The sequence below is a fragment of the Ictalurus punctatus genome, chromosome 18, assembly GCF_001660625.3.
Source record: "Ictalurus punctatus breed USDA103 chromosome 18, Coco_2.0, whole genome shotgun sequence".
In the NCBI taxonomy this organism is placed as follows: Eukaryota; Metazoa; Chordata; class Actinopteri; order Siluriformes; family Ictaluridae; genus Ictalurus; species Ictalurus punctatus.
In genome coordinates this window covers 5,766,799-5,838,887 of record NC_030433.2, presented here as the reverse complement: position 1 = coordinate 5,838,887, position 72,089 = coordinate 5,766,799, and the positions used below count along the sequence as shown (strand labels likewise).

General features: G+C 38.7%; 3 protein-coding genes across 4 annotated transcripts in view; 2 read left to right on the top strand and 1 right to left on the bottom strand.

Annotated features, from left to right (window-relative positions):
- Positions 1-10,197, top strand: part of bcr (BCR activator of RhoGEF and GTPase) — a 77,531-nt gene extending 67,334 nt beyond the window's left edge. For both annotated transcript variants that reach the window (XM_017493348.3, XM_053687950.1), the window contains exons 15-23: positions 113-210; positions 689-820; positions 2,592-2,651; positions 3,606-3,715; positions 4,425-4,564; positions 5,356-5,490; positions 5,637-5,742; positions 6,656-6,818; positions 6,989-10,197. In XM_017493348.3, coding sequence (XP_017348837.1) covers positions 113-210; positions 689-820; positions 2,592-2,651; positions 3,606-3,715; positions 4,425-4,564; positions 5,356-5,490; positions 5,637-5,742; positions 6,656-6,818; positions 6,989-7,078 — 1,034 coding nt within the window. In that variant the 3' untranslated portion in view covers positions 7,079-10,197. The remainder of the gene's footprint in view (positions 1-112; positions 211-688; positions 821-2,591; positions 2,652-3,605; positions 3,716-4,424; positions 4,565-5,355; positions 5,491-5,636; positions 5,743-6,655; positions 6,819-6,988) is intronic.
- Positions 10,198-16,943: 6,746 nt separating this feature from the next.
- On the bottom strand, positions 16,944-24,079 carry gfi1b (growth factor independent 1B transcription repressor). The gene is made up of 7 exons (XM_017493462.3): positions 23,973-24,079; positions 23,203-23,306; positions 21,407-21,592; positions 20,952-21,181; positions 20,658-20,795; positions 19,024-19,189; positions 16,944-18,600 (listed from the first exon to the last, which is right to left on the bottom strand). The coding sequence occupies exons 2-7, from the start codon at positions 23,297-23,299 to the stop codon at positions 18,422-18,424; spliced, it is 996 nt and encodes a 331-aa protein (XP_017348951.1). The 5' UTR covers positions 23,300-23,306; positions 23,973-24,079; the 3' UTR covers positions 16,944-18,421.
- Positions 24,080-27,923: 3,844 nt separating this feature from the next.
- Positions 27,924-55,259, top strand: tsc1b (TSC complex subunit 1b). Its single transcript, XM_047161846.2, has 22 exons — positions 27,924-28,003; positions 32,424-32,643; positions 33,073-33,176; positions 34,429-34,581; positions 34,750-34,894; positions 35,978-36,132; positions 36,323-36,396; positions 36,803-36,981; positions 37,118-37,236; positions 38,589-38,754; positions 42,544-42,662; positions 43,101-43,197; positions 43,388-43,483; positions 43,627-44,185; positions 45,375-45,418; positions 46,818-46,984; positions 47,887-48,069; positions 48,263-48,373; positions 49,362-49,484; positions 49,738-49,925; positions 50,898-51,071; positions 51,352-55,259. Exons 2-22 carry the CDS (start codon positions 32,535-32,537, stop codon positions 51,872-51,874), a joined length of 3,588 nt encoding a protein of 1,195 aa, XP_047017802.1. The 5' UTR covers positions 27,924-28,003; positions 32,424-32,534; the 3' UTR covers positions 51,875-55,259.
- The last annotated feature ends 16,830 nt before the right edge of the window (positions 55,260-72,089 follow it).

Sequence of the window (72,089 nt, the reverse complement as noted above, 5' to 3'; positions counted from 1 at the left end):
TAAAGACCAGTTGATATTGTGGCTTGGGTTATTGTTAGCTCTGAAGCTGGTTGATACTGACTTCCCTGTTTTGTCAATCAGATGTTATGTAATATGTGTGATCTCTTTTTAGATCTGTATTGCACGATGGAGGTGGACTCGTTTGGCTTATTTGTGAACAAAGCCAAGACACGTGTGTACAGATATACTACAGAGCCCAAATGGAACGAGGTAAGGTTATGTCCTGTGCATATACAGTAGTTCACAGACACTGTACAGTGCACTGTACAACTTGTAAGTGTAAGAAATGAAACACACTGCCTGTTACAAAACCTGTTACAAAATTTTTTTTCCTTCCAAAAAAAAAAAATGTCTCCTTACTAACATTCAACACCTGCTGCCCAATGACATTCAAGAATTTTTCAGCGTTGTGGTATAACATCAAGCGATTATTTGTATTTATACTGCATATGTAACCCCAAGATGTCAGATGTTAAGCTTAATCGTTTATTTGTATGTTTATTTTTTAATGTCCGTAGCAGTGTTGGTTTTATAAATGCCACTGAGTATAAATATGTTTAACTTTAGTCAGCAGGTTTCTCCCTGTCATTATTTACCAATTTCTATTAGTCTCGGGACGACATAGTTACTTTATTCAGACACCACCGTTTGAAATATTCCCGTTTAAACAGTGCTGTTTTTTCTCCAGGAGTTTGAGATTGAGCTGGAAGGCTCTCAAACACTGAGACTGCTTTGCTATGACAAGAGCTACAATAAAACCAAGATGAGCAAAGAGGACGGAGAGAGCACAGACCGCATTATCGGCAAAGGACAAATTGTGGTATGAAGTTTTAGCACATCGTATCTGTGTGATTTCATTAGCCTCATATGGGGATTTGAACTGATGAATGTGTTTTTAGTTTTAGATTTTACTCCCTCTTCAAATATGAAATGAAGCCAGTTTTTATTTCATGTATCTAACAGATAAAACTGTACCTACTGAAGATAAACTGTATGTACAGTTGCAATCAAAATGATTCAACCCCCATTGCAAATCAGGTTTATTGTCAAAATTTGGCAATGGCCTCCAGTTCAGTAATATTCTTGGGTTTGCCTGCTACAACAGCCTTCTTCAAATCCCACCAGAGATTTTCTATGGGATTCAAGTCAGGTGACTGTGATGGCCCTGTAGAATCTTCCAGGATTCTTCTGCACCCTAGCCTTGGTGGAATTTGAGGTATGCTTGGGATCATTGTCCTGTTGTAAGGTCCAGTGACACCCAAGCTTCAGCTTCCTCACAGACGGCATGAAGTTTTCTCCTAGGATTTCCTGATACTTCAATGAATCCATCTTGCCTTCCACACGCTGCAGGTTTCCAGTTCTGGAGGATGCGAAGCAGCCCCAGAGCATCACAGAGCCACCACCATGCTTGACTGTGGACAGAGTGTACTTTCTTCATTCTTCTTCCTCCAGACATACCGTTAATCCATCGTGCTGAAAAGTTCCAGTTTTGTTTCATCGCTCCACAGAGCAGAATCTCAAAACTTCTGTGGCTTATTTATATGATTTTGAGACGAATTTTCTTGTGTTTTTGGGTCAGTAGTGGTGTACATCTTGGAGTTCTGGCATGGAAACATTCTGCGTTTAGTATGCCCCATACTGTGCTCACTGAAACCTCAGTGCCTGTTGCCCCAAGTCATGCTGCAGGTCTTTTGCAGTGTATTGAGAGTTTTTCACAACCTGCCTCCTCAGAAATCTGCTTGCAGCCGTTTATAGCTTCCTTTTTCTGACCCGTCCAGGTATTTAATAAATTTTCTGCCCCTGGCCAGTTCAGTTATTTCATTCATGTGTTCCAGCTCAAGCACACCTGGTGAAACCAATGAAGCCCTTGATTAGTTGCATAAGGTGTGCTTGAGACAACACCTGTTTTGCATATCTTTGCTGTTGTAAGGGATTCTATTCAGGGGGTTGAATAATTTTGAAACTGGAGGAGTCATTATAAGTTGCATTTTCAGTTGAATTTGGGGAAACCCCTGGAAGCATTCATTGTGTTGAACTATTTCAGTTGCTTTTGATTGATTTGTCCCCTAATGTGAAAAAGGGTTCTTGCAGATCCTGACTTGGTTGGTGAGACTCTCCATGCCACTATGAGCTTGATGTGTAGTATGTACCAAAATAGAACAGTGGTCACATTTTTAACATATTTTATTGGGTATACCAAACTATAAACCCATCAAATACATGACAAAGATCACGAAGAACAAATATTTTAGCCTTATTCTGATGGAAGTAGATGGTGCCCAAGCATTTCCCTTCAGAATTTGTATTTTTAGTGGAAATGTATTTAATGTGCTATCAGAATGGACAAGGCGTCTAACCTTTAGCAGGAAGACGTCTGATTTGTGGTCATATGGTTGCTTTTGCATGTGTCCAGCACCTAGATTTGCAGTTTGGGGACAGCTTGCTCTAGGTGAAGAATATTTTGACAAACAGCTCAGCTAGCATGAGTTGTGTAATAAAGACCTTTCTGTATGTGATCTTTGGAAGAAAATGATTTTGGAATAATGTTTTGAGATAAAGTTTTACATTTCTCTATTTGTCTGTTTTGTCAGCTGGACCCTCAGATGCTTCAGGGTAAAGACTGGCAGAGGACCGTCATTCCTATGAACGGGGTGAGCATGACATTCTCCACTCAGCCATCGCCTCACAACTTCGGGGGGGGGGGGGTGTAAAAAAAAAAAAAAAAAAAAAAAAAAGACTTTCTTAACATTACCTCACTGCAGAGAAATAAATATCTGTCAAGTCCACTAGAAAGTCGACTGGATTTTGGCCTCTGTAGTACTCAAAAGACTGACACAGCCACGTTATAACATTGTCATGTCATATCCGATTATTTACACTATAGCAATGTCATGTTACCACTAAACCCTGTGTCATATCCCTGACTTAAACATGTCATAAACATATAATGGGATATTCTATATACTGTCCAATGATATTGGAGTGTCATGCCACCAGTACAAGTCACAACATGCTAAATTCTACTCTAGTTAGTGTGCTCTAGTTAGCATAAGTCTTATAGCATATTTTCTGACAGATGTTATAACATGTACATAGTATCTTAACCATGGATTTAGAGTAATGATTGAATTTTTAATCCAAGTCTGTGTTAGATGTGTCTTATATAAGATAAGAAAACACCTTCTAGTCGGAAAACTATATATTCTTGTTATTATTCTATAAGTATATTTTCTGTGGAAATAGTATAAAATGTCTTGTACAACAGTTTTAATAATGAATGTATTATAACATGCCATACAGCTCTAAAGTCCCATGCAAAAATGAACACAAGCTATTATGATATCAAACATTATGGCAGCTATAATGACTACAATTGCCAGTAACTTGACATTCCCATGTCACCAGAACGAATATAACATACACCATTATGTGTTTGTAACATGATTATTCCAGTGTTGTGACACAGAGTTCAAGTAAAGTTCTATCACAAATTACCTGCCCATGGTCATTTTAATTATAGAACATAAGCTAGAGCAGGATACATTATAAAATGAGCATGTAAATGTTACATACTCAAGGAAAGTGGTGTTATTTTGATGATGTAGATCGAGGTGAAGCTGTCTATGAAGTTCACAAGCAGAGAGTTCAGCCTGAAGCGAACATCCTCGTGTAAACAAGCAGGAGTGTTTGGAGTGAAGATTTCCACGGTGACCAAGTGAGTGAACGATTCGTCCCTCAACGTCGAGTTTGACATCACAAGCACTTTGTTTACTTAAGGCAAAGTAGTAGGATCTACTACAGAGATAAAAAGGTCTGATAATGAGATGTAAATTGGCAAGCGAGGGCCCATGTCTGTTCATATTCTGATTGGGACACAATCTCATGCTCATAAGGGGAATATCTTATTATATCCTCAATAACTTTTCTAATCTCATTCTTGATTTCATGACATAAATGTTTTCAAGTGAAGGCCTGAAGAAAAGGTTGAAAAACACTGCAGTGCAGGGTTACTCAGAATACCTGGTCTTGTGGATGAAAGCATGATATAGGAACCACATACAATTTGGGAACACAAATTCGCTTTACTCACTCTAATAGAGAATGTCTCATATAGATCTGCTTTCTGCTTTCGGTGTAGATTAACACAAGAGATTGCAAAGATGAGATTGTGAAAAGAGGCCTTGAGGCAGAATGTTCTTACATATTCTTCTATGTATTATTGGATAATAAGTGTATCCTGAGTCTTTATAGTGATAATAAGTGTGAAGATATGTATATTCTGAACCTTTATAGTAGTTTGACAGCATTCCTTTAACAATCCGGTTTTATTCCTCGATGCTGATATGCTTGACATCATGTATCATAATGAAGAATGGATGCTCAAATGGTTCTGAATGGGACTGAATTGTGTATTTCCTGTTCAGACGAGAGCGTTCGAAGGTTCCCTACATTGTCAGACAGTGTCTGGAAGAGATTGAAAGAAGAGGAATGGAGGAGGTCGGCATCTACCGCGTCTCAGGAGTCGCCACTGACATCCAGGCTCTCAAAAATGCCTTTGACACCAGTGAGTATAAACAAAATGAAAATGACAGCAGCTCTGTTGTGTAGATTATTCGTGACAGCTGTGACTAATTGCGTGACCTCGATATGATCTTTTTATGGGCAATTGAAGAATTGTACTCCGAATACAGAACAGACAGGGAATTCACAGACTTATCTATAATCAGTGAACTAATACACACGCATGGGTCAAAACACCATGAAACAAGAACTGGAATACCGAGAAATTAAGGCTTCGTAATATACAAAAACATTCAAGGAGACTTTGCAACACCAAGGTGTAAGTAGACTACCTAATCAAGACTAACACAGAACAGGTGAACACAGTCGGGTAACAGACCTGTGATAGGATGGTGGGAAGAGACAGGACCAAAACAAAACAATGGAGCACATGGAAAAACCAATAAAAAACTTCTTAACAAGAACTGACACTTACTGGAAACCATGACACACACTGATGAAAGTAACAATAGAGAAAAATCGCAAATGCAAACCAATGTAAACAATAAGGAAGCACACTTTAACCACTAACCAGCATCTTGGTTGATAGATTACTTTAAGGATAAAAGAGAAACTGTGATTTTCTTGTTCAAACAGATATCCAACTTATTTCAGCACATTTGTTGGTTTTTTTTTTAATTTACAGTTTGTCTGTTGAAGTGCTTTTATTAAGCTGCATTATTTTCAGTTGTATTATTTTGCAGTGTTGTGCTTTGAAAATGTGTAAATCTCTCTCTCTCTCTCTCTCTCTCTCTCTCTCTCTCTCACACTCTTTCTCTCTCTAAACACACACAGATAATAAGGATGTCTCCGTGATGATGAGTGAGATGGACGTCAACGCCATCGCTGGAACTCTTAAGCTTTATTTCCGGGAGCTTCCAGAGCCGCTTTTCACTGATGAACTGTATCCCAACTTTGCTGGAGGCATCGGTCAGTTGTTGTATTTTTTATTTTCTGAATAATACTAATAACTTTTTAGATGCTGATGGTGATGCTGATGATTTTCCCAAATCTGTACAAACCTTTCAGGAGTAGAAGTGTGCTGATTGTGTGTGTGTGTCTGTGTGTCTGTGTAGCTCTCTCAGACAGCGTGGCTAAAGAGAGTTGCATGCTCAACCTGCTGCTGTCTCTTCCTGAACCCAACCTGGTCACCTTCCTCTTTCTACTGGATCACCTGAAGAGGTAGGAACGCTCCAAATGAATGCTGATCATTTTAATACCTTGCTGGATGTGTGTGTATTATCTCCTAGAAAAGATAAGTCACCCTACACTTTATAATATCTATTATTTTTTGTAATGATTAAGTCCATTTGAGGGAATTTATTTGAGTAAGCAGACCAGGGTTGAAATTTGTTATTGCAGTTTTTTTTTTTTTTTTTATACTATCCTGAAATGACGTGCACATGCGAAAGAAAAGAAAGTAATGTGCCACCATATTTTTGTACTTTGTGTATTTTCTATTTATTTCTTTTTGCACAAGTCAAAATTTGTATTTGCAAAAAAGGTAAGGAGCAAAAGAATGAATAAAGAAAAGAAACTTGTAACGCAACATTAACAAGTACTACAAAACAAATCTACAAATTAAAATGAGAAATATTTAATGGTACAGTAGGTTTAGCCATTTTCTGTTTCCGACTACTTTACCATATGAGCGAATTATTAGTGACGCTGTGACCAGGAGAAAAGAGTACCGTGGGCCACCAACATTCAGCCAGACAATACAAGGCAAACTCACTTGTCAATCATATTGCCTGTCAGGTCAGAAAGCTCCGCCTCCTCCACTAGAGTTTGGCCTTGACAGGGGGTGCGATTTTGCATAGATTTGTCAGGTAATCACTGCAGGGTTTTCTGTATTTAAAAAGAATGTCTTAATATTGGAAAAAAAAACAAAAGCGCTTAGCTGATGTAGAAAAAAATAGTGAAGGAAAAATAACTTATGATGTTGGTCTCGTTTTTACGCTATATTTAGATATATCTAAGTATAAACATGGCCACAGAGGAGACTTGTGTGCTGTCGGCTTTTTTAGGAAATTCATTTTAAAATCACGAAACATTTGAATGAGAGCTCGTCTTTATACCTTCGTCTGCGTGTCAGGATTGCTGAAAAGGAGAGCGTGAATAAGATGTCTCTGCACAACCTGGCCACAGTGTTTGGACCGACTCTGCTCAGACCGGCAGAAAAAGACAGCAAGATTCCAACGAACCCCACGCAGCCCATCACCATGGGAGACAGCTGGTCCCTCGAGGTCATGTCACAGGTACTGTTGCACATTTTCAGATGTTCATTAAAAAAAAATTGGTTGGTGAGCAGAACATTTGCTGGTCATACACCTGAATATTTCAGTGATGCACTGTATACATTTCATTTTTGCCTCGACTATTCGTCTCGTGTAACACATGACACGACACGTGCCTGTTTCTGTATTAGGTACAAGTCCTGCTGTACTTCCTCCAGCTGGAGACTATTCCCACTCCGGACAGCAAGAGACAGAGCATCCTGTTTTCCACCGAGGTCTAGAACAAAGCACGCTGAGGATGAACTCCAGTAAGTGAACTGATGGAAGAGAGAGACCCCTGCTGGACACTAGCAGGAATAACCACACTCTCTCATGAGGTCTACACACAGCTACTGAAGGGCACCCGCGGCTCACACAGATCATAATACTCACTCTTTCCAGAGCATCCTGACACGGCTTAGTGATTTCTGAACATTAGTATTCTGCTCTGCTCCTTTTGCTGTCCTGTCAGGAACTGTGTAGACTGTGGGCCAGCGATGTATCCTTGTATCCTGTATCCTTGCACATGTTCCGATCAGCCAGTGCAGTTCGAGCCTCCTCCTCCTCCTCTTTCATTTCTGTTCCCTGAGTACTAGAGCCTGAACCATGTTCCTGCTGCTGCCGTCAAATAGTGCTCAAAGCGTCGTTCCTGAGTCTGTGCTCATTTCCAGTGTTCCAGTGTCGCTGCTAGTTAAGATCGAAGATGCTTGCTTAAACCTAGGGCTTTTTTTTTTGGTCATTGTGTTCAAGTTAGGTTATTACATTTATTAGATATAAGTCGACCAAAAATCGAGCACCGTCATGTTGAGGCGTCATCGAAAGCAATACGGGACCGATAGACACGAGCGTCTTTGATAATTTTGTGCGCTTGCATTTGAGAGAAATTCAGTCACTGGGATAACTGCTTAAAGAACGTAACACTGAACATTGGTCAATTTTTAATTGTGTTTCAGTGCGAAGTACGGTTTTTGTTCTGTTAATAATGTTTTTGTTTCTCATGCCTCTTGTGAGCAATAGTTTTAAACATAAGCAAAGGTGTTAAATTCTGTAGACAGTTCAATATGCATTTTATTACAATTATTATTATTATTTTGTAATTGTGTTTAGGGAATCTTTCTTGCTGAAATATGTATGTACATAATTTAAAATCTATTTCTTTTCTCTTTTTTTGTAGGATTTCCTTAAGTGTAATGATTATTTATTTAAATTTTTTTGGACAGGCTGTCTTGTCGATTCATTCAAGAAATCTCTCGTAAGGACGTATCTAAGACTAATACATAAAAAACTGGAGTGACGTTTGACCTCCTTTGCCTAGTTCACATTCCGATTAATGCTACAGATAGTCACTGTGTCCTGATACGCACCTTTTTTTTGTGTGTTTTGTCTTTTTGTAGTCCGAAAGCATAGGAACGATCTAGTGTGCTCTTGAGATCCCACAATGCACCGCAAACTAACAAACAAACAAACAAACAAAAATTCTGTCTATTCTGTCCAAATGATGCACAGAATACCCATAATGCACTTTGCAGTTTGTAGGGAGTAGGGAGTTGCAGGCTATCTTGAAACACATCCGTTGAGTTTGTTTAGTAGAACCGAAAGGATGCGGGGTCTTCGTGTTTGTCCTCGTCCTTCATGTCCCTGCGAGGATCCTCTTTATGAAAGATAATTTGCGAGACATCTCGTTGTCTGTGTCCGTTCTGAGATGTCTATGAGTTTGTATCCCCCCCCCCCCCCCCCCCCTCTCATTATACAGCTGTGCCTCGCTGTCTTTGTGTAATAAAGCTACATTTTGTCTCTAAGTTACACTGTATATGTACATGTCGTGTCATGGGGGGAGAAAACATGCACGGTGTTCGCTTTTGTCTTCTAATTTGTTATTGACGTCCACTCTGTGACTTGTCAGTCATCTTCGGCACTGTGTTCTGCAGCAGCCATGTTCTGCTGTGCCAACAAGCGCCTCCTTTCATTCATACTCATAGTGTCTGTGCTATTATAAAGCATCCAGGTAAAAAAAAATCAATGCTATTTAAATTTTTTTTAATATGCATTACTTGCATTACTATTATTTAACATGCAGGCATGTTTTCTTATGTTTTTTTTTTTTTTTTTTTTTCTTTTTTTTTCTTACAATTCTTAAATCTTTCAGTGTTTTATTTTCAACCAAAACTCGTTTGCTTTTTGTTTTGTGACAGGGTTTTGTATTTGGACAAAATTTTGCTGTAAAATACAGTAAAAAAACAAACAAACAAATACATAGACTTAATTTTTCCTTTAATTTAAATCATCTATTCATACCCATGTGAATGCAACATTCATAGCAATTGATGTTTTCCTGCTCTAACCTGCTGCCTAACAAGATTTGTGTATACATACATACAGATGTGTTTTATAAAACGTACAAATGCGCGTTTTGGAGATCCGAATGCATAATCTCTTTATAGATCATAGACACGAAATGAACACAACATTATAACCTTGTATCAGCTCAGAAAGCAGGATATTACATGAAACCTTCAGATTTGTGATTATTTCTTAATTTATTGTGTTGTTTGTTGTTAAATGTTTTAAGAAATTTAAATATAGAGATAGACTCGAATTGAGGGGAAGTATAATAAATAACTTATTTAAGAATGGATTCGTTATCTGCGCTTTTTAAAGTATTTGGGAATTAACTCTTGCTAGTTAGACTTAAAACGTAAAACCTTCACTTCTCAAAAATCAACGCATTTCATCATCATGAGCTGCTCTGATCTGGAAGAACTGGACAAATACTGCTGTATTGATTGTTTATGACAGGAAGCTTTGCTCTTTAGCACAAATATCACCCTGACTCAACAAAGCATCACTGTTTTTTTTTTTTTTTTTGTTTTTTTTTTAATAATTGAACAAAATTAGCACATTAAATGAAGTCCTGAACTGCGACACCTCTCCTAAAACGTAGAACGTTTTCCAGTGTTGTAATGGCACAATTGCTTATTGTGTATTACATTTAAAAAAAAAAAAAAAAAAAAAAAAAAAAAAATGTTTGTAATCCTTTTGAGAGGCGTTATTTTATGGGCATGACTCTACAACATTACCCTAGTTTGTGTTTAAATCTTTAACATTAAGGATAATGTTAAAAAAAAAATACTAATTTTCTTTGACAGCGACTAGGACAAGAGTTGGGTTTCTGCTCTTCTCTTGTGAACGCTATTGACGTTTTTTGATGTTGCCTTTGTTCTGAATAAAGACCTGTAAAAAAAATAATAAAATTAAAAAAAAGAGAGAGAGATAATGCACTCCAGAGACTCATCTGTTTGGAAGGCGTTTGCGGCTTTGTTTTGTATACAAATGATAAATAAAACCTCCTTTATCTATGAAATTAGTTTCACTGTTTTTACTGTCTCATCTGAAATGGTGTTCGAACAGATTTGTTTTGTAATTCTATTTATTTATTTATTTATTTATTTATTGTTTATTACATAAATCAGTTCACTTAATTACCCACTTAAGATTTGGATTTTTTTATTTATTTATTTCTCTTCATGTCCACATGGGGGCAGCACAGTTTCAATCAGGTCAGATTTGAGCAAATCCTTACACTTTGCACAAATCAATTAAAGGATTTTCTGTAAACAAGAAAAAAAATATGTAAATGAAATTAAGCAAAAAACCCTTTGGTTTATTGATATTTCTATTATAAATATTCACATTTCATTGATAAATTCTGTTTATTATTATACACATTTTATGAATATTCTTAGACATGAAGGGAACATTTGCTCTCTCTCTCTCTCTCTCTCTCTCTCTCTCTCTCTCTCTCTCTCTCTCTCTCTCTCCTTGCAAGACAGAAAAAAGGGGCACGAACTGTAATAATAAATCATAAATCCTTGGCTGGCTTGATTGCCACCACTGAATTATGTTTTTATTTAAGTGACTAGCTTAATAGGTGAGATTCGATTATCTGTTGATTTTTTTTTTTGTCTTTCTTTCTTTTTCCCCATTTATTCAATACTGTACTGTCTAACTAAAAGCTGGGGAACATGCAGTGTGTAGTTTCTTACAGTGTTTCCAAGTCTATAATAATGACAAATTTCTGATTTCTTGGAAAACGGATCTAAAAAAGTGCAGTGGCGTGGATTTCGGCGTTTGGGACACATGGAAGTTAGTTAGTTGGGTTGAACAGGGAAGGCTTTCAAATGTTTTTGTTTTTTTAAATTTATTACAATTAAAGGAAATTAGCATTTTACCTCTCTGGCTCTAAAAATGACACTGCATCTGTAATGACTCCCTGCTGAATTAACCTCAACATATTTTTTTTTTATATTATTTATTTATTTATTTTTTTGAAGAGGGGAAAGACGAGGACATTGGGAGCTGCACTGTTTTTGTTTGCTTTCGCTCAGTGGTCTTCTTTAGTTTTTAAGGACAGTCTGTGAATCTTGTAGTGTTTGCATTCATGTTTGTGAAGTTTACTGATAACACACACATAACCACAAAGGGGATGGATCCCCCCCCCCCCCCCCCCCCATGCTTTTAACACCTAAACAGGAATTGTTTTAACACTCTCTTTGGAATACGCTATCGTTTCTATTGCAACTTTGCAACTTGTACAGCAGACGCCCTACGTTACCTAAACCTAATTATGAAAGGATTTTTAAAATCCTTTATGTGGGTGTGTTGCTATGTAACATTTTATATATATATAAAATCATTGAGATCATATGGTGATGTTTTCTGTAAGGAAAGTGCCAAAGGTAAATAGCTTCAACTTTCCACCATAGGAAAGTATTCAGGACAGAGATTATTTTCCTTCATTGTCCCATGGAGTTGTATTCCTTACACATACCACAGTTTTAAATACTGCTTTTTACCAGGACGTACTAATATATTCTTTAACACATGCATCATTCTGTAATTTGTGTAATGAGCATGAGATCAAATTATAGGAAAGAAAACAATCTTAAAACCAAATTTGACAATAGGGTTCTTGCAGAGATCCGAAAAAAATCTAGATGTGGAAATATATGGCAAAATTAATTTTAAAAATTCTATTCTCTTATTTTCCCCTAATTTAATGTTTTCCCTTTTCAAGATACAGTTACAATTACCTTAGCAAAAATAATTAAAATAGAAAATCTAAGAAAGAAAAAAAAGAAAATACTTAAGTAAATTCAAATGAGGTTTTGAAAATAGTGTGGATTATTTCTCCACAAGGAAAGAACAAGAACCCAGTTGTATTGTGTCTATTAAAAAGTGTTAATACAATTAGACCCAGTTAGTGTGTGACCATTATTTAGCCTGCCTCAATATTAGTCCTCACACTGAAAATCTGTCAAGTCATTTCTCCATATTTCTCCATCAAAGCATGATCTGGCATGCTTTTCCTTTTTTTTTTTGTGTGTGTGTGTGTGTGTGTGTGTGTGTGTGATTGTTGAAAACGTGAAGTTTTTGTTTAACGCATGACAGCTGACTCCAGCATCACATAAGGGATATATTTTTGGGCATGCCACAATTCATCCATCAAATTGCTCTTGCTCTTGGACTAAGATAAGGAGCTGCGGCTTCCTACTCATTCTTATGTAACTTTAAGCTTGAGGAGATGGAGGCCAGCCGTGCTGATGGAGGAAGCGTAAAAACTGGGCTGTGCCAATCTGTGGTGTGAGTGCTTATGTGTGTGAAGAGAGGAGGATCTGTCCTCGGAGCTCTGTTGTTCACTGATTACTCTCGCTCATGGTTCTATCTCTGAGCTCTGACTACAGCTCCTCCCTGAACACAGCTACAGTGTTCTGGCCGTTAGAGCCTGACCCGGGCCAGATAAGAGCGTTCTCGTCATCAGAGACTAGCCTGTTCCCTGAGGCCTGCAAGCTCCAGATTTCACTGTTAGGCTTCGTTCTCTTAGAGTTTCTCTCAAAGCTCTGTCTTTTGCGTCTTACGTATGTCTCTTTGTCATGTGAAATGACATATAATTTTAATTCTAATATCCTGCTCCATCATTGGAGGCTGCGTTTGATTGTTGGTGTGTTTGGTTGTTTTAACCCCAAAAGCAGGGTTAAAGCTGTCAGTGCTTTCTCTCACAGAGTGAAAAAGGAAAGTCTTATCCGCTTTTGCTTAATAGTTGTCAATCATGTAATATCACCCAGTGCCACCCAGCTGTATACATTTCCTGTGTCCAGAAAAGAGACATTAGCTGCCACTAAGCTCTTCATCAGGTCTTTTTGACATTATTGCTTCCACAAAAGTAAATTTATAAGAACTGTGGAATGAATAAATCTTCTGCTGCAAGAAGAAGCAAGTGTCAGTTATTCCCGTGCTTCTTTTTAGACTTGTCTCACTGGATTGAAATAAAGATTGCCTCTTATCTCTGTCCATGCCTCTCTGGTAATCTATGGGTTTCTGGCCATCTCTCCACTCATAAAACACACTTACAGGCTTTTTATCTGTAACTGTTAGCCGTTTACTCAGTGCTCTGAAGCTTGGGAAGGTCTAAACAGGTGCTATTTATCTATTAAGTTACAGGTAAAAGTGTCTAATGTTTAAATGATGTCATTGTTCATTAGGCACTATGGGTTTCAATAGATGACCTAAAAGAACTCTTGGGAATTTTAATAAGGAAAAGCTCAGCTGTATTTTTCTACGTAGAAAATGTTTTACATAAGAGGTCTAGACTTACTCTGACACTGGAGACTCCTTATGTAAATGCTACGTAAGTGTCTCCTCAAAGAAAGCTGTGCAACACAGTGCAAGTCGTTCCCATAGAAGCAATAATAAATTAGATTACTTTACAGCCGGAACTACTGTCAGAGCTGCTGTTACGGAAAACCAATACCGGAGAATCAACACTTTCTGACCAATCAAAACTGAGAATTCAACAGCGTTGTGGTATAAAGGTGCTTAATAGATTGATATTTAAAATAATCAAGTGACTCAGCGGTGATCACATCCCGTTTTAGCATCCTTGGAGATTATTCAATGCTCATACATAACTGTGCGTGCATATACATAGGAAGATTTCCATCAGCAACACCAGCTGCAGGTTCATCTGAGTTTAGCTGGTAGTTCCCAGGAAAGCTAATCTATGACTAAATAATACAGACTTGAGAAAGGTTTGAACGAATGTGCTGAAATGAGAGAAATAAAATATGATTTGTTTAACTTTAAATGAACTTGTAGCAAGCTGCAACGCGATTAATGTAATTCAAATGCAATTTAAAGTTAATAGCACCCCCCCACACACACACACATCCCACCCGCATTACTTATAAACAGTTCTGTGGCAGTTGTTCTTTCTTTAAAGGCTTAATTTCATCCTTGATATTCCTTGATAAGCACTCACGCCTGCTCCACTGCCTCGAACAAAATACACCCACTGAGCAGGAGCTCAGCCAGACTGGTTTGCATAAGGCTCATTTGCTAAACAAATTTCTCTATCTCGCCCCTGTTTCTCTTTATCCTTGCTCCATCGTCCTCTCTGTGGAACCATAGCAAATGTCTTCATAACATCTATATTTCTTGCTGAATAGTGTTGACACACTATAAACTTTTGTTAATTAGTTGTGGGTTGTGAGGAGCTGAGGGGATTTTTGAGCACATGCTGGCATTAAGCAAGGATATGTGTTTGTAGGTTGTTTTTTAACCCCATGTTATGATTTACGCCCTTGTTTCCTGAGGGTTTAACAGTTTTTGGCTCTTTTGCCATGTCCCCAACACCTGACACATTTGATCTGATCCAAATTTGTCTCTTTATGCGTTACAAAATCACGAAATCTTGCGTTTTCTTCAAGAGATTTAAACTGGTGGGAAAAACAGTCTAACATTACACATGTGGCCATGTGTATAATCCCTGTATGTTTTATTCAAATATTTACAAAGCCATGGTATGACTTTAACATAATGCAACACTCATCATGTCACTACACATATTGTGAGATCCTGACACACACACACACACACACACACACACACACAAGGAAGTAACGGACAGGTTTTCTTCTGTCCCCTTTATTTCCCTTCCAACCACCCAGACCAGAGCACTGACTCGTTCCCACCCTGTCCGTCACACTCTTCCACTTGGCTGCCTGTGGGCCATTTTGATTTGATCTATGGCTTTGGACCAGGATGCAGGTGTAACTGTCTGTTTGTAGACCCTGGTGCCAGGTTAATACATAAACAGTCATTTGCATAGGCACCACAGATTTGTTTACCAACTACCAAAAAAGAGGTATTGTCAGTTTCCCTTTGCACACTGATTTTTTTCTTTTCAATCTTCCCTTCTTTCACAGGCAACAGCTAGGAGCCAGGTTTAAGGATCCAGGTTGAAGTTGAATAGCAGTTATTTGAGTGCTTACGTAACACTAATGCACAAATTAGATTTATAAATTTGCACCACAAAGTTCCCGTGCTTGTTTTGCAGAAAACCTCCATGAAGTTGGCACTGCATCTAAAACAAAATTGCTTTTTTCAGTCCTCAACTGTGCCCACTATGGTGCCAGATTCCTGTTCCTGGCTGACAGGAGTGGAACCTGATGAAGTCTTCTGCTGTTGCAGCACGTTCACTTCAAGGCTCGACATATTATGTGCTTTGAGATGCTTTTCTGCTCACCAAGGTTGTAAAGAGTGGATATTCTTCTCTGATCTCTCTCATTAACAAGGCGTTTCGACCCACAAACCTATTGCTTGGTGGATTTTTCCACCAGCCAATATGGTGCCAGTAATCATGCCATGGTCAAAGTCACTAAGATCACAATTTGTTCCCATTCTTATGTTTGATGTGAAGCTCTTAACTTGTATCTGCATAATCATGCATTGTACTACTGCCACATACAGTCATATAGAAAAATAAGTACACCCCATGTATATTGTTGCCTTTTTTGACATATTTGGACAAGCAAACATTTGATTCTCTTTGAAACAGTGCCTATTAATACAGTTGATATACCTGAACAAAACCACAAGGGAAATGAGCTTTTTCAATCATTTATTCAACAGAAATATTCACTGATGTGATATTCCTCTGTGGAAAAAGTAAACTCACCTGTGGACTCAGAAGCTAGTATTGCCCCCTTTAACAGAAATAACTTCTTGTAGGTGTTTTGCATAATTGCATATTGCTGGAATTTTTGACCACTCTACCATGTAATATTCTTTTAGCTGCAAGATGTTTGAGGGTTTTCTTGCATGTACTGCCTGTTTTAGCAACCCCCCGCCCAACAACATTTCAATGGGATTAAAATCTGGGTTTTGACTAGGCCATTCCATAATCCCCCATTTCTTCTTTATGAGCCATTCCTTGGTGGATTTGCTAGTGTGCTTAGGATCATTATCCTGTTGAACGGTCCACTTTCGGTTCAACTTCAACTTTCAGACACATGGCCTCACATTATATTCAAGCACTCTTTGATATGATGTAGAATTCCTAATTGAATCAATGAATGCAAGCTGTCCAGACCCTGATGCAGCGAAGCAACCCCAAACCATAACATTTCCACCACCGTGCTTCATAGTTGGTATGAGGTGCTTCTCCTGAAAAGCTGTCTTTGATTCTGTATCAAACGTCTGCTGTTACTGTGGCCAAACAACTCTATCTTTGATTCGTCTGTCCAGAGCACATTATTCCAAAAGGCCTGGTCTTTGCCTATATGCTTATTGGCAAACTGTAGTCTTGCTGTAATGTTCTTTTTAGACAGCAAAGACCATTTCCTGGCACGTCACCCATGCAGGTAAAATTTGTGCAATCTCTTTCTGATTGTAGAAGCATGCACTTTGACACAAACAGATGCAAGACTTACTAGCAGATTCTGTGATGAAATTTTGACTGTGTTTACACTTAGCATTGACTGCAAACCGAACGTCCATTTGCAGCACCATATTGATCATCTACATTATATAAAGTCATTAGAAAATTCATGTGTAAGTCATGTGTAAACATTTTGAAGTCATGTGTAAACATTTTGACTAAAACCAAACAGAAATTCGATCCAGATTAATATAATTTGTTTCTTTTTTTTTGTTTGTGATTTGTGTTGTACAAATTTTTTTTTTTAGAACTAAAATTCTCAGTGACATCAATCCCAGCTATTGACGTAGTAAAATATCTCAAAAACCAAGCAAGCTTTTTCACAACACAAATCAGATAGTGGTTTTATTAAATTTTCTTTTTAGAAGAATTGCCAATGTAATCAATTTTTAAAAAAAAAAATCATAGTTGCACTACAGTTGCTACAAATAACAGTCCAAACCATGACAAGGAAATTGAGCGTCTGAAAAGGACGTATCGTGCTGATGTGGGATTTTCCTAACTGTCTCTTTTGTTTGAGAAAGCCTGTGCGTGTGTAGCGGTGTCATCAAGAATTTGTTTGTCAAAGCAGCTGGAGCTGGATTGATGGGAGTGACGGGAGTGTCTGTAAATCTCTCTCTTACTGTTCTTTAACAGTGGGACTAAAGCGCTTGTGCTAACACAAGATTCTTATCCAGAACTCTCAGAGGACTAAAGCTCATGTGATTTTTTTTATCCCCTTGTTTGTACTGTCAGTTTACTAAAAAATCTAACATATGTAAATCTTTTACGTGAGTCACCCTCCTGGAAGTCAAACACTCCTGGCTTGTGTGTGTCTGTCTGTGTGTGTGTGTGTGTATGTATGTGTGTGTGTATTTTTAGTATTTAAAGAGAAGTATAATGGAATTTATGTTAAAGCTAATTTTTCCCTCCCCTTTTTCACCAGGCTGTGAAGTCCATTTATTCAGTCCCTTGAAGTTTACAAACCTGCTCGGCAGGTAATTTGCATACCAGAGTTCCAGGTACACATTCATATGACACTCTAGCTCACAGAGATTTCACCTTGCCTCTGGCAAAAGACTTCACCAACGACTGCAAAGCCAACGGGAACTAAGCATCCGGATCCTCTACAGGGCGGACACGCGAAAACAAACACACTCAGCACAACCTTTCCAGGCCAATTTTGTCTTTCATTTCAATTTCAGCTGTTAGGTTAGCGAGAGAACTTATACGTTTACACATGTCCATATATGACATTCTGCTTTTGATTTGCCAAATCACTCCAAGGTTACACATTTACTGTGTTTTCATTTGATTGATTAGAAGCTGTTTTGGTTTATAAAGAAAAAAAAAACTTTATTCACATATTCGCTGTCCTTCTGAGTATAAGTAACACCACACATTTCATAAATATTACATGTGTTTGGATAAATTTACAACTCACTTAAATATTATTTATATAAAATATCAGTGAATATTTTATTCATAAACATTACCACTCATTAATCTTTTTCTAAAGCGTTACCATTTTAAACCATGTTTAAAATGCTTTCAAGGGCCACAGGTAGATGGATCCTGTAGAACGAAATACACACCAATGGAGGGTATGGGTGAGCATTGCATTATCCTGCCAAGGGAGCCAAAATTTACCAAAAGCCCTACTTATGGGTATAGAGGGACATGGCAAATAAATAATTACTTCAGTTAATATTGATTTTGAAGAGGTGATTCATGATTCATAACTGACTTATATCTCTGTTGTCCTCTTCTTATTTAATTTCTCACTGTCCTGGCCTTCTTGCCGCCTGTTGTCCACCTTCCTCACTTTAGGTCACTTGAGGCCGTGCTGGCTCTCATGGTGTCTGCGGAGGTCCACTTTCCTCTGGAAGCCCTTGGAGCAGATCTCGCAGCCAAAAGGCTTGAAGCCCGTGTGTTTGCGGCTGTGCGTGATGAGGTTGGAGCTTTGGCTGAACGCCTTGCCACACACCTGGCACTTGTGTGGCTTCTCACCTGTTCAAGTCATTGAAACACAAAACATTACTGATCTTCTACCTGCACAGAATGAAGCATTTTTGTTTCATGGAGGTGTTTTGCCAGAGGAAATAACCAGAAAAGAAACGAAATGGCTCCAAACAAGACTTAAATTAAAATCTTTGCTTAAAGTCAACACCAAAGAAAGATTTGCGTGCAATCCAGATTTCCACGGGTTCACTGGAAGCAATACAGCCTGCCACGAAAGAGGAAGCTTTCACAGAGACCTGAGCAAAGCAGTACAATCAGATATGCAAATGAGCCATACATTTGTTTAGCTTCTTTTCTTGATTTATCTGTTGAAATTTTACTCTTGGAAACATGCTCCTGGGAAACAAAGCAGCTTCGAAACATCAAAGCTGTCCAGGATTGATTCCTATCTCGTTCTCTTGCTTTGCTTACCTGTGTGGATATAGGTATGTTTCTTCATGTCGGATTTTTGATGAAACCTCTTGCCACAGTACTGGCAGGGGTATGGCCGAGTGTCTGAGTGGATCAGCAGGTGTGTAGACAGGGTTGAGGAACGTTTGAACGTCTTCCCGCACATTTTGCACTCGAAACTTCTTTCCTTTGTGTGCACACATTTACATAAAAAAAAAAATCAAACCAGATTTCCTTGTATAACAAATAAGACACTATTTTCATGTAGACTCAAGCATAATTTGGTGGTATGTCCTCTTAAGACCCAAACTAATTTATGCTTTGTAGTTTAACTTTACATTTTCCATGTATTAGCACCTAGTAGCTATGGAAATTTAACAATGTCTTCAACCAGGAAGAAGTTTGGGGAAAATGTAATACCCCTGTTCTCATATGCGGATCTTAAGAAGATGTATACACAAAGTAGTTGAGAGAAAATGTGATGTCCTCATACAAGGACATTGTGGTCTATTTAGTATTTGGTCATTTGTATAAACTCACACCAGTTTATTTCTTTTTTTTGCTCATGATCAGAAATGAAGGCATCTGTACTGACATGGGTGCCCTATTTCTTACAACCCAGTTTAGTGGATGTGGTCCAATTATGCCACCAAATACACATAAAAAATGTCACCAAACTACCAGTTAATACAAAGGAATACATTATTTTATCAATAACAAATAGGAATAAACTCTTAATTTACCAAATTAGAATCTGACAGATGCATCAAATAATCAATCAATAAATAATAAATATAATCAGATGTAGAAGAATACCCCCCCAAAAAACAACAACCCCCCCTTTTTTTATTGTTCTCACCAATTATAGACATATAAATTCAATATAAATAGAGAATCACATTTGACTGAGCATCTTAAAAAGCACATAAGAAAATGTGCAAAAAAATTGTATCTTAATATAAAAATATCTTCAATATAGACAAATTCAACTAATATTTCTCTTTATTAGATATAGTATAAGATTATTAAGTCTATTTCTCAATATATATATATTTTTTACTCATTTCTGGCTTAAAATATTTTATTCTACTCAGATAATTGTTACTTATTTCAAAAAAATTATCAGCCAATAGAAAAAGAGCATTTCATGCTTGAAATGAGGAAATATGTCTAGAATAAGTCTTATAGGTCCTTAATGAGAAATATTAGTACATTTCCTTTCATTCAAAATACCTTTGCTAAGATCCCATTTTTTAAAGTATTCCACAGAAATATTGACGTTAAATACATGAAATCGTATCATAAAATGTATGAAAATGAGGCAATTGGTTTTTAAAAAGAATGCGAGCTGATTTAATTGGATATTGCTGCAGTACGTCTAACCACCCCTCTTGAGAATGTATTAACTGTAGCTGTAACTCCACCCCTTTTTACGATCCCATTTGTGCAGATGTTGATGAAAATACCACAAATATACTGTATATATGCAATTGTGTATCTAGTTTTTATGTATGTAGGGAAAATAGGTTGTCAAGTATTTTAAAATCAGAACAGTGAATTTGGACTTAATTGGCCATGTGTACTGTATGCTGTAATAGTAAACTACTATTTATCATTCAGAGAGCAGTCAAATTCGCCCGTCGTTGCGTTGTTACCTGAGAGTGGATGTTCATGTGTTGCTCTAAGCTGACGGCATGCCCGAAGGTTTTTCTGCAGATGCTGCAACCAAAGGGTCGCGTTCCGCTGTGAGAACGTCTCACGTGGACCTCCAGGCCATGAGGAGTTGAGAACACCTGGACGAGACCAGAGGAATGGAAATATCCTTAATATTAAAAAAGAAAGACGGTTCTGATTGGTTGTTTTTTTTATTGGTTTTACTTCACCAGCTAAGATCTGCAATTGGGGTTTCAAAAGAACCTGAAACTTATGTTCACCACTATTATGTTCACCTTGTCACAGGTGATGCAGTGGTAGGTATCGGAGGTAGGTGAGTAGTGTGTACTGCAATCCAGAGGCTGTTGATCTTCTGGGCTTTGCTTGAATTCAGACCCATAGAGGTTACTTGTGTGCTGTAGGAGGGATGAGTGGAATCCCAGCTGCCTGAAGTCATACGGAGAAGGCAGGGTCTCCCAGGCATAGGGTGGCTTATAGTAGGGAGGGAATTCTGCCATCTGAGGCTCTGAGGGAAAAAAAAAAAAAAAAAAAACAAGTCTGTGTTTGGTAACACCTCTGATTGTTTAGCTAAGGCGGGTACCCGCATGACCGGAATGCAACATAAACACCTTTTTAACGAGCGTAGCTAAAAAAAACGGACCAAAGCATGATCTCTGATCAAAAATGAGATATGGAGATGTCAACAGTCGTCCCTTTTGCGTAGACATGCCAAGTCAGTTTTAGCACTTACCAGAAATGTAATAAGGCTGGCCAGCTATGACTGACTGCTCGGGGCGCAGCGGGAAGGGACACTCCGGTTTGCTTTCCCGCTTCACATAAGAGTATGGGTCTGTGTGAACAGGTTCTGTGACAAGATCCAGTGGCTTCCTCTTGGGAGAGTCTGGCTCCTTTGGTTCTGATGGGGCAGGTTCTGGAGCTGAAAAAATGAAATGCAGAGATGAAATAAAAAAATAAAATAAAATATGGTTCATGACTGTTTAGTGTTCTTGACTTTGTTTTAGTTTTGTTTGGATGATGTCATAAGATAAGGTACAAATTTGCATGTCTGTGACCATGTTGGATAGATAAGGATTAGAACTGAGTATGAAGTGTTAAATAAATTCGATTATTTAATTATTATCAATTATTTAATTGGATTATTAATAAAAAACTGGATTATTTAATCCAGTCACTACATTCTTCCTGGACTTGGGTTAAAACTAACTGTGTCCATCTGTGGTTTTGTTTGGAGCATCATAATCACTGATTTCTTTCGCTAACACCCCTATAGATTGGACTGGATTGGTGAGTTCTTCTCTGTTCATGCAGGTAAATCCCCAAACTAACTTGGACTTGCTCCAAGTTGGAAACTAGAGGATTTCAAACACACACTCTCAGACAATATAGTAATGAACTGTACCTTTCCTCATTGCTGGAATTGTACACTTAAGGATACATGTTTTGCACTTTTAATAAACATGAATATACAGTATTATATCTTTAGAAATGATTTAAGATGAACAGAAATAAAGCTTTAAAAGTACACCACATGTATCTGTCCTAGTCAAATATACATACTAAAGGTACTAAAAGTGTGTGCTACTCCAAGGAACGATACAGTTTGGTACCCTTTTTTTCTGAGCGTGTAGCATGTTTGATTCCCTTTGCATAGATATATAAGATATATAAGTAAATAATGAGGAAATTTGGTAAAAGTTATTGAAAACTGAAAAAACAAAACATGAAATACTTTACTGTTCACTCATATAAATAAAGGTACCAGATGGTGGTAGTTCTTGTTACCACCAAGGAGGATATTTAGTAAGTGGAAACCTTTTAAACTAATTTCATGTAATACTTTCACCTTCTTACAAGCTAATTAAATGTGTCACTTTCCCAGGTAAAACACAGTATACATCCACCACGCATCACCCACAGCAACAGTACAAGGAAAAGTATACTTTCGTACCTTTATTTCTGAGAGTGTGAATGTAATGATGCTGCTGCAGATGAGTCTAAACCAAGGGTCGCTTGAATGCGCTTTATTTATTTATTTATTTATTTATTTATTTATTTTATAACTTTTTAATACTGGCTATAACTTGACACTCGCCATGACTGCTTGAGGATTTTAAAGAAAATTTTGAAAGCACATGTTAACTTTGATTGGTGGCAGTCACCAATTACACAACACTCTTTTCTTTTCTTTCTTTTTTTCTTTTTTTTTCTTTCTCATGCGCAATGCCAGCTGTTCCGTTAAAAGAGGCGCGCACAGTTATCCCAGTGACCTCAACAGACACGACACACTCTTTCAACAGAACCATTTCTGAGTTAATGACAGTAAATCAACAACAAAACCAGTTAAGGACCATAAACAATTGATAGAAAATCAGATTATTGTTTAAAATGTGTGTGTGTGTGTGTGTGTGTGTGTGTGTGTGTGTGGTGCGCAAAAGCTCAGCCGCACTTAACAGAAAATCATGATGAAAAAATGAATACCCCCCCCACCTAAATAAAGTGTTAACTGCATTAACATCAGTCACCTACCTGTGTTGGCTTGTTCGTCGTTTGGACCCGCGTCCACGGAACGGTGCGCATTATAAGACCAGGACTTTTTGCTTTTGACCAAAAACGAGCGCGGCATCGTGAAGCTGTGAGAAGATTACAGAATGCATTAATCTCAAATGCTTATTTGTGTCTTTTATGCAGCTTTATTTGGTTTTCTTTAAGTTTTTATTTGGTTTTGTTAAAGTTTTGCATAGGCTATTAATATATATATATATATATATATATATATATATATATATATATATATAAGAAATTTATAATACTAACTTTGTAGATAATTAGTTTGAGTAATATGTGAAATTTGTTCAATTTCCCCAAGAGTAATTGTGGATGATTCTCAGGCATTGTTGAGGAGAATGAAACCAATCAGTCATTATTATTATTATTATTATTATTATTATTATTATTATTATTATTATTATTATTATTTAAATCAGACGTTAATTATGCTTACATTAATTGCACTTTGTCTATTAAACATTAAATATTACTATATTAAACAAAATGCATTCCTCAAAGCATGCACATAAAAACACAACCCGCGCACGAATAAATGCTGAATCAGCAGTTTTTATTTTGTTTGCTTTGTTTGCGTTTATACCTAGACTTTTCTCGTTTTTCTCCTTTTTAAAGTTGAGCAAATACTCCATTAACATAACAGGTTATAGCTATTTAATGAAATAATAAGTGAGACTATTTTTGTTCTTCCAAAAATGGCAGGTCCATGGTTAAAAAGAAATATTTCTTACCTTCAAATTTTCCCTTGCTTCTTGCTTCTTACTCCAAGTCATAAACCCTGTTTGGTGTTTGTGTGTGTGTGTGTGTGTCTACGTCTCTCTGATTTTCAATCCGATAATGTTTTTGCACTGAATCTGACTGCGCTGCTTTCAGCCAATCAGCGCGCGCACTCGCGGCTCATTTGCCTGCCTGGGAAATGATGTATTCCAAATAATTTCTTTACATTCCTTACATTATTTTTATTTAGAAAATGACGCCTATAAAAATTTAAGTTTGCTAAGGCAAACCGAAGCATATGAGTGTTGGGCTGCTTTATTTCTTGGTTTATTAAAAGATTTAAATAGCATGTTTTTTGTCTGGAAAACTCGATTATATTCTAAAGATCATCTATTCAGGCTATATAAAAGGCAATATAAATTTAACTCGTAATATAGAAAAATTTTAATAACAGAAAAGTGAACAAATAGTAGCCTAATTTCAATTAACATGAATAATTTCCGTCTATAATTGATTGATTGCTTTGTTTGTTTATTTGTTTATTTACTTATCATTAGGCTCTATACATTAATAAACGAAAGTAATTTGTTTTATCTTGATATCTATTCTCTATAGATTACATTTACAAAGCGGACAGTATTATGGATCATTCAGGACCACACACGTGATTGGAGCACCTGAACGCGCCTCTTAAACATACACACCAAACCAGAAGTGCTGGAGTGTGCCATGTTTAACCTTGCTTTTATTCGCTTTGGCTACAGTTAGCCAAAAGTTTTAATCAAGTCGGTCTTAAAACACAACTCATTCTCTGGAAATTCTATTTGATTTGTGGTTATAGGCTGCAAAAAAGTGTGCAAATGAGTTTTGACGTTTCGGAAATTGTGTATATTTCATAAAGATAAATAAAGATGTGGGCTCCGTCCCAAAATCGCGCAATTCCATTGCAAATATTGCACCAAACAGTAGCCTGTTCCAGAAGCTTTAGTTCACATGAAATCATATAATTCATGACTGTATTACCCAGGCTTTATTATTATTTTTTAAACAGACGCTGTTAATTTACACAGTTAAAACTTTTATTTTGAATAGAATGAATTATTCTACTATGTTAATGTTGTTGTTAATGTAATTACACGACAAACTACTTGTACTGTTGCTCTGCGTGATAAGACTCATAGTGACTCAAAATAAAGAAGGAAAACAGTACGATATTCTTTCATTGCATGGAAATATGAATTACAACATAAACGGATTTTTGGCGACACCTTGTGGAATGCGCGATGTATTGCAATGGAGATGTAACTGACACTATACTCAGGAAACAAAAAGAAATAAGAAAAAAAAGAAACGTGCCTTTTTCAGGAAACTAAAATCCAAATAAGATTTACAGAACTTTATTGGAAAGGGTTTAAACGATGTTTTTCATGCTTGTTGAATGAACCATAAACAATTATTGCACATGCACCTGTGGAACAGTCCTTAAGACACGGACAGTTTACAGGCGGTAGGCGATTAAGGTCACAGTTACAATAACTTAGGACACTAAAGAGACCTTTCTACTAACTCTGATAAACACCAGAAGAAAGATGTCTAGGGTTCCTGCTCACCTGCGTGAACATGTCATAGGCCTGCTGCAGTGAGGCATGAGGACTGCAGATGTGGCCAGAGCAATAAACTGCAATGTCTGTAATGTAAGTCTGTCTGTAATGTAATGCAGTGCTACAGGGAGACAGGAAGGACAGCTGATCATCCTTGCAGTGGAAAATTACATGTAAGCTTATGTCCCCCAGATGTGATAGAGAACTTGTAGATGCCTCGGCGGAAGAGTGGAGTAACATCTCACAGCAAGAACTGAGAAATCTGGTGCAGTCTATGAGGATGAGATTCACTGTAGTACTTAAAGCAGCTGGGGACCACCAGATACTGACTGTTACTTTTGATACCAACCCCCCTTTGTTCAAGGACTCATTATTCCATTTCTGTTCCTCAAATGTCTGTGAAACATGTTCAGTTTATGTCTCAGCTGTTGAATGTTTAAATAATTACACATTAAGAAATTTGATGAATGTGAAAGGCAATTTCTTTTTTTGCTGAATATATATATATATATATATATATATATATATATATATATATATATATATATATATATATATATATATATATATATATATATATATATATATGAGTCACCCTCCTGGAAGTCAAACACTCCTGGTTTGTGTGTGTGTGTGTGTGTGTGTGTGTGTGTGTGTACACTAACTGTCCACATTATTAGGAACACCTGTACACCTCTAGATTCATGCAGTTTTAGCCAATCATGTGACAGAAGCACAGTGCATGCTGTCATGCAGATATAGGTCAGGAGCTTCAGTTAATGTTCACGTCAAATTTCATAATTTGAAAAAATGTTATCTCAGTGACTTTAACTGTGACATGGTTGTAATATGTATAACTGTTGATCTTCTGTGATTTTCACAGACAACACTCATGCTGCAGAAAGCCAAAAACCTCCAGGAAGCAGCAGTTCTGCATATAAATGAGGTCAGGGCCAGACTGACAGGAGCTGACAGGAAAGCTTTTGATAACTCAAATAACCACTCTTTACAGCCTTGGTGAGCAGAAATGAATCTCAGAATGCACAGCATGTCAAACAGGAATCTGTGGCTATAGATGGCACACACTCACCTAAATTGGACAGTTGAAGATTGGAAAAAGAGTAAGTAATGGCAAGCAGTTTAAATGTCCTGTGTATACAAGAAAAGAAACTTGCAAAAAAAGTAATTAGCTTTCCTTCCACTTTTATTTTGCTCTTTTAATATAGGCCATATGATGACTGTATTCTAAAACGCAACAAATGCTATCAAACACTGAGATGAAAACCCTGGAAAACAGGCCTGCCTGCAGTAAATAGGAAATATAGATATGTAGTAACAGCATTAAGCCACAGGGGGGCAGTACGCAGCTATAAAATGCACTAAATAACCAGAAAGAAATGAGAATTACATTTCATTCATTCATTCATTCATTCATTCATTCATTTATTTATTTATTTATTGTTGCTGTTGTTGTATAAAACAGAAATTTCAGGTTCTATTTTAATACACCAAACAGGCTTTCTATGCCTCGAAATAACATAAAAAAACATATTCCTTACACATCTAAAGCAAACATTATTTTAGTGGACGTTCAAACGGGTAACATTTCAGGATCTTTAAGAGATGCACACTTGCTGTAGTATACATTTTAACCTTTCTTAATATAATAACATTAGAGTAGCAGCATATTAAAAAGTATTTTTTAACAAAACAAAAATGCATTGAATATCCTGCCTTTTTAAAGTCTATATATCATTTTGCATCTATTTTGATGGGGAACATGTGGAAGAAATGCATTGATTCCATATGTAAGCTTTACATAATGCATCTTATACTACATGTGCAGCAGACTATAACATTACAGTATATACTGATAATTTAATAAAACCAAGAATTAAATATTAGTAAATAACTAAACTATACATATAATTTAATAAACCCATGTGATGCATAAAACCAGTCGTTTAAAATAGCTGCATAATCCGGAGCTAATTGCAGAGGGCTGCATTTAAAATATATCTTATTGACTCCCTTCCATTTGCACATAATTGGACGACAAACTCGAATTTATACTAATTAGTCGCGCATGCGCACATTGCTCGAGTCGCGCGTTTAAAAAGACCAAAAAAACAACAAAAAAAAACGCATAACCGCATCGCATCCCTCCGCCTGTTGGGAAAAACAACCTAGGACCCAGATGCAGAATTGGGTAGAAAACTTTTTACGTCAAAATGCGACATTACGATGAGGATTACCGAATACACATGTGCTTGTAAAATCATCCCGATGTTGCTTAATACGGCACGACTCGGTTCTGTGTGTTGATAATGTGTGATAAGTCTTAAGGATTATTTTATCTCATCAGGCGCGGAAGGGCGTTGCAGTGGGAGGGGTGTGAGGCGGCTAAGATGGCGGCGCCCTGTTGAGTGCAGTTGCTTTAACGGGTAAACAGGCTTTATTTATTGTTGTATTGGGGTTTTGTTGTGTTAAGTAGCATGTTATGAGGTAATATAAATATTCTATTTGTGTCGCAACGTTTGTTTTATTTGCAGTGTGCATTTAGCTGGCGTTTAATTATCTCAAAACCAGTCAATAATACTGCTGCTGCTGCTGCTGCTTGCTTGCTTGCTTGCTTGGGACTGAGGCTGAATCTCAAACGACTCATTCTTAGTTGGGTAGTCCACTAGTTCGAGTAGAGAAGACGTTATGTTATACGTTATGTAGTGCACATGTATAGGGAATAGCGAGTAATTTGGTATCAGACAGGGAGAAATAACAGCTAGCTAGTGGATCTCATTGATTTTATATATCTGGCTGGTTAGTCGAATAAGAGAAAAATGGCACATGCCAATGCGAGTGGTTAAAACAAATTATCTGTGTGGGTTTATTTGAAATGATTTGCAATCGTTTATTTTTCATTTAGTTAATGTCTCTAAACTGGGTATTGTTCTCGTGGGTTGTTTACGCCCCGTTGGTGCTAGCTGCTACAGTCAGCAAGCTTTGGCTAGCAAAAAACATGACATTTCTTTTCATCTAAATGCTTTTCAGTAAACTACAAATGCAAAGACTTTATAAATAACGAGAATTAATGTTGCCCTCTTAACAGGATGCTTTATTTGCAGCCTAAAATGTGCATCATGCAAAACAACTGTAATGGCTTTTAAGGAGTGACTCTGAGCAGAATTGCAGTTTTGGACTATCAGCAATTTAACTGGATCTCTGAGATGGAGTCGTTTTCTCCACTTGACTGTACGATCATATCAGCTGTTTTGAATGAAACTTGCATTTGAGCTTAAAGGAAAAGTCCATGCTTGGATGGCTTTCATAACTACTTTTAATAACGAACACAGGATGTTTACATTTATGGCATTTGGCAGATGCCTGTATCCAGTTTTATATAACTGAGCAGTTGATGGTTAAGGGCCCAACAATGGTGGCTTGGTGGTGCTGGGGTTAGAACTCAAAACCTTCCTATCAGTAGCCCAACTTCTTAACCACTGAGCTTTCCTGCATTACCTGCAATGCTGTTGGACTCTCTGTTAATAGATTCATCTCTACCTGAAGAGTGATGCAGCAGTGCTTTAGTGTGTCCAGCTCTGTCACATGCTCATTCTGAAGCACATACTTTCATGCTAACACTATCAACACCACGTGCTCGTCATCTCCTCTCATGGTCACCTTGGTGATCTAGCTGAGCTGAATCTCTGCCATAAGTCAAAGCAAAATTGTGTCGTATAGCCGGGTTGCATTTTGTAACCCGGAGTCTCATGTTTGGATCGAGCTGTTGCTGGAAACCGGTGAGTGAAGTTGTCATTGGAGGTAACCGTGAAACATGACCTTTTATATTATACCTCATATTCAATATCGCTGAATTTTGTTCTCCTGTTAAACGCTATCATAACTGTGCCCGGCGGTGTCCCTTTGTGACGTCAGAGTGTCAGAAACCTGATAACTTCTCACAGGAATAATGAGTGCGGCACCGACCGGCACATTAGCATCAGAATCACTAATCATTTGATTTATTTCTTCATAAACATATTTGATGTGTTTCGAAGTGGAGTTTTCCTTTAATTTCCACTCGGGGCTCTCCGGACTCTCGCTTGCTGGAAACCGTAATGCAATTTTTTTATTGCGTCTGATGCACAGTTCGGTTCATTGGGGATTACACTGTGATCATCCAGGTCTGTCTGGTGCTATAACATCTTGGCATCTTAAGCCTCCTGAATGGAAACTGAGACTCTCTAAAATGTGCATCTGCAAATGGTGTTAAATGACTGAATAGCTCAAATAGGTGAATTTTGGATATTCATGCTGAATGCATGTAAGGGTTTGGAGCAGTATAACAGAATGTCCTTATCTTTAGGTGAACTTTAATATAAGGAAGTCTGTACTGATGTAGTTAACCTATTTGGTGTCATGGCTGGGTGATATTTTGTTGAATTTGCTGTATATGAGTGCATGTCGTTTTATTTTTACTCTCTGAAACGGGCAGTGGATCAGTGTTAAAATCTGTTTTTTGTACTAATTTGACTTGTAAATACTGTATAAAACAGATCTCTGAGTTTGGTTTATCATAATATGGCTCCACTATTTTGTTGGTGCTTTGTTTTCTCAGCAAAACTAAATATTGTGCATGGTCAGAATGGCTTCAGTCCTTGATGTTTGAGAATTTTTCCTAGATGTACGCTACTGGTCAAAAGTTTAGACACTCGACTGAAATGTTTCTCGTGATCTTAAACCTTTTGACCTGAAGGTGTATGATTTGAATGTTTGAAATCGGTGTCGTAGACAGAAATATCATTGTGCCTAAATGTTCATTTCTTTCATTAGAAAACTAACATCTTATTTACAAAAATATTGATTTTATTTATTTTTAAAGCGAAATATTCAGGAAAAAGTAGTCAATAAGTATCCAGTGCAGGTTTGAACTTAATACTGTTTAAAAGGCGTCTCAGGGGGATTCCTCAAGAAATCGGGTGAGAAAATACCAAGAATACATTTCTGGAAATTCTCTGCAAAAAGGATGTCTACTCTGAAGATGCTTTTTAAAAAAAAAAACAAAAACCTTTTTTAAAATTTTTTTTATTATATTTATATTTTATTTTTCAATTTATCACAGCATAATTCCTATAGTTCCAGTTGTTATTCCAGAGTTTTGATGACTTTATTCTAAAAGAGCGTGTGTGTTTTTAAACTTTTGACCAGTAGTGTTGATACCGGACACAATTTCCGATTCACTTTCTAGCAGTACACTGGCAGACATTTTCAATCAGTATAAACAAATGAATTTTCTTTGTCTTTTATATTTTATTTTATTGCTGCAAATCTGTTATAAGATTAGTCAGGACACTGTTGGGTTTCTGTTTGTAGAGTATTGTGACTAATTGCTGGAGAGCAGGGAAATGGGAGAGGTGTGAACCACCTGCTAGGCGAACAGTTCACCCCTCTCCACAATGACATCGGCACAGAGATAATACAGACAGCACAAGGGTACGTTTACACGAAGAACATGTACTAAAAACAGAAAAGGGTTTTTCTTTTGCGTTTTTCAAAAGTTTTGCGTACAGATGACAATGTTGTCAAAACGATCCCCGTTCACACTGATCCGTGAAAACGACTAAAAACGCCATGTTATGCAGGCTTTTGATGTGCGGAAGTTTTCTTTCTGTTAATGCTCATCAGTGCTTTGATAATTTTCCCACCAGCTGCTTGTCCTCCCAGGTCTTACCCAAATGCACCTTTTGTATACCCTTTGTCGGTGTACATGTGGGTTAATAATTTGCTGTATGGAGCAAGTGGATACAAGTTGTGTCCTGTGTTCAGAGGGTGTGATGCAGTCTGACGTAAAGTTGTTACTGTTACCTCCTGAAGATGATTTTATTTTCCAATAATCGCACGTCCTGAAGCGTTTGACTCCTCTCTTGCTACAACAAGCAATTCGGCAACTTTTTAAAAATGTATTACTTACGAATGACGCACCATATTTTATCTGCTCATAGTTACATTTAATGTTGTGGAACGTCCACAAGACTAGTCACCAGTCACCTTTTTTCATTTTTTTTTTTTTTTTTTTTTTCTTATTATTTTTTAAAAAATTTTTTAAGTAAAAAAAAAAAGCTGTTTGTTTCATTACTAAACAACAAAGTGCAAACTCCTCTGTCCTGAGGACTTTACAATGGTGGAAAACATTTACCTCTGCCTCACACTGGAGACTCCTTCTATAAATGTAATTTGTCACTATAGATGCAATAATGTATTAGAATGAGCACATGTTAAAATAAACCTGTGATTTGAAGTACAGTCTGTGCTGATGTTATAGAAAAAAATCAACACCTTCAACAGCAGTGTACTATAATGTGATAAATTATGCCATGATATGCTTTTTAAAAAAAAAAATTTTTATTTTTAAGATATCACTGGTAGCTGATTGGCCATTTATTGCTTAATGGCTGTTTCATTTCTACCCATATTGCATGTAATAAGCTGTTTTATTTATTTAGATGTTAAACTGTAACATTATTAAAACTAGCTTTTCAAGTTTTTTTTTTTTTGTTGGTTTTTTTATTTATTTATTTATTTAAAGTTTAGTTTTAGTATTCGCCTCTATTTTTAGTGGGGGGGGGGTTAATGTCGAGCGTCTATTTGACTCTGTTTATGATAAGAATCAACAGGTGACAATATTTGCATTTTCAGTATCTCATTTCAGTAATCTTGGAACCAACTACAACCCATTGTGGGGTGTTTTTTTTTTTTTGTGTACACCAGTGGTGTTGGTACACAGAAATACTCATTGACTAGCTGGACTTCAAATATCTAGTGGTGTTTGGGAATTAAAAAAGCCAGTAAAGGTGCCTGTGTGTGCAGTGGTGCCTGGAGACGCGTCGGTGGGCGGCCCAGGAACCCTGACTGCAGGCAGAGAGTGACATCTGAAAGCCCCTCCCCTCCACCTTGGCCACGCTCTACACCACCACCACCATGGCCAGGGAACAGCTCAACGTAGCTGACCTGCTCCACCTCCTGGAGACCTCTGATCTCCGACAGCTTGAGGAAATCAAGGGTCTCATCAACGAACACCTCACTACAGGTACTGCACCAGGGTAGAGCCCACTTGAGGCTGCTTGTTTTCATGGACTCTTGTACAACTGCACCGATTTTGCACATTTCAGTTTCAATATGAAGGATCAGATTTTTGATAATGTGGTTTCATGTATTATGTCTGCCTTGGTTGGCGCAATAAGCGGGTTTCAAATGTGTAACAGGAAATTGTTGTACATGCAGAGCTTTTTTGACTTGTTAGAGTTCTCCTCATTAGAAACGTACTATCTAATGTTTTTGTACATTAATGCTAGTTCATATCATCTTATTTTAAACCTCTGATGCTTCAATTCATGGAACAGAAACATGGAACGTGTGTGTGTGTGTGTGTGTGTGTGTGTGTGTGTGGTTTTTTTTTGTGTGCATTTTGACTGCATCCATGGTTCTTAGGGATTAACATTTGTAGTGTCTTCTGCAGAGCGAGGGTCGGTGCTCCTGAATGGCTTGGTGGATTATTTCCTGGAGACCAACTCAAGTCCAGCACTGCACATACTGTGTTCAGTGAGGGAGCCACATGACAAGGTGAATCCCTCATCTCGCATGAAAACATGGTTTTTAGAGGAAGTGTCCACTTGCATATTTTATTGCTGCGTGCTGGCGCTTGGCCACTCTGCTCACAACTGGTTTACGTTTCTGTGACTTGTGGAGGATTTTGTTATAGTAGATTAAATGCCTGCTTTCACCCGATTGGCTGAGTGCAATGTGCTGGGGACAATACTTTACATTCCCTCATTTAGAAGCTGGAGATTTGCTGAGTGGGGGGAAAATATAGGATTTTCACAGAAATTGCAAGTGGACCCTGAGAGTCAGAATGCTTGGGGATGTGTTTTTGCCTGGTCACATGACCAGATCTGAAAACTCTCATTGATGCTAAGCTCAAACAGGAAATGAGACACTTTGTAAGTCAGAATGTCACATACTACCTGTCAAAAGCTTAGACACAATCATAGCATACTTATTTTTTTTTTTTCCCATCACATTTTAGAATAAGTCATCAAAACTCTGGGGTAACACACATGGACCTATGGGAATTACTTTGTGATTAAAAAAAAAAAAAAACACACAAAAAAAACCCCCCCAAAATAATTTCATTTTTTAGCATCTTCAAAGTAGACATGCTTTTTGCCTAGAATTTCCAGTAATGTATTTGTGGCATTTTCTCACCAATTTCTTGAGGAATCCCCCTGAGATGGTTTATAAACGGTATTAAAGGTGGTCACATCTATGCTGGACACTTATCGGCTGCTTTTTGGAATATTTCGCTCAAGGTCATTCTCATGTATAAGTGTTGTGTATATAAAATGTTATTAATTTTTCATTAGAAAACTGTTTGCAAGATTTTGTCTACAACACCGATTTCAAACGTTTAATCATACACTTTCATATCAAAAGGTTTAGGATCATGAGAAACATTTCAGTTGAGTGTCCACAACTTTTGGTCGTGTACATAAGGCTGGTTCTCAAAGATATCACTGTCCAGACTGTAACCATGCTGTATTTCTTTGTTTCATCTCACACACGGTCCTTGTTCACGTTCATCACTTGATCACGAGATGCACAAACGCGTCCCTGTTTCACCCTTGATTTAAGGCCATAAATACAGCTATTTTTCAGCCAGCATGTATTCATCAGTCAGTCCTTGAGTACCTCCATGTATTTTGTTGTTTTCCCTCCTAATACCAGTTAACATTCCTTTCATGAGCCATTGTGATTGTGTAAGGGCAGGAAATCCTTAAAATGACTGTTTCTCTCTCTCTCCCCGACTCTTCCGCAGCACCTTTTTGATAAGATGAACGAGTGCATGGCTAAGGCAGCATGTCGTCTGCCTACCCTCAACCTCCTGGGCCACGTGGTGCGCAAACAGCCGTCCTGGATTCACAAGATCGCCCGCAACCCTCTGCTACTCTCGCTGCTCAAGTGTCTCAAGGTGTGTGTGTGTGTGTGTGTGTGGGGGGGGGGGGGGGTTGTTATTATTATTTTTATATATATATATATATATAATATATTTCATAAAATTCTCAATTTATGCGGATACACATTATACATCTGCTGAATGTTGTTTTAATGGCTTATTGTTGCTTCCTCTTGGCACCAGGTGGACACTGATGTTGTGGTTCTCATAACTGGAGTGTTGGTGCTTGTCACCCTTTTACCCATGATCCCTCAGGCAGGGAAACAACATCTGTATGAGTTTTTTGATGTTTTTGGACGCCTGGCTGCCTGGAACCTAAGGAACCCAGGTGAGAGATGCCTCGCCCCCCCCCAATCTTTGCATCACGGAGAGTAAGGTAAAGAGAAATATAAAAAGACCTAGAATGACAAACACACCGATGCAGAAAGACAGGCAGAGAAATCAAGACTTGAAGATGTAGAGAGAGACAGAGATACAGTGTGTGTGTGAGAGAGAGAGAGAGAGAGAGAGAGAAAGGGTGACAGACACAAGGAAAAAGAGAGACAAGAAGACCAAGATAAGAGATGGACACAGAGTGAGAGAGACTGAAACACAGATGCAGAGAGGGAGCGAGAGACAGATGCAGAAAGATGGATGGCGAGAGAGACTGACAGAAAGAGGGAGACAAGGAGTCAGAGAGAGAGAGAGAGAGAGAGAGAGAGAGAGATATATAAAAAGACAAAGACGGAGAGGGACAGATATGCACAGATACAGAAAGACCGAGAAAGGCATAGAGAGTGCCAGAGCTGCAGAAAGATCTACAGAGGGAGAAAGAGCTGGATACATGGAGAGACACAGAAGCACAGGCCAATGCAGAGATACAGACAGAAATGGGGACAGACTGACAAGGAGACAGAGCAAGTGAGGGACAGAGACGCAGAGACAAATGGAGAGAGACTGACCGAGAATGGGAGAAAGACCAATAAAGAACTAAGAGCTGGTGACGGAGACCAGTGGCTACAGAGGTGGACACAGAGCGACAGATTGACCAAGAGAAATTTGGAATTTTTGCAGGGTCTTTGGTTTAGATTCACAACAGCTTAAATACCCAGTCATGTGACACTGCAGTGCTATGAAATGGTAGAAATCAATCATTTCTGAAAAAATGATGTACTGTTATAACTGAAATGATGGTAGCGTGTGCAAATGGAAATGGTAAATGCTAGGATTTCGTTTCGGTGAAAATGCATTGTGCAACTCTGCAGACTGAGCAGAGTTTTTCACTCCTTTTTTATTTATTTTTTTTATTTTTTTATAAAACAGAAGTAAGTCTAGAAACTGAAATGTGTTGAACTCGTACCACAGAATTAAAAAAAAGGTTACAAATGTACAGCACCATGAACTCCCGTCTCATCTTTGCTGGGTTGAACAGGCCACATTTCAGAGGTGTTCCTGATCCACTTGCATGCCAGCGTCTACTCACTCTTCCACCGGCTGTACGGCATGTACCCCTGCAACTTCATCTCCTACCTGCGCTCTCATTACAGCATGAAGGAGCACATGGACACGTTCGAGGAGGTGGTTAAGGTACGAGATTAAATCAAAGCATGCAGGGATTCGGCCCAAACGGAATATTCTAGTGACTAGTAGAGTTACACCTTGATCGCTTCAGTCATCACTTCTGCTTGAAAGTGTTGTAACGGTCATGGGCTGCAGTGTGACTTTTTTCTTTTTTTCCTTTTTTTTTTTTTTTAATCGTATTAAATGCTTTCCCTAGCCAATGATGGAACATGTCCGCATACACCCTGAATTAGTGACTGGAACGAAGGACCATGAGCTGGACCCTACCAGGTGAGCATCTGCCTTTTATTTTAATTATGCAATAAAAATGCAAATTCATTCTTTCCTTGTTTATTTTCTTTCTCTTACTTAATTCATTCCTTTGTCTTTCCCTACCGGCATATCCTTCCTTTTGTTCACTTCCTTGCTTCCCTTCATTTGTCATTTCAGTGCCTCCCTTCCTTTTTGTCATTTGCTTACTTCACTTGATTTCTGGCATTTTCTTACTGGCATTTCCTTACTTGGTTTCCTTTCTGGTATTTCCTTACCTTCCTTCTTTACTTTAATGGTCTTACTTTACTTCACTTCCTTACTTCACTTCCTGCCATTTCCTTACTCCTTCCTTTCTGTCCTTTCTGTTTTCTTACTTCACTACCACTCTTTCATACTTTTTGTTTTGTTTTTTTTGTACCTACAGATGGAAGAGGTTTGAGATCCATGACATTGTGATTGAATGTGCCAAAGTGTCTCTGGACCCTCGGGAGGCGTCCTGTGAAGAGGGCTATGCTACCCTGCCTGAGCACTTCTGTGCCAATCTGCACATGCGTGCCCCTGATTGCACTGCCAGTCCCTACACTGACCTGCACAACAGCTACGGTACACTCATTCGCGTCTTTTCTTTTTCACTGCTTTGACTTTGAATTGTTAGGCTGTGTTTCATGTTTGCATTGAGGTCGAATAATTTTGTTAAATAAAGAAGACTTGTGGTGTTTTTATTCATCTGTCCCTGTAGGAAGTTCATCCTCCAATCATTTTTCCACACCACGGCAGTCTGCCCTTCCTCCTCTTCCCCTGCCCTCTCTCTCAGGGACACAGTTGGCTCATCGCAGTCCTCCCAGCACCGACCAGCCGGTATGAATTTTTCTTTAAATAAAGCCCGTCTGGCAGGCTATGCTGGGTTTTACAGTTCCATCCCTCTGTAAGATACACTGTTCTTGCAGATGCTCTGTGAACTAGCTCTGTGCATCTCACTGGTTAGTGGGGATAATCAGCTTGTTTGTGTCTCCCACCTCCTTGTTTTAATTTGGGTGACTTGGCTTTGTCAGTCTGATTGTAAATCACCTCAAGCTCACCAAGTCTCCGCAGAGGAACCTGAATCGTCTCGTTGTTTTCCAGCAGTCAGGCTGAGGCAGGAGGTTAAAGGGGGCTGGGGGGGGGCTAATAGAGAGAAGAGGTGTCGAGTCATTTGGGGTTGGCGTGTTGTGCTTTAAGAGCGGAAACACTGCAAGTTGACGCAGGAACTGTTGCTTTGGCAACACTGCTGAAGCTGGCACCAGTTTCCTTGCTCTCGTTGCCGGGATTTTATACTGCTTAACCCCTCACCCACTCTACCCAGAGGAGAAAACAGACCAGCAGGGTTCAGATATGATCAGATCAATGTGATGATACACTGACAAATCTGCAAGCTGTTGTTTCTGTGTGTAATTTTCAAAATCTGGCAGATTGCATTTTTTATCACAGATGCAGGAAAAACCGGATCCCTTTGTTGGCTACAAGTTAAATCGAATGCTTAAAATGTCAACAGCCATGCCTCCTTCACTGGGACTGACGGGCACAGAGGTCACGCCTCCTTCAGGGACAAAGGCCACACCTCCTCCTGAACATGCAGGCCATGCCTCCTTCGCTGGGTCTGAAGGATATGGATAACTTGTGTTGAAGCTCAAATTTGAATCAAAGTACCAATGAATGGAGACAGTACCTTGTCCTGATTGGTCGGATGTTGCTTGGATTTTTATTTATTTATTTATTTATTTATTTATTTATTTACCCCTCTCATTTACAGAGCCTGGGGAGCTAGTATTTTAGTGACAGCTGGAGGAATGTGAGAATAATTTTAACTGATATTAAAACTGTGCAGAGAGCTTCACGTGCCTTCAGTTTAATACGGACGAACATTTGCCAAGATCACTGACTGCACCTTTAATCTGTTCATCAGTTTTACTCTGAAGAGAGATGATTATGTAAACTGAGAGAAAATCTGGTCAGACTAAATCTAGACTAAGCACCTACGGTTAGCGGTCCTTATAAGCAAGGGATATTTTGTGCTCATAGCTTACTTTTGTTTCGTCTTTTACGCAAACTATAAAAGGTTGACTAATGTTTTGATTTAATGTTTACAGTTTTGGTTGTGCCTTTGCTTTGGATGTGGGTTTTTTAAAATTTAATTTATTTATCTTTTTTTGTGTGTGTGAATTTATTTTCAGAGCTCTACATGTGAATTTAACTTCATCTATGGTGTTAAAGACACTCTCTGGAGCCCCTCTGCCCTCTGTGGGATGGCCACCCCGCCTTCCTCAAGAGGAATGTCACCGAACCCTGAGCTATCCCAGAGTGCCTTTCACTTATCTGGTCGCTTTTACAGCACACCAGGTAGGTTGAATTTCACAACTCTTAACTGAATGCAGTATACTAAATAAAGGAACTAGCTAGACTGTTCTGCACTTTAGAATGCAGAGTGCATAGTTAATTTCAGGGCTGCAAAAATAGAAACAGAAGCCTGAAAGAGAATCAAAAACATTAGTGGGTGAAACATTAGTGTTGCACAGCAATATGGGGAATCTCAGGGCTTTTTAATTATATATCTATACTTAAAAATTACAAACTGTACCTTTTTTTAAGTTCTGGGTTGTAGAGCATTAGCTTGCAAAAAAGGATCGAAGTTTTACAAACATGTACGTAAAGTTTTTCATCGCTGTCATTGTACTGATTTGTACTTTTTGATAAAGGTTGTTTCCTGCTGCCTGATTTTGCTATTATAAAATGAAAATAAATGGCAGGAGTGCAGTGCATCCAGAAAGTATTCACAGCGCTTCACTTTTCCCACATTTTATGTTACAGCCTTATTCCAAAATGGATTAAATTCATTATTTTCCTCAATTCTACAAACAATACCCCATAATGACAACATGACAGACGTTTGTTTGAAGTCTTTGCAAATTTATTAAAAATAAAAAAACAAAAAAAAGCACTTTACATAAGTATTCACAGCCTTTGCCATGCCACTCAAAATTGAGCTCAGGTGCATCCTGTTTCCACTGGTCATCCTTCAAGTTTCTACAACTTGATTGGAATCCATCTGTGGTAAATCCAGTTGATTTGGAAAGGCACACACCTGTCTATATAAGGTCCCATGGTTAACAATGCATGTCAGAGCACAAACCAAGCCGTGAAGTCCAAGGAATTGTCTGTAGACCTCCGAGACAGGATTGTATCGAGGCACAGATCTGGGGAAGGGTACTGAAACACTTCTGCAGCATTGAAGGTCCCAATGATCACAGTGGCCTCCATCATCCGTAAATGGAAGAAGTTTGGAACCACCAGGACTCTTTCTAGAGCTGGCCGACCCGGCCAAACTGAGCGATCGGGGGAGAAGGGTCTTACTCGGGGAAGGTGATCAAAAACCCTATGGTCACTCTGACAGAGCTCCAGTGTGTCTCTGTGGAGAGAGGAGAGCCTTCCAGAAAAACAGCCATCTCTGCAGAACTCCATCAATCAGGCCTGGATGGTAGAGTGGCCAGATGGAAGCCACTCCTCAGTAAAAGGCACATGACAACTCGCCTGGAGTTTGCCAAAAGGCACCTGAAGGACTCTCAGACCAAGATGAAACAAAGATTGAACTCTTTGGCCTAAATGGAAAGCATCATGTCTGGAGGAAACCAGGCACCACTCATCACCTAGCCAATACCATCCCTACAGTGAAGCATGGTGGTGGCAGCATCATGCTTGTTGATGTTTTTCAGTGGCAGGAACTGGGACACTAGTCAGGATCGAGGAAAAGATGAATGCAGCAATGTACAGAGACATCCTTGATGAAAACCTGCTCCAGAGCGCTCTGGACCTCAGACTGGGGTGAAGGTTCATCTTCCAACAGGAGAACGACCCTAAGCACACAGCCAAGATGATAAAGGAGTGGCTACAGGACAACTCTGTGAATGTCCTTGACTGGCCCAGTCAGAGTTCAGACTTGAACCCGATTGAACATCTCTGGAGAGATCTGAAAATGGCTGTGCAACGACGCTCCCCATCCAACTTGGTGGCGCTTGAGAGGTTCTGCAAAGAAGAATGGGAGAAACTGCCCAAAAATAGGTGTGCCAAGCTTGTAGCATCATTCTCAAAGACTTGAGGCTGTAATTGGTGGCAAAGGTGCTTCAACAAAGTATTGAGCAAAGGCTGTGAATACTTATGTAAATGTGCTTTTTATTTATGTATTCATTTATTTTAATAAATTTGCAAAGATTTCAAACCAACTTATTTCATGTCATTATGGGGTATTGTTTGTAGGATTTTGAGGAAAATAATGAATTTAATCCATTTTGGAATAAGGCTGTAACATAAAATGTGGGAAAAGTCAAGTGCTGTGAATACTTTCTGGATGCACTGTATATGAACCATCTTGTTATATATTTCATGCTTACAGTACAATGGTGCTTGAATGTTTGTTCTATATTTCTGCATAAATATGACCTAAAACGTACAATTTTCACCCAAGTCCTAAAAGTAGTTGAAGAGAACCCAATTAATGAAATGAGACAAAAATATTATACTTGGCCATTTATTTATTGAGAAAAATGATCCAATATCACATATCTGTGATTGGTAAAAGTATGTGAACCTTTTATTGTCTATTTGGTGTGACCCCCTTGTGCAGCAATAACTGCAACTAAATGTTTCCTGTAACTGTTGATCAGTCCTGCACATCGGCCTGGAGGAATTTCAGCCCATTCCCTAGTACAGAGCAGCTTCAACTCTGGGATGTTGTTGGGTTTGCTCACATGAGCTGCTTGCTTAAGGTCCTTCCACAACATTTCTATTGCATTAAGGTCAGGACTTTGACTTGGCCATTCCAAAACGTTTATCTTCTATTCTGCTTTAGCCATTTTGTGTGTGCTTATGGTTGTTGTCTTGCTGCATGACCCACTTTCTCTTACCAGACAGATGTCCTGACATCTTCCTTTAGAACTTGCTGGTATAATTCAGAATTCATTGCGCCATCAACGATGGCAAGTCGTCCTAGCCCAGATGCAGCAAAACAGGCCCAAACCATGATACTACCACCTCCTTGTTTCACAGATGAGAAGGCTCTTATGCTGGAATGCAGTATTTTCCCTTCTCCAAACATAACTCTTCTCATTTAAGCCAAAAAGTTCTATTTTGCTCTCATCTATCCACAAAATATTTTTCCAATAGCCCCTTGGCTTGTCCATGTGATATTTAGCAAATAAGAGGATACTTTATTAATCCCCAGATGGAGAAATTAGGGTGTTGCATGAGCAAAACATTTTTTTTTATTTTTTTAAATGTATTTGTAAATAATATACACACACGAGCAGTATATACAACAAGCAACAATGTACAGTTCCATTATTCAAATAGCCCATGTACATATTGCACATGCAGACAGGCAGCAATGTTCTTTTTGGAGAGCAGCATCTTTCTTCTTGCAACCCTGCCATGCACACCATTTGTTGTTCAGTGTTCTCATGAACATTAACATGAGCCAATGTTGGAGAGACCTTTAGTTGCTTAGACGTTACCCTGAGTTCCTTTGTTGGCTCATGGTACAGACTATTACCCGTCTTACTCTTGGAGTGATCTTTGTTGGCCGACCACTCCCGGGGAGGGGAACATGGTCGTGAATCTCCTTTGTTTGTACAAAATCTGGCTGTCGATTGGTGGAGTCCAAACTCTTTAGAGATGGTTTTGTAACCTTTTCCAGCCTGATGAGCATCATCTTTTCTGAGGTACTCCAAAATCATCTTTGTTCGTGCCATGATCCACTTCCACAAGCATGTGTTGTGAAGATCAGACTTTGATAGATTCCTGTTATTTAAGTAAAACGGGGTGTTCACTCACACCTGATGGTCATCCCATTTGATTTGAAAACATCTGACTCTAATTTTACTTTCAAATTAACTGCTAGTCCTAGAGGTTTACTTTTACCACTCACAGATATGCTATATTGGATAGTTTTCCTCAATAAATAAATGACAGTGTAATATTTTTGTCTCATTTGTTTGTTCTCATTGTCTACTTTTAGGACGTATTGATGCAGAAATATAGAAAATTCATACGAACTTTCAAGCACCACTGTGTATTCCTATCACCTTTCTCCACATCAAACCAGCCGTAGCTGTCTGAATGGACTTCTGTGTTTTATAGGAGGTGGTAAAGGAACCCCGTGTTCCAGCACTCCAGCAACATCGTCTCCTCCTCCCAGCCTCTCGGACGAGCTACCTTCTGCCTCCTTAACCTCCAGTACACCTAGCCTGCAGTGGAAGGTAATTGGCTCTGTCCTTCATGCTTTTGTCTTCCCCCAATTTCAGTAGTTGTCCCATTTCAACTAGACAGTATGTTTAACACTCGATCACATTCTGGGGTGGTGTGTAACGAACCGATACGAAATGGTTATTACAACAGCTTTAAAGTTATATATGGAATGTCCAGTCCAAGTCCCTGTGTAAGTTGTTACTATAGAAACGTTAACCTATTAGAACGAGTTCAGTAAGAAAAACCTGGGCTACTGTCCAGGCTGTAATGTTATAGTACATTTAATAAATGACTTCTGACCAATCAGACTTGAGACCTGAACAAAATAAGTACCGTGTCAATGCACCAGTGATGTAGTACAATATTAATACAATGCACAGTGAATTAAAATATTTGAAATACTTGATATTCTGACTTTGTTCTTGGTGTCCTTATTGTTTTTGTTTCAGGATGGTAGACCTGTAGACCCCACCAAACCTCCCCTGCTGAGGCAGGAGCAAATCAGAGATCTTGAGAAATCAGGGGGTGATGTGACCAATCACAGAGGTACGAATGCAAAGAGGAGTCATGTGCATAAAATGTGGGGTTTGTTGAGAGATGGAGGTATTTGTATGTGAGACTATGTTGTTTGCACAATAGCTTTGCTGATTGAGCACACTGGGTGATTGAGATATTTGAGACGGATTAGTCAAGGGTTTAGCGTGACTTTGGCTCTTGTGTTTTCCGTCTGAATCAGATGGTGGGGCTAAGAACATGTCCATGACACTGACGGAGTTATCCGTCTACATGAATGAGCAGGAGCCACTGCGGTTGGGCAAGGAGAGGGAGGAGGGTAGGCACTGAAGTCTGTATTACTTCCTGTGTTGGCTTTTTTTTTTCCTCCCCAACCCCTGGAATTGTAGCATTTGATTTTAGAAATACCTTCCAGCTGCAAAATTGATGCAACATCCTGATTGTTAAAATGTTAACCCACAGCTGCTATCACAGAGGAGCTGATGAAGCTGACCGAGGAGAAGTGTGACACATCTGGCGCACGTGGCTCAGACTCGCCCTTCTTCCACACCACAGAGACTCTCACTGGCGCCCAAGAGAAGCCCCCACCAGCAATTATCCACCACCGTGACCCCCACCATGCTGTTTCCACGCCTGATAAGGTCGACATGCGGGCCTGGTGCAAAGGTCCAGTCAGCCGTACTGCATCCCTGGAGCAATCGTGGTCCTTCCAGCCGCTCTTCACCCCAATAGAACTACGGCACCACAGCCCCAGTGCAGAAGATGAAGCTCTGAAAAATACACCACACTCGCCCAGCCCGGGCACAGCACCCTCATCACTGCCTTACGAGGCTCTCTTTGACCTGGCACTGCCCCGCGCCACTTCCTTGTTCATGAGCCGCAGGAGCTCAGAGGCACTGGAGAGAGTTGCGATGCAAGGCATGGTGGATGAAGGTCATGGAGTAGCATCAGCATCTCCTCTAGAGGTGCTTGATCGCCTGGTGCAGCAAGGCAAAGATTCTCATGACAGGGCGCTGAAGAGGTAAGGGGAAAAACGTAATAGGACCTATTGTAAGACACGTTTTAGCAAAATATCAAAAGGTTTTTCATCTAAGGGGAATTTGATCTGGTGAGTGACCCATTACACATTAAATAGAAATATGCAGAGCGAGTGAGTCAGGAGGCGGTCAGAATATTGGCTTCAGATTGGTTTGAAGAATGGCAGAGGGGGGGGGTGCCATGTAATTGTTGATATTGTGAAGTTTTCTGTGAGGCAACGTGTATTTAACATATTTGGAAGGAGTGTCCATTGTCAGAGCTGTTCAGCTGTTAAGTTTTCCGACACAGGAAAGTTTTCTTAACTGCTGAAGGATTTGTTTTCTCTGTAACATGACCAGCTTTGTTTTCATCTTATTAACTTTAAACAAAGGATAAAGAGTCTGGTGAGGGAATGGATAGTTATAGCTGCTGTAACGCAAGTGATGACAGGAATTAACTTGTTCTGCGGACATACCGCAACATTTAAAGGGAACTAAACAGAGAGTACAGTATGCCATTTTTAAAATGGTAATTATTGGCAAATTGCTGTGATATAAAAAGAGTAGTAATAGAAGAGAACATTTTGGGATGTGCTGTTATTGGAGAATGGACGACTTGGCAAAAAGTATGCCGTGTCTGTTTTATTCTGTACATAATGTACAGTGTAGATCAGAAGTTCATGGTTTTGTCTGCTGGGACAAATTTCGGTGCACCTCCTCCTGCTTGTTTGGAATTTAAATCTACATCTGCATTGGCTTTATACAAATAATTTGAACACCCCTGGTGTGACTGGAGCTGATTGTTTACTAAAAAAGTCTGTTGTTGGCTTGTTGTGACCTGCTGGTCTCTCTTCATGCCAGAACAACTGCAGCCATTGTGCTGTTCCTCCTCCACTGCAGCCAAGTCATCGACAACATCAGTGTCAGTACACAACAAACAGAGCTTCTCACATGCACTCACATTCCCCCCCCCTACCCCACTCCCTCACACTTTTTTCCTTTACATTCTCTCACACTGCTCTGCATAGCCGAGTAATTGTTTTGGACCGGAGATGGACTCGTACAAGCCATGGTATGGCCAAGCCCAAGTCAGGAGGGTTTATGGGCTTGCGGCCAGATCCGAATGCTTGTGTGCTCAATACGCTGTCACACTGCTGACCTTACTGATCACCTCATTTATATAATCTCTTTCAGATTGCCTCTGCCAAGCAAGTCAGCTGACTGGACTCACTTTGGAGGTAAACAAAATAATGGCTGAGCACTTAGTTACCTTGTGAGGATAGCAGTCTTGTCCTTGTGTGCTTTTCACTGGGGACTGTTGTTGTATCGTCCCAGGATCTGTCTAAAATGTGGTTCTGCTTAAGGAGTGTACAATGTTATTTCATAATCCCTATCAGCAGAACTAGAAAAAGTGGAGTCAGAACTAGTCGTGAAAACGTGCACTAGACCCAAACCTGAGTCACATCACTTTTCCAAGTGTTTCAAAGCATCAGTGATTTCAGGATAATGTATTTTAACTAACACTTAACAATTATATGAGCATGATTATTTGGAAAAACGACTACAGCCTTCAAACTAAAGATCTAAGTAAAGCAGAAATTCTTAGCACTGTTGAAAAATGTTGCATAAAATCCAGTTTTAATGATTTACCATGCCATTATAGTTGCAATAGCATTGTTTGTATAAACAGATAACTTGTGTACTTCTTTTAATTTAAAAAAAAAAAAAAAAAAAGTGTTTGCACATCTCTGCTTTGGTATAAGAAGAATAGCACATTTTGGGATGTGCTCTTGTAGGAAAATAATCAATTTTGGTGTAGTAAGAATAGCTGTCTTGCTTTGGGCAACATCACAACACCTCATTGATTTTCTTACAACAGCACTCTGTTTTTATTCCTTACATCATCTTTATGCATTTCTGTAATGGGTTCAAAGTTCATTATCAAAGAAATGTTCTTCACAATGGTATTGTGTACAGCATGTCTAACGTACTACTTTCATGCCTGTATTATAGGAAAGGTACACTCCACACAATTAAATGATTTATTAAAGACCGTTAATGTTTCACAACTGTGAATAAACCTCTTCTAAATATAAATATTATCAGAAAAATGTTACAAAATGTATTTGCTTTCCCCTTACACATGAATTTCACCTAAGTGATTAAGGCCGGTGTTTTTGAATGAGACCGGGCGCTGACTCCAGGTTTAATGGCATCCAGATGATGACTCTGGTGGGGGAAAAACAGCGTAGGCTGTTCATATTGGAATTAAATAAAACCTTGCAGTCATGCAAGTTATGAGTCATGTGATTGTTCAGCAAGAAGCTGTGGTGAGCGAGTGCACTGCAGCAGCAGGCCTCAACCCTGGTTCCCACAGGGTTTATTGGGTTGTATTTATTTATGTATGTATGTATGTATGTATGTATGTATGTATGTATGTATTTATTTATTATAAATTCTCAACTTTTTTCATCTGTCAATACTACATGCACTCCACTGTCTATTCCCCTCTACTCCTTTTCCATACCCCCCCCCCCCCCCCCCCCATTCTGTTCTTTTCCTTCTGCCTACCATATTCATCCTGCCTTATGTTTGTCTGTAATTTTTCTATCCTTTCATATTTCTCTCTTTCTCTAGGCTCTGCACCTCTGGATGAACTGCAGACGCTGCGCAGTCAGCTGCTGTTGCTACATAACCAGCTGCTGTATGAGCGTTATAAGCGTGAGCAGCATGCTGTGCGAAACCGCCGCCTGCTGCGCAGAATCATCAATGCCACCGCACTGGAGGAACAGAATAACGCAATGGTAAACACCCCATACACTCATCTGTCATCTTAAGTCATTACGCTAACGGTTAACAATTTTTTTTTTTTTAAATAAAGTTCTACTGTTACATCTAGATTGTTCAATTAGTGACTGTAGCGCAGATGTTGAGATGCATCTTGGCAATCAGTACAAACGTGAAAAGGTATGGTTTAGTCGTAGCATTTATGATTTTTAACCCCTTTCTACAGCGATAGGGAGACGCCTGAAAACTACACTTAGGCCGACCTCACTAGGTGGAAAATCCAATTCACATAAAGGGAACGTAAGCAGGATGAGAAACTCATTTGTGGTTAATGGTGGTATTTTTATTTATTGGTGTATTTTTAGGGTAAATGTACCAAAGGTAAAGACCAGGTTTGTGTGTGTGTGTGTGTGTGTTACTTGTTTACTTCATTATTATGTACAATATCTGACATGGACTGGACTGCAGGTCAGATGTGCACTTTTGTAATAATTGTATAAAGCTAGCTTGTACACTTTGTGGTAAAAGTTTGGGGTCTCCTTTATAAAAGCATGTATAGACTCTAATCTTGTACAGAAGAAACACCAGTTTGCACTAGAACACTGGCATTTGTCACATGTGCATACTTAACATAATGTGTACTGATGATAAATCTTAGATTTTAAATGGCTCTGGTCATGCACAGCCACTCGCATTTATATAAACCCACTCTCCATGTATGATTAACAACTAACCTTATTTTCACACCAAGGATTGATTTGTTTGTTTATTACAAAATACAGAATGCTAACTACAATGCTGTTATAATGCGAAGTACAAAACGACTCTCAGAAAATGCTTATTATAGCAAACTTATGACCTAGAATAACAGAAGTGCATTATGAATTGATGCCACCTTGTTGTATTTTTGTGTGTATAGAAGGATCAGCTGAACCTGCACTGCGTGGATATCGCGTCTCTCCGTGAGAGCCTAAACATGGAACAGCAGCGCTACAGGCAGCTCTGGGATGAACGGGAGACTGTGGTCACGAGCCTGCACGGTCAAGTCCGCCAACTTCAGCATGATCGCGATGACTACTACACCAAATACCAGGAGTTGCAAGTTAGTATTCAGATGCACATGTATGCTTTATTTATTCTTGTCGAATTTGTATTACCCACTTGGGAGCAAACTTTCAAACTCAACTTTATGAAATCCAACGTGAAGTCCTTAATATACACTTTGATGTGTGTTGTGGTGGGGTGTTTTTTTTTTTTTTTTTTTTTTTTTTATTTTTTTTTTTTAAAAATCTCAGAGTAAGATGCAGGAGTGCAAGAAGAGGATGGGGGAAATGGAGGCTGAGCTCCAGAAGGCGAATAACAGGGTGTGTCATACGGGGCACCAGCTGAATCAGCTCACCGCCAAGGTAAAGACACTCCACACTGCAGAATTACAACTGAGGTGAGGTACAGTAACCTCTGTAGACCTACACGTTTGAGACCTAGATAGCTGGTTATCTCGTTATATTCCAAGCAACGAGAAGTAGCGATGCGTAAAGGACTGTCTTGAACAATTGGTTTCTAAAGATCAGGCCTGATAAGTAAAATTTCTTTTTTTTAAATATTGGAATTTTTGATACAAAATGCATTGCTGTTGCTGGGAAGTCAAAATAACACCAAAAAACCACATCATTACAATGGGCTTTTAACAAATGCTAACCAACCAACATTAATGAGATTAAGGGAGTTTTACAGATTGTAATTTTCTGTCACAGGAGCTCTGAGCAGTTCCAGCTGCAAGGCAAATCAGAGATTTACAATAATACACACATTCTAATAAATTTCTATAGTAACAGCTAATTCACATGGACTTGTAACTTTTATTTAAAGTGACTACTCCACATTGTTGTGGTGTAAAGTGAATAAAACACTACAGGATGCTCTGTTCTGTTATAGGAATGTAATCATGTTCTTCGCATCAGGCTTCGTCACACTGTCACTGATTTATTTTCCTGCCACTGTTTTATTCCTTTATGTAACGTCTACGAAAATGTTCACTTTGGAAATCAATGCAAGGCTTTGGGGGGGGGCACTTGCACAAGTAGTGTGTACACTGTTGGTTTGTCTAAGACCACTCCATATGGCTGAATTAGTCCTGCTGGGATTTCCATGCAAAACTACACTTGCTCTACACTGCTGTAGTAATTTATCAAGAGAACTTGTAACGGCAATGTTTGTAATCCCTATACCACTTGATTTCTTGTGTGGGGGTTTTTTTTTTTTTTTTTTTTTTTTTTTTTTTTTTTTTTTTTTTTTTTTTGTTTGTTTGTTTGTTTTTCCCTTTACTTACTGATTATGATCTCACATTCCCTTCTGCTTCTCGTTTGTTTGTTTGTGCTTGCATTTCCCGTTTAGTTGTCCACGAGCGAGAGCACACAGCAGCAGTTGAGCTTCATGAGCAGACAGTTGCTGCTGTTGGGGGAAGCCCATAAACTGTGTGTGCAAGAGCTTCAACAAGCAGGCCCAGACCTCAGCAAGGTACACAGGAGAGCCGTTTTGCCACATATAGCGCTGCTGTCGAGAAGGCAGCTTTTATTATCATCTCATCCATATACACACATTCAATGGAAGGAAAGCTCACTCTTTTGGGACCAGGTTGCAGTATAGAAGAAAATATCAGAGGCTTTGTACACAATATCACAAACACGGTGCAACATGTGACCAGACAGACAATGTACAAAAAAAGTAGCATCACCACCTAGCATTTAAATCACAATTGTATTTTGTGCAGGAGGTGCAAATGGTGCAGGTGTCCTCGCTGAAGGAGGTAGAGCGGCTGAAGCAGAATCTGCTGCTACAGTGCCAGAAGCTGGATGCGGCACAGCAGAGAGTGGCTGAGCTGGAGACGCAACTGTCCAAGAAAGAGCACCTCATCGCAGAGCAGAAGAAGTTCCTGGAGGATGTCAAGGGACAGGCTAAGTACGGATGCATGTGGGCAGAAACAACGTCCTTGTCAGTCTTGGACATTTAAAATATTCTACGTGTGTAGAAAGGATGTTCTTGTGTTGTGTAGAGTGCATTAAACACAAACATATGGAATAATGGTTTCACATATAAATAGAAAGAAACATAATGAGAGCCGGAGTTCTTGTTCAGGAGAGCTGTTTAAGGTAGCTACAGTGCCTTACATAGACCTGCACCCACCCCCCAAAGCTTTTCCATATTTTGTAAATTTAATTACTTGGGCTTATAGATCATGAATGTATATCTGCACCAAAATAGCCCACAATGAAGTGGGAGGAAAAACTATTGTAGCAAAATTGTTTACAAATGCAGAGTTGGTTAGAGAGCATTCTTAAGCAAGGTTCTATCTAAACAACTCTGGGACAGAATTCTGGGTAAAACTGTGTGATGCTCCCACCACCATGCTTCACGGTGTGGAGAGTGTATATACTATATGCCCGGACACTGCCAAGCTGCCTGATGTTAAAGCAGTAGTTAAAATTGCTTTAAAATAAAGTGTCAAATTTGCACAAATTTCCCTGTATATGCACATTTCCTTAGTTGGATGAAACCTGTTCGTTGTTCAGTGTTTGTTTCTTTAGTTTTTGTACTAGACCAATAAGGCTCATGTATACTGTAGCTTAAAATGTATAAATTTCCATTAGTACATGCATCAATCTTCACACCTTTGCAACAAATAATTCATGACGCATAATACAAAGAATTTGGCAAAAGAGCAGTTCTACACTCTACGGTATATTTACACTTTTAGGTTTGTATTTAACTTTAAAAATACAGTTCTGCTTTTCAAATATGGAAAGATTGGATGCATTTGTAAATAAATCCTAGCCAGTTTGGTCTTTTGTTGCCTTCCTTTTCTGTGGTCCTATGGGGTTTGCTCTTTGTAAATTACCTCCTAATCTTCCTCTCTCCTCTTATCTCACTCAGGGAGGAGCTAAAGGCTTCTGAAAGTAGGTACCAAGCACAGAGGCGTGTGACTCAGGCCCTGCAGATGGAGCTGTTGCAGGTCTACAGCAGGCTGGAGATGGAGGCTCCTGTTGCCACTGCTGCAGCTTCATCAGCAGCAGATGCCACAGAGCGCTGCTGTTCCACACAGACCAGGTACAGATCCAGGTTCACCTGCTTAAAATTACTGCTTCATCACAGATAATCACACATGTACATGAATTTAAGTATTGAATTCCAACAGATATCACAGAGGTCCTTTTTTGAGATGTCTATTTTTTTTTTTTTGTTTTGTTTTTTTTTTTGTTGGAAGAATAGGCCATGGAGAGAATTCAATCATTATACAGTACATATAAAATATCAACAGTAGTGACTCAACTGTGCTTGTATTATAACACCAACATGTCATCTCTGCCCTCTCGTTGGTCTCTCGCAGTGTGGTGGCATCAGATGGACCAATGAAAACAGCCTCTAAAGAGTGTGGTAAGTCATCACCGCATAGGAACGGCTTCTCATCGAGTCAAGCCAAAGCCGGCTCCACTGCCCCGATGTCTAAGTCCTTAACCGGCAGCCGAGAAACACCCCCACCCATGCTGGTGGAACCGCCCCCTGCATGCCCTGTGGTGCCCTCTAACACCCCCTCCCTCACCGTCGGCTCCTACCCCAGTGCCAAGAGCTTCCTGGGCATGCGGGCACGGGAACTCTTCCGCAACAAGAGCGAGAGTCAGTGTGATGATTACACTCCCCGCCCACAGCTCACCGGTCTATCACAAGGCCTGAAGACCGAGCTCTGTGTGGAGTCTTCAGTAAAGACTACCGTAAAGACAGGCCCTGCCTCCAGCATGGCTGCTAAAGAGCCTGATGTCTTACAGAGAGCATCAAAACGGGAAACAGGATGGCCGATACAGCAACAGCTACATATCATGGACTATAATGAAACTCATCAGGAGCACAGCTAGAGAGAGGAAAGCTAGTAGATGAAGGAAGCTGCAAACTGACATCGGATTACGCAGGACTCTTTTTTTGATTTCAGTGTTCATCCCGTTTCTTCAAGTGGACAACAGGATTTGGAACTTTAAGCTCGTGTTTCTCGTCTCCAAGCTGGATCGGGACCCGAACTCAAGTGTCTTCCTGTGTGGAGATAAAACCTGTTTTCATTTTCTCCCTCGTTTTCAGTCTTGCATCAAACGACCAGTATCATTAATGAGTGCCAGTCTGTAGTGCAGCGTCGAGTGGAGTGATTTTGGGGTTACGAGTGCCTCCACAATGGGATGGTGAGGACAACGATTGGCCTTCTTGTGTCAAGGAGGAGCAACAGTGTGTTCTTGACCCCTTAAAGAACTTGCCCAGAAACCAGCTGAAATTATGCATATCGCATGTGTGAAAGAAGGAGAGAAATACGAAGTTTTTTATTATTTTTTTTTTTTATATTACTAGAGTTTTAAAATTATTTATTTTCTTTTTTCTCTATGATGTATTAACATCCATGAAAAGTGAGAAATGAAGCCCACAAATTTTAACAAGTTAAAAGCAATGCCATTTCAGCCAAGACCGTACCCATATGTCTTAGTGTCATACAGAGCTTTTCCACAACACAGCAAGGTAAATTAACCAAGCGTCGACTTTACATTGTGAAGTATCCATGCTGAATAGTTACCCTTCTTGCCCAGATACCTTTTGTTTTGAGACCTCTGATTGGCCTGAACAGAACTGGTCACAGAATTTTCCTGATAACGTGTCTATAGTCACTTTCCAATAGCCAAATTCTCTCTTTTTTTTTTATTTATTTTTTTTATTTTTTATTTATTTATTTTTTTCATATAAACATTTTTAAAAATCAATTTAAGATCTGTTATGTCACTGTGTCTGCCCACTTCACAGGGTACAAAACAGTGTCATGCACTCCATGCACAAAAGGGAGCCATTTGAGATTTTGCCATAGAAAATGTATTACTCCTTGCAACATCTGATAACGTTTGCACACATGGGTTTTTATTATTATTATTATTATTATTATTATTATTATTATTTTTTTTTTTTATAAAAGTGATCATTTTGGCACACTTGGCTCTGTTTGGGTGGCCCATTACAATATCTTGTGCACAGTTTTGAGGGAGACGAGTGACCGTGAATGTGAAATTTTAATTTTTTTTTTTTTTTTTTATTGAACGTTACCAATCACTAATCACCCGAATCTGCAAAATATCTTGTACACTCATGGTTAATGTCATGTGAGCTAAAACCAACACCGGTATTCAGCCAGGATGTGGATAGTACTACGTTGGAATTTGGTGCTGAGACAAGCTGTTGTGTGGGAAATCTCTAATATTAACCAACCATGAAGGCATTTACATGGATCTCTTATTTTTACAACAAAAAAAAAAAAAACAGGTTTGGGAACATTATCAGGCCTTGATATGAGGTGGAAAATGAACAACTTCAGCAGTATAGGTATATTAACATTTTAATAATATGGTTTACAGTTTGGTCGGAACCTCTCTGGTTTATAATTCAGAAATCCAGGCAAACTTCTGAGCCCAGTGTATACTTTTGATATTCCTTGTTTTTGGTTAGTCTTGAATTTTATTGCTGTTTTCAGATTTAAAATGCTGGTGGCAAAAATATCATCTTGCTCACATATAGTTTAAGATGTTCTCATGATGCATGAAATTATTAAAATTATTTTATTATTAAATTATTTAGGTTTGCTTAAAAAAAAAAGTGCCAGCAAAACTAGTAGTACCAGGTTTGTTTACGCTTCAGGTTTAATTAATTTTTTTATTTTAATGAATGTCTGCAAAGATCAGTAATTCGGCAAAGAAAAGGAGATAAATTTGAACATCCAGTCAATGGAATAAAACAAACAAATCAATCACCCATAATGTACAGAAAAGTGGAATGTAATTTATCACAGTATTAATGTCAGTGTTGCCCACATCCAAACTGAAATAATCAAGTTATTTTCTTGCAACTCATCAGTTTTGCCAAAGCAAATACACTAAAACTGACGCAGGCAAATGCTGTTTCACTCAGTATACCCATTTCATATGTTTACTGTGGTTTTTTTTTTTTTTTTTTTTTTTTTTTCCTCTTTTCCCTTTGCACCACACTGGTATTTTAGTGCACTAGGAAGGTGTGTTGTGTTTGCTTTAAGGTTTCGTATTCTCTGTATTTTCAGATCGCCTTCAGATTTTATTGAAGGTGCACAAGACGTACATGAGTTTCGATTAGACATGTGCCAAGTAAGGGATAAAACACTTGGGGGTATGATAGAAAATAATGCCTATAACAGCATGTTCCCAGTTAACACTTTTTTTTTTTTTTTTTTTTTTTTCTTTCTTTCTTTTTTTTTTTTATCATTTATTTATTTATTTATTTTAATTATAAATACTACAGCAATTTGCCAACTGTTTTTCTTCATTAGTAAACACACTGTAATTTTAGTTCTAGTTAAATTTAATGTTGTGGAACGTCCACAAAAAAGTTAGTTCCTGTTCTCACCTACGTTATAGTAACTGTTGCTGGTACTGGAGGCTCCCTTTTTTTTTTATTTTTTATTTTTTTTTTTATTTTTTTTTTTATATTAAGTCAGTGTATTTAGTCTCAGATTGTGCGGAGTGTCTGTTATAAACCAGTTGGAACTACTAGAGCTGCTGTTACATAAGATTAATCAACACTTTCTGACCAATCAGATTTGAGAATTCAAGAGTGCAATTTTACAGTGATAATCATTAATTTTATCAGCCTGTATGCGATCAAGATAAAGGCCTGAGTAAGTGATGGCATTGATGTTGGTTTCAGTCTTGCCCAGAAACAATGGAACACAGGGGTATTGATATTTTAAGGTATCCATGAAAAGTGTGTTGACTTATTGGAACATGCCTACTTTCAATCTCTCTCATCCCGTATGAATGAATGGACGGTCTTTTTTTTTTTTTTTTTTTTTTTTTTTACATTTTTATTGGAAGTTTGCTAAATCAATAATGGCTACAGCAGTCACGAAGGCATGGGACAGCACATGGACGTGCTCGAACACTGGTCACCAGGTCACATCTGAAAGTGCTGGTATTTGCTGTAGTAATGACATGATGGTAGACTTTGTGTCTCTGTTTGAGCTGCAGAAATCCTGTTGTCCTCTTGACATCTGCTGTCATCCCTTCTGCCTTGCTATCTACAGCATGTACAACTTTAATGCCAACAGGAAGTGACACGGTGAAATGGACGGTACAATCAGTGAGCTGAATGGAGCAGGCCAGTTGGACCTCCTGTATTGGAAGAGGAAGTTCATAAAGCATTTGCTTATGTTGACTGTGAAGGATAAATAAAATCATGTTTTGCACTATAGCATGTGGACTTGGTTTTTGTATGTGTATTGATTGGATTTTTACAACAATATTATAGGTTGTTTTTAATACTACTTTGTTTTTTATTGTGTTTTTTTTTTTTTTTTTTTTTTTTTTCCCCCCCTCTTGCTTTTGATTTCTTTTGTTTGTCATGTGGTGTGTGTGGGTCCCCCCCCCCCATGAAGTATTTTCTGTTTTTTCTTGTCTTTCCCTTCATTCCTTCAGTTTCCACTTCCATTCCCTTCATTCCTTCAGTTTCCACTTCCATTCCCTTCATTCCTTCTGTTGCCAGTTCCATTCCGTTTTCCTCCCTTCTTCCCCTTTCTTTCTTTTCAATTCTCTCCTTCTCCCCATCATTATTACAGCCACTGGTGAAATTTGTGTGCTTTTATGAATGCTTGAAACCACTTTAGCCATTTTGCAACACTTTCATGCACACATCTGTATTCTCAGCTGAGAATAGTGTGTCTGTGGGTGTGGGGTATCGTGACCACCAGAGGGCGCTGTTGCACTGCTGCTCAACAAACAAACTGATTCTTGTTTTCCTGCCAGCAGGTGAAGTAAACGCCACCTACCAGAGCACAAATGATGTCAGCTTCGCTACAGAGTTTAAACGTGTCGTTTTCTGTTTAGATCTGTTAATGGCGCGGTTTATTTAAAGTGTGAGTGCAACAGGAAAACTCAGATACTGGTTTTGGCCACTGGATTGCTACTTGGATCCATTTAAAGTTATTGAAAGTAAAGACTTAAAATTCTTCAAGTCTAATACACTATATGTATGTTTTCGAAAAGAAAGAAGAAGCTGAGGTGATTTTTATTTATTTATTTATTTTTATAAAAACAAACAGAAGCCGAGCTGATTAGCTGTGTAATCTAAAAAAAAAAAAATAGAGCTGAGAGGATTAGCCATGTTTTCTTTCAAAATAAGAGTATTAGCTAGGGTTCCGTTTAAGGGAAAAAAAGTGTTTAGCTGTTTTCTTAAAAAAAAAAAATGAAGGAAGAAGCTGAGGTGATTAGCTGTTTTCTAAACAAAAAGAAACGATGGAGCTGATTTAGCTACGTTTTTCTTTTTTTTTTCCTTTTTTTTATTTGTTTATTTTTTTATATAAAGTGAGCTAAAAAATAGAAAAAGAAGCTGAGGTGATTGTTTTCTGAAAAGAAGCTCTGGTGATTAGCTGTTTGCTGGGGAAAAAAATAGCTAAGGTGATTAGCTATGCTTTCTAGAAAAGATACTGCTGTGATTAGCTATGCTTCTAGAAAATATACTGCTGTGATTAGCTATGCTTTCTAGTAAAGATACTGAGGTGATTAGCTATGCTTTCTAGAAAAGATACTTAGGTGATTAGCTATGCTTTCTTAAAAAAAGATACCGAGGTGATTAGCTATGCTTAAATTTTTTTTTTGTTGAAAAAGTTGTGGTTATTAGGATGCTATTTAAAAAACATGCTCAGAATTTCACATTTTTGATTAGTCTGTTTTTGGGCTTAAACCTCTCAACCCCTTGAGATAATGTGATATTTAAGTGCCTACTTTATATATATATATATATATATATATATATATATATATATATATATATATATATATATATATATATATATATATATATATATATAAAAACTTCAGTAGTGCAATTTCTCCCTACAATCTCTACAACTGATTTTTTATTTACTTGGTAAAATTTATCTTTTATTTGTATAAAATCCACATCTGCAGGTTTCTTTTGTTTCATTTTGGGAGCTTTTGTTATTTTCACATTCTGAGCAGCTCTGTTAGATTGTCTATAAGGCGATCTATATCTCAGAAAGGAAACCTCATCTGTGTATAATCGAGCGAGTGTGATTGCTTTTTCAAACATGAGTGTATGTATCTCCTGACTGAGTCAAAAACTCTCATGATTAATTGACCGCTGCCCAGAGGGTCAGGGAGCCTGATGTGCGATAATTGGACGCACAGGGAATCCGCAGCAATTTGTGTTTTTCTGAGTCTACTTGAGAAATTAGATGTCGGTGCAAATCTGAAATTGCTCCTCGATGTTCTCAAAGAGTGCATGAAATTTTAAACATAAATCTTAAGTATTCAGTGCAAAGGGATTTCTTTCCTTTCTTGCTGCACTCTTTACCAAACTTGAGATGGAGCCCTGTGAAATTGTCAGGACAAACAGAGCCCTGTGCGAAGTTAGAACATAGCTCCCAAAGAGGGTTTGAGGCTTAAAAAAAAAAAAATCTCTCTTGAAATAGGAATAGTCAGTAGAGTTGGCTATATCAAACACTTTTAATTCAATTAATTATTTTTTTTTTAATTAAAGGCATATATAACGGATAATCAAAGAAGATGAAGAACGGCAGCAGCACAGAATTCTTGATTTTTTTTTTATTTGTATTTTTTCTATTGTTTTAGGTTTTTTGTCTAATTAATTAATTAATTCCTGCTTTGCTGTCAGATTGTGCCCAGTTAAAATTTTAGTTTTTCTCTTTTCTTTTTTTTCTCTCTCTCTCTCTCTGGCTTTAATATTCCACAGAAACTGTACTGTATGCATTTTGCATAAAAACACAGTTAAGAGCTAGATCATTGTTTTTCCATTTAAAAAAAGGAAAGTGCAAAAGTTTGCAACCCTTAGAACAAAATAAGGACAAATTTTATTTAGCACTGAGAAATTCATTCTTCATTGTCCTCCTCAAGTAGTTAAAATGGTAAAATGTATGTTAATATATTAATAGTTGATTAAAAAAGTTCAGTGTAAAAGTTTACACCCCCACTTTCTGAATGTGTGAGAAATATCATTCATAATTATTCTAATTACATGTTCACCTTCAACCGTTATATCTACCCCATCTGCTTTTGTAGCCTCAGAACAGCTTTCAGGTCCCTTCAAATGTAATATTCAACCTCCTTAACACCACCACACACATTCTTTTTGAAATCTTTGTTCTAACTCTGGCTGACCTTTTAAAGCAAGTCTGGAGACTGAGAGGATCATGGGAACACTTGTAAAGTTTACGTCATGGTTTTCTAATTATAGTTGTAGATAAGTTGTAACATTTAACTTTTTCTATTCAAAAAAACTATGGGTGATGCAAACTTTTGCACTCAGCTGTTTGTGGGAGAAAATGTATAATGCTGATATATTAATGCATGTCAATAATCAGATATATTTCATATTTCAACAGTTTCATATTTCTGAAAGCATAAATTGTAATATGTATGCTGAATCGGTGGCCTTTTGACTAAATGAGGCTGATTAGTCAGAATATAAAACTTTCTTGTAAAAAAATAATATTGTAGTGATGATAGATCTCCGACTGGTTGAAAATGTCTTGAAATGTATATAAATATCATTTTAATAGCATTCAGTGGTGTCTGTCGGTAGGCTTTAGGTCCAAGAAAGCTTTATAAATGCTCGTATTTATTCCACATAGAGGGAAGATGCGAAGCAAAAATCTGTTTTGGTGAGCATACTTCATGCTGACACTCTGAAAAACGACTTCATTTGTTCTCATTAAAAGCTTAAGAGTCCATGAATAAATAATAAAAAAAAAAGTGGATACTTTCCCCCCATTTTGTTTGCATCATGTTATGAACATTTGCAGGAATAAAGTAAATAAATAAATAAAAAAGCATAGACCATGTTTAACTCCACACCCAGACTTCTATACATACTGCTGGCTGATTCAGTGTGAAAAAAAATAAATGTCTTTGAAACTTTGAGATGAGAGTTAACGTAATTAACTAAAGATGGTGTGTGTGGTTCTGCTGCTTCTGAATCGCTGAACTCTGTGAATTCACTTCAGAACTTCAGAAAAAAAGAGAAGAAAGGAAAGAGTGAGAGCAAAGGGAAGCTGTAAAGCACCAATCCCTGTGGTTTAATTATTTTAATTATCATCCTCTTTTAGCTTTCCGTAAAAAGCGCCCATTAAAGGATGCCGGTCTGGGTTAATCTGATTAAAAAAAAAAGAACGAAAAAAGCAAGATGGAGGGAAAGATAAAAGGCCACAGATGTCAGAGATAATCAGGGTAGTTAAAGCTGCTGTGTGAGAACGGGACGCTTGTGAAAAATCTTCCTTTTTCACCCACCTTTAACCTGGTTTCTGATTTCTCAGCATTTAATCAACACATTTGCTTCTCTCTGCAGTTGTTCAGGATTAAATTTTACATACATATGCAAATGACAGGAAAACAATAGGTTTACTGTTTATGATGTGTAAAGATTAAACACTAATTTGTTGGTCTATTCTCTGTAATGAAATCAAAGATCTGTAGCGGTACTTTGATGGTTGTAGTCTGTTTGGTTTTTATGAATCAAAGTATAGGAACACTGGCATTTTGATATTACGATGCATCAGCAGTTTAACACACTGTCCACCCCCTACCCCGGCACCGTTATTTTTGGCTTAGCGCAACGTTTCAACTTGTCTAAAGTTCCAGTTCGATTCATATTTAACACCTCTTCATCATGGTGTCAGCTGCAACCCAAACACTTTTACAAACTTTGTTGTGATGGACGCACGACATCCGTTCAGTGAAAGTTACACTCTCTCCCCAGCTCAGCTCGAGATCCTGCCTAAAATCCTGCTCAGGTGTTTTCACCAGGCATGAAAGGAGTGAGAGAAAGCTCCACTTTCTGAATAAATCAAGCCGAAGCAATATCCTGCACGTGTAGAGAGATGGACGCGAGCCCATGTAATATTAAAGCACCATGTCTGGCAACGCTAGCAGTGCCACGCCTTTCATTGCTCCTGCTCTCGCCGCTTCCCGGCCATCGGCTCTTTCCTCAAGGTGACACTTCAAAGCGGGCATGCAGACGTGGAAGGCCTGGCTGCCAGCATGGAGCCAGCCCCCGCTCCGTCTCTTCCCCCGCAACTCCTCCGCCTCAAACAGGCGCCTGCTAACCCCCTGGGCCGGGTCAGCGCCAAGATCCACACCACTCACCACTTGGGAGCCACTGTCAAAGTCTAGGCTTAATTAATAAGACCGCGTTCCTATTGCAGACACTGAGAGAAGAAGAGAGAGAGAGACAGTGCTGGCTGGCATTCAGTCCACTGGCCCCATGTGTTGGACAAGGGAAATAGTAGAAGATGGGAATCTAGTAGAATGTAGCATTCTTCATATCTATTATTCCCCTGAGTTTTGATATTGCACCTCACTTTGGTTCTCATTCAGACTCTTTCGTTCCTGAGATTGAACCGCATGAGTACGTCCAAGATGTCAGATTGTACACAGACATGATCTGTGTTTGGATTATTAGAGTTCAGGGATGGAAAATCAGCATATGCTGGGACTAGGCATAAGTTTTAATGAGGCTCTCACTCATTATTGTCCACTCAGGCTTGTTTATGGGGATTAGTTCACTCCTGTTTGCTGGTGTTTGCAGTTTGAAATGCTCATACTAGGTGTCAACTTGCTATCTTCTGGGGCATGATTTTAGAAATATTTTTAAATTAGTTTTCAGATTTTGGTCAAAATCAACAAGAAACCCAATGTACTCCGTGTCAGGATCCCATAACATAATCAAACAGACAAGCTGGCTCTTGCTGCAACCCACCATGTCAGTAATGGACCAAACATTCTGGCAAATAATGTCTGACAAATATTAGTTATGGCTCTATCAGCCACTCAGTAACCTCTTTATCCTGATCATGGTTGGGGTGGATCCAGAGTCTATCCCAGGAATACTGGGCATAAGGTGGGAATACGCCCTGAATGGGATGCCGGTCCTTCCACCTACTGGCATTTTTCTGGGAGGTGGAATGGTGAACCTGAAGGAAACCCACAAGGACAAGTGGAAAACATGCAACACTCCACAGAGAGTAACCTGAGCTCAGGATGGAACTGGGAGCCCTGAAGCTGTGATGCTGCACTGCACTGTCCTTGACTCCCTTGATCATACAATGATCTCACTAGCCCTGGACTATACAATGATCTTACTAGTCTTTATTAGGTTCTAAGCTAGTGATCAGAAGTTTGTTCAAATCCCAGGACCACCAGAAAACCATTTCAAGGCCCTTGTGCTAGACCACTAACCCTCCACTGATGTATCTTTCCTTAATTGTAAATCCCAGACGTGAATCATTTCAGCTCTGTGACTACTGGTTAGTTCATATCAGAGTGTAAATTATGACATTGGGGAGTTTTACTGATATTTGTTATGAAAAGAAAACCTGGTTCAATAGAACACAAAAGCAGCTTGGCTACAAATGACATGGAATTAAACCAAGGTAGCTGTAGCTAGCTTGAAACCCAAGGGCTAGCTAGCAGGCTAGCAAGATAAGTGAGTATACAGGTGTATACTCAGCATATCTGGCAAACATCTCTATATGGAACGCAGTTGACTTGAATGTCAATCCCAACAGGACTGAACTTGAGACGCACCCCCATGTCAAGATCTTGTGAACTGGAGAACTCTTGGACCATATCATCAGACAATGAACAGAACCTTTCTCCCTTGTCATCTTGAGACTGTACTAATGGAACTCGCCAAATAAGGGAAGACCTGTCTGGAACATCAACCTATCAACTGATCCAGAATGTTCCAATTCATCCAAAAGGTTTTCAGTGGGGTTGAGGTCAGGGCTCTGTGAAAGTCACTTGAGTTGTTCCACTCCAGCCTTGCCAAACCATGTTTTAATGGAGCTCACTTTGTGCACATAGATACTGTCATGCTGGAACAGGTTTGGGCAACTTAGTTCCAATGAAGTAAAATTGTAATTCTACAGCAAACAAAGACATCATATACAATTGTTTGCTTACAAATATGTGGCATCAGTTTGGTGAAGGTGCACACATGGTCAGGTATCCACAGACTGAACAGAGAGAGAGATATATATATCAGTCTGAACAGATAAATCAATGTCCCCCCTCTATACTAAGCACTAAATCCAGGGGGAAACTTTTTTTTTAACTTGTATTAATGCTAATAGGGGTTTAACTCAATAGTACTCTTAGACCGGGGTGGGTGCAGGTTTTCATTCGAACAAAGCAGAAGCCACACCTGAATCTATTGAAAGCCAAGATCAACTGATTAAAGAGGTGGAATCAGGTGGGGCTCCTTGGTTGTAATGAAAACCTGCACCCAAACCGGCCCTTTCCAGAGAAGATTGCCTACCCCTGTTTGTGCTAGCATGATGATATATATATTGATATTGATATTGATGAAGACTACAGTGTACTTCTGTAAGTCACAAATTTTTTTATTAATTTTTTAAAATGTAATGCTAGCACATAGTGTGTGTCATGTTCAAGCAACACTTGCCACGTGTAAGTGGTATTTGCGTTAAATTTGTTGATAGAGGGGCAAATTTTCTACTCAAAACAGAGACTTTCAGTATTAAAGAAGCGTTTTGTATAAACTCAGTTAGTGTCTCTAATTTAGCTCCGCTGCAAAACTAACTTAGCCAAACCTAGCCAATGTTTATGGTGAATAAAATTTATGAACTAGTTATGATTTATTTGCTTTTAAATAAATCACTAAGAATATGAAAATACATATAGAGGCAGGTAATGATACTTTACTTTTGTCTAGCTTTGAAAAATGCTCGTTTGTTTACTAGGATAACAATATAAAGGTACTTTTTATTTATTTATTTATTTTAAATAATGTTTCTTTGGTATTTAGGATTTAAAATGATATCTCTCATTTCGATGTGAGTGAACGGTGTTGGTGTCTGCACGGCACTGAAGGATCACCATTCCACTACGGATAGCACAGAACATCATAGATTTATTAGCAGGCATGACAAAGAGAGGAAGAAGGTGTGCATATGTTAATCAGCCAATTGAATGTTGATCAAAAGCTTGAACACGGTGGGCCTCGATGATTGCCCCGGGCAAATACAAACTCTACAGTCTGCTAGTGTGTAGAAACAGTGTGACACACAACTGTGGAAATCATAAGACACAGTATGAGGGGAACTAGCTTATAAGATGATGTGAATACTTTATATAACTGCTTTAATACTAAAAGTCACTATAATGTCAAACATAAATCTCTGGACATTTCTATTGTAAATGAAGATACAGAGTGTCATCCTCATGGTTTCCACAAAAATAATAAAATGCATTCTGCAAGAAGACAATTATCCAAAAGACAAAATCAACAGGAAAACGTTGACCTGGAAAAACTTGACCTGTAATATTTAGGGTACTATTTATACTGTGATGTATGACCGCTACTATACCTTTTATCAGAAGTGCTAATATCTTCGGTGTAGCTGTGGCATTTACAATTTTAAGCCCTGGTCACTTATTGTTACTATCAGTCCATACATGATTTCGCAGAGTTGTTTTGTGATTGTTGTGGCCAAAAATGTTTGATTTTGTTGCGGCTTTTTTCAAAATTTCCAAGTTTTCTATGGAAAACTACTTGAATTGGAGAAACTGCATTTGCACGAAATTGTTTTTCACAGTGATATTTGTCAGTAAATGAAACTTTTCAGCTGTACTCATGTTCAACACGCATGAATCGAAGGGGGTTTTGGCTGAATGCGCATGGTGATGACGTCACATGATGTGTCTTGGCCCAAATATGCAGAAAATCTATGGCTATTTAAAAAAATTGCATGCTCCTCCAAATATTGCTGAGTTTTTGTGTTGATTTTGTGTTTATTTCTGCGATCACAAAATCCTGGAGGGACTGTACTATGATGTAGGGGAAACCGGAGAACTCTTTCTCAGCTAAAGCAATGTTCAGTCCAAAAATGTATTAAATTTGCTCAGGGGAAAAGGCAAATCACTGAAGGGGAAAGGACATGGTATGTACAAGGTGTGAATTTGCTTCTGGTAGCGGTTATTTTCACTTCATGCCAAATGAGCTGATAGGAAATGAGGAGGTGGTGTTTGGTTGGTAAAAAATGGACAAGCTGCTTTTTATTAAGTAGTGTTCACACTGAACTTTTGCTATGCTGCATATTTGAAAAAAAAAATCCATCTCATTGGCTGATGTTATTTTTTATGGTAAAATAAAAAATTTTCTATTTCCCTACTATGATTTTCTTCTTAGCAATGTTGGTACCTCTGGTTACTATATTAAATATGCATATATATCATATGTTTTTAAAAGTACTTTTATGTAAATTACCATATATATGCATTAGAAATCCATTGGGTAGCCTATATCCTGAATAATAAAAAAAATCAACCGGTTCATTTTAGAGTAGCCTTTACTTTTACAGGGTCGGTAGAAGTTATCCATTTAATTTACAACTCACTGAGTTTATCCTCCTACCTGTTCTCCTTAGCTGCTAATCAAATCCACCCCCCTACCATGACTGTGTAAAGCCAGACTGAAAAGTCACTTTGATATCAACTGATGTGGACCTCAAAGTACAAAGGATTGCAGTTCCTCCACACCCTGCAGGAGCTCGAATCCTCCATCACTGTGCTACCACGATCTGTTTCAGGCCAGCTTTCCGTAGGCACACCTGCATTTCCCTCTGGAGTACACACACTTCTGAGCCAAAGCTCCCAGAGGAACGGATGTCACTTTGAGTCATCTTCTTCTTACCAGCTGAATGCACTTTTACGTTTTTTCCCTCGGAGACATCTGCATGTGCTTCTTAAAGCTCACACACTGTTCTTGGCATAAATATGTAATTAGTAGCTTACAATTAGGAATATTCTGCCTGTTACCAGGGGATATTAGCATCCCTCTTAAGTGTCACTCTCTTTATGGAAAAAACGGCTATCTCTGAATAATTCAAGCATAATGAATTCCGTAAATTGTTTTTCATTGAGTTTTGTAAATGAAACAACTTAACTCTCCCCCCCTGTAGCTTAGCATCTTTTAACTCCGTCTCACTTGCTAAAATGACAGACTTGAGATTGTGTCTAAACTAGTAGTTGATACTAATCCCCTCAGGCTAAAGTCTGATAGAACTTATCATTTTTATTTGTTTATTCATCTGTTAATTTGCATAAACGGCATGGAACTTTGCCAGGCCTCTGAATGCTCAGTTTCTCCCTCAGCAGGGCATCTCGATTTTGCTAGAAATCTGCCCTACGTACCAGGGTGGCACTCTACAGCCTACCTGCTACTACTCCCTCCGTGAGTGGCAGCTAATATTTCATTTCTGACTAATCATTTCGAGTGGATACAGGGTTTAATTAGTGCGTAAGTGATATAGTACGTAACTGAATCATAATGTGGATGCTTTTTGACCCCACCCACCTCCTCCACCCGACACATCTTGTGTAATGCTTAAGAGATTTATGATTCGACCGAGGCTGAGGATCAGAGAGAGCACAGGATGCCTCGGGCCGCTGCTACCAAGAGCACTTTGTAAGTTTGTCATTCAGCTGAATTTTTTTTTCTTAGGATATGAAAATAAATTTCATGCTGTGCTCTGAACTGGTGTACATATCAGAGAGTTAGATAGGTGGCAGAAGGCGCTCTGTTGTAAGCCACAGCTCCAGCTGCGAACACTCCAGAAGTAAGTGTCCCCATAGTCTTGCATTCATTTTGACAGCCAGTGGTTTAATTCTAAGACAATTTATGAGATGATGGTGGGTTCAAATCGCATGATTTCAAGCCCCAGCAGGGTCAAGCTGCCACTTTTAGGCTCCTGAGTAAGGCCTTTAACCCTGTTTACTTGCTAGGTCCCCATGCCATATCATGGGGACTCTGACCACAGCTAAAATATGTGAAGAAAATAATATCACTGAACTATATATGTGTGTGTGAGTGTGTGTATAATATATATATATATATATATATATATATATATATATATATATATATATATATATAAATAATATATTAGTGTGTGTCTCTATGTCTTATAGCATGTGACTTTTTATTTATTAAATAACAACATGTACTACTTTTTTAAAAATCCATTTGTAGTTACATTTAATGTTATGGAAGTTATTTTCTGTCATTGCCTATATTATAACATCTATAAACTGTTGTTCCTCAATTTCTCTTAAGTTAATATGACAAAAATATACAGCTTGTTGGTGAGAACTGTCCTCCATCCAGAAGACCTCCCTGTTGGTAGAACATTTAAAGGCTTAAACAGCTATACATTGGACTGTTGCACTGGCACTAGAAACTCCTTCCATAAATGGTAAAAAAAAAAAAAAAAACTCCTCACAGAAAAGTTCATCATATCAGTAACAGAATTAGCTGTTACTATAGATACGGTAATGAGTGCATTAATATAAATATTATAACTGCTGTTATAGAAGATTAATTAACATTTTGAACATTGATCTGTGGATGAGAACTCGAAGAGAAATATTAGTCAAAGCCCTTTACCCACAGTGAGATCGTATTTAGGATGCAGAGAATGTTTTCGATGACTAATACCATAAACCGGTCGATCATTAATCATTCATTATTCAGACATTTCACTGAATGTGGCAAAGATATAGTAAGCAAGTTCTGACTCCTTTAATTATCTGGCACTCATTTTTCAAATGAAAAGAATCTGGAGAAACATCAGCACTCCTGAATAATTGTGGCTGTGGATTAATGTATGAGGTGGACGCCTCGGTTCTTCTAAACGTATCTCTCATTAGTGTCCTGTGATAAAGTGCAGTACCCTGGCAGGCACGCTGCTTGATGCTAATGAAGGCTGGCTACTCCATGCTCATGTAAGCATTCACACTTTCCCTTTGAACAGCATGCCGTAAAAATGTGCAAAACTGTGGAACTGAACTGCAGCATGAAGTGTGATGGTCCATTGGAAGATTTTGTCCTTAATTTCTTTTCATCAATTCGTGAGTTGACTTATTATGTAAGTCTACTTACTATTTTACCTGAGAGATCAGAGTCTTTGTTTGTTTATTGGTTTTTTTTTTTTTTTTTTTTTTTTTTTTTTTTGGAGAAATGTCCAGGCCAATTATGGCCTTCTTGTCTTCAAGGGATGATGGTTGTTCTTTAAATTCTAATAACTTTAGATTACTAAATGTTTATTGTGATGTGGTGATGTGGTCAGACAGCATGGACAATTAACAATAACATTAATTAGCATCAAGATTATGGTACAGACCCTGACCAGGGTGTACCCCGCCTTGTGCCCGATGCTTCCTGGGATAGGCTCCAGGTTTCCCCGTGACCCTGAAGAAAGGATAAGCGGTATAGAAGATGGATGGATGGATTATGGTACAGTTGCCACTATGTAGCTCATCACATTTAATCACAACCTTGTTTTTCTGTCTTTGAATTTGAGTACATGAATATTATTATCATTTAGAGGTCCAGCCTCTAGGATAAGTGGCACAGAAGATGGATGGATGGATAATATAACACAAAATACATTGACTTTATTTTTTGTTACTTTTAAATAACAATGTTTGTTAAAAGAAATAGTGCAGTATGAATAGATATCTTCAATAGCACTAAACTTGTGATAGCAGGAAATAATTTGTTTTTTGGATGTTTAGATGTAACTATAAAAAGATGAAACATGACATCATTCTTTAAAAAAAAAATATGGCAAATTGATGTGGTATAAGTGGAATAAAGCACTTCAAGACGTATTCGAAAATAATCAACATTTGGGTGGTTACAGTAACTCTGTTTAGTGTTAGAACAGATCACACCACCCTATCACTGATTATTTTTCCAATAACATCACCCCCATTGTGGTTTATTCCTTGACCCTTTAATAATTATCTTGTGTCCATATTAATATGTTTCCTTAATTTTATTTTATTTTTTTACAGAACTCTGATGTGGACATCTGTTGATATAAAATGCTCTGATCATGTGGAAGTTAACCTTCAGAGCTAAGCCAGAATTGTTACACATGTTCACATATTGTGCAAATTTTCTGGATAGACATCATCATTAGAGACTAAAATAAGGCTGGTTTTTCTGCTACGGAGCATCTATGTATGACACTTTCTTTTCTCTAAATTGTTACGTCTCTCTCTGTCTTTCTCTTTCCCCCACCCCTTCATGTCAGAGCAAATGCTTATTTATACTCTCAGGGAAAACAGCTGTTTGGAAGCAACAGACGGCTGGGTGACAAAAGCATTGTGAATATGTAATGAGGCGAACATGGTGCCTATCTCCATGCCCGGCAGGATGCCTTCGCTCTGCAAAAACAAATAAAGCAAACAAAATGAATGGCAGCCATGGCAAAGTTTAACATGCTTGGTAATTACGTTTTTATTCGAGCAGCAGAATGTGAGCCAGAATGAAACTCACTGTTTTTTTGCGCCACGCTCTCTCTCGCCCGGGCCGCGAGGGCCACCCAAAGCATTTGTTTCCAATCAATGCCCACTACAGCAGAAGATATCGGACTACGCAGGGTGTCTGCTTATCCAGGCATGTATCATGGTCCATTCCTCGGACCGGAGAAATATAATTGGAAGTGCGACCAAATGAACAATTCTTCATTGCATTCATTAGGAAAATATTTGTTGTAACCAGATTTTCAACAGATATGGATCTAAACTGTAATCATAGTGTTTTAAGTAAAGAATGAAACAGTTTAGATGTGATGGTATTGGAAAAGAATCAATGATGGGGTGATGTGATGTGGCCTAATGTACAGTGGAATTACTGTTACCACCCTGATGTGCTCCTGAAGTGTATTATTCCTCTTAAAAAAAAAAAAGGAATACACCAATTTGCCAATGCTAACAATCGTTTATTTATTAAAGAATGAAATGTCTTTCTTTTTAACCATTCATAGTTGCGTTTAATGTTCTGGAACATCTGTGAAACAAGTTAATTCCCTCACTGTCATTCCCTCACCAACCTCTTCTCTCGCTCTCTCTCTTGATGTTAACAAGAAAAAAAGTAATTTTACCAAGAAATCTGCTTTGGTTCTGCTTCTCCGGACCAGCAGGAAATTAAAGTATGAAGGCTCCGGGGTGCCACTGAAGCGCTTTTTAGATTCAACCTCGGTTACATGTGGTTCCAGTCAGCCCTCTGGGAGGGCCTCGGGGGCTGACATGGCTTTAATAATAAAAAAACACAAAGCTCATAATTAGCTTATTAGTGGCAAGGTGGCTAATTTAGCTAATTGTATTGTCAAAAGGGGCTGATGGGGGCAGCAGTAGTGAAGAGAACAGGATCAGGATCAGAGAAGGGCATCACACAGCATGCAGACCTCCATCCTCCGTGGGGGGTGGAGGTGGGGGGGTCAGAGTGATGGGACACAGCCTCCTCCCCTCTGTCTTTCTCTCTCAACCTGTTGAGACGTGCCTCCCTGTGGCCCTTCCCCGGCCTGCTGTTCCAGCCTCCGTAACATCTGCTCCAATCTCCCATGTGTCCCCCTGTGAGGTGTGCATCCCCCCCGTCCCCCCCCGCCTCTGCAGATGTTGCGTTCCCTTGGTCCAGTGTGGGCAAGCGGAGAGCACCAGACCCGTTTGATGTGCGATGAAACAGAATGCAGCGAGCCACTCAGGGGTCTGGGAGCTTGGGGAGGTGTGTGGTGGGAGTGATAGGAGGAAGAACTGACTCATTATAATACCAATCAGACCTGCAGCTAAGAGTTGCGGTGTCTGCTGATGTCTTGAGATGTCCAGAATTGAAGCCGACAAAGGTTTAGACTTCTGGTTATCTCAGGATGGACTCAGGACATTTCTAGACTGGCTTTCCATCCAGAGTTTTCCATTCATTCTTTAAAAATGAGAAAGTTGATAATGAATGTGTCGGAAATATCACTGAAGGCCAAAAACAGGTAAAGCTGGTATATAAATCTACTGAGACTACATAGTTTTTAACATTTCCTCCTCAGGTGACATCTTGATACTTTCACCAAGAAGTCAGTCTACCCAAATGTACTTATTTTACCAGAAAATCTATTTGAATTACTTTCTCTTTTGCAAATGTGAGCCTTGCATGGTTGGAATCCTCCCGCGTGGTGCAATGGGAAAGTGTTTGTCCTGTTGTTGCATCACAAACTTAAATTCTGATGATGCCACCACACATATAGCACACACACACACATGATATGGCCAAGAGTTTGTGGACACCTGACCATCCCACCCAGATGTGCTTGTTGAGTATCCCATTCCAGATGTAGTCCCCCTTTGCTGTTATAATAACCTCCACTCTTCTGGGAAGACTTTCCACTAGATTTTGGAACGTGACTGTGGAGTTCAGTGGGGTTGAGGTCAGGGCTCTGTGCAGGCCACTCGAGTTATTCTACCACAACTTTGGCAAACCATGTCTTCATGGAGCTGGTTTTGTGCACAGGAGCACTGTTATGCTGGAACATGTTTGAGCCTCTTAGTTCCAATGGAGGAAAATTGGAGCAATTGTGTGAGATGTGATAGCCCAGTGGTTAGGACTTCTAATCAGAAAGTCATGAGTTCAAATCCCAGCACCGCCAAGCGGCTACTGCTAGGCCCTTGAGCAAGGCTCTTAACCCTCAACTGTGCTTATCTAACTGCTCTGGATAAGGGTGCCTGCCAAATGGCATAAATGTAATGTAAGGCCCACATATGGGTGTGATGGTCAGGTGTCTGCATACTTTTGGCCATATAGTGTAGTTTACTCTGATAACATTCTTTTTTTAACTAGGAGGCAAAGAACCATACCAAATGCTTGTGAACAACTCGTATGAGTTCATCACTGTCACTCGACAGTCGTATACAAGTCAGCACTGTGCCTTTACTCCATTGTTATCTATGGTGTCTTTCTATTTGAGCCCTTTTTCTGTGTGTTCTGCTGGCCTTTCAATCTCTTCCAGGAGCTTTCTATATCTTCTAAACTGTCCAATCATGTGCTGTCTCACTCTCAGGCAGCCTACACACTGCAATGGTGAATGACAGCTTTTGATGAGAAATGGTAAAGAAAAATACATTTGGGACTAGTTTCTCTTAGTAAAAATCTAAATGTTTGTTCTGTATTATCCGGTGGATTTTATTTTTCTGCCCACTAAAACTAGGTGACCTTCTAGACTGTGTGATTTTAAGCGGGAAGTTGAGGACTGCGGGATTAGTGCTGGATCAGGTGAAGTGGCACCGAGGTTTTGCTGTTCAGAGATCAAAGAGAGAACGAAAGGCACATTTCGAACCGCCCTGAGAGCTCGGCAACGAACCCGACGCTCCTCTGATGATACTTAGATCTATAAATGTTGCTTATTTATTTATTTATCTATTTGCTTATTTATTTGAAAAATTATTCATTGCAATAATAATTTGAGCCTAACAAGCACTTTTGGGACGCAGCTTTCTTTTGCATCTTTCCCTTTTTTGTCCCCGTGTCTCAGGATGCGCTGGGATTTAGGGGGGCTATTAGAGAGAAATTCTTTTATTTGTAGCTAATGAATGCTATGCATGGTATTTTCCACTCATCTTGTGAATTCTGCACTATTTCAAGGCTCCTTTTATGATATTTAACCCCCTTGCAGACTGCAACACTGTTTATTATATGTTTAACTTCTCCTAGAATTTTATTATAATTTCCCAGGACTTTCTTAACTGTTAGAGCTGCACAGTGTCACGTTTAAATAAAAATTATTCTTGTCAAGAGAAGTGGACTGTCTGTGGCACACAGAAATGCTGCCCTGAATTCAGAATAGTCTAATGACATAAAGGGTGCAAAACACGGGTGTTGACTTCTTGTATCCTCAGAATAATGAGGAGTCCACCACGTTGTGTAGAAGTTCTTTTAAAAACATTCACGGCAGTAAGTTAAGTTTTAAATGTTAAGACAGCTCCATAAGAGGCCTGGTAATGACTTCCCAGCAGAATCAGGAACTCAGTGCGCTGCTCACATTTTGATGTTCGTTGCGAGGCGTTTCTCTTTAAATACAGACTTTATTGTGAGCTACAGTGTTCCTGTTGTCTGCCTGTGGAGAGCCCTGCTAGCCAGGTGTGTAATGAATGTTTGAGCACTTGAGTGCTGTTGTGGTCCGTGTTCTTTCCCTAT

Coding starts and splice junctions, on each gene's coding strand:
- gfi1b (XM_017493462.3), bottom strand. CDS start 23,299: ATGCCGCGCTCGTTTTTGGTCAAAAGCAAAAAGTCCTGGTCTTATAAT. Junction 21,182..21,406: donor CCAGCCTTATTACATTTCTG/GTAAGTGCTAAA, acceptor TTTTTCCCTCAG/AGCCTCAGATGGCAGAATTC. Junction 20,796..20,951: donor ACTGCATCACCTGTGACAAG/GTGAACATAATA, acceptor GGTCTCGTCCAG/GTGTTCTCAACTCCTCATGG.
- tsc1b (XM_047161846.2), top strand. CDS start 32,535: ATGGCCAGGGAACAGCTCAACGTAGCTGACCTGCTCCACCTCCTGGAG. Junction 42,663..43,100: donor CACCTAGCCTGCAGTGGAAG/GTAATTGGCTCT, acceptor TTTTTGTTTCAG/GATGGTAGACCTGTAGACCC. Junction 45,419..46,817: donor TGACTGGACTCACTTTGGAG/GTAAACAAAATA, acceptor CTCTTTCTCTAG/GCTCTGCACCTCTGGATGAA.